Raw genomic sequence first — 72,089 nt, 5'->3', positions numbered from 1 at the left:
GCAAGAGGCATTGACGACGAAATACGATTAGCTAGCTGAGAAGTATGAGCAAAAGAGGCTTGCATTATTGGTGGCAGAAGCGAAACTGCAGTTCGACCAAGGCTCGGTAGAAGTTTGAGTATCCGAAATGTGGAAGGAACTGGCCAATATGCAGTACAGACTCAGCATGGGAGGGGAAAAAGTGTGCCTTATCTTATCTAGGCACAAGGCCAATACGCGACAAATGGTCGCCGAATCCTTGGATAACGGTTGGAAGACATGGTCGGCTCAAGCTACCGAATTATAGTTATTAAGTGCCGACCACGAGAACAGGGAGAAGTAGGGTTAGGGCTTCTTCAAAATGGATGAAGCAACTATTGCCACAATCCAAGAAGTGCTGGCCTATGACATATATGAGCTTTCAACGCGCCACAAGGAAGAGATCACCAAGCTGATGGAGGAATATGAGGACCAACAGATGGCAACTGTAGTGGAGCTCGATACCTATGAGAAAGAACATCGTTAGCAGACAGGAGAATTGGAGGCAAACAGTGAGGACGAACTGATTTAGGAAGAATCGGGCCAAAAAATACTTGTAAGAAACATCCATCAGGAGGACGAAACTGAGCAGGAGGTTGAGGTGGAATTGATGTTGCGGATGGAGGAGGAGCTTAACACAGACAACCCACAAAATTGACCGACACAAAAGAAAAGGAGGAGCCCAATCTGTTCGACATAATGAATGAGGACGTGAGTGAAATAGATGAAGAGGACCCGATTGGCGACGAACAGATAGTCAACAATGAGGAAGGGGTCCCACGGTGTGCCATGTGTTAGCCGGTCAACTACCCGAAGGATAAAGGTCGACAAGTCGAAGTCGGAGTCGGACAGTATGCAAAGACATATTTTAAAATGTAATTTTGCCGAGTATAAAAAATATAGTAATTAGGACAGTTTTGCATAATTGTAGGTTCTTGACGAATAGGCAAGTGTATAATCTTGGAAAAGACTCTCAAATCGCCTATAAAAAGGGACGGAGAACACTGTATTATTATCGTTTTGTTTTGGTTAATATAGTTTTGATAGTTAGAGTAATTGTTGTGTCAACTGTTCTGTCTATTTCATTCTTCTATATTTACTATGTCGAATATTCGAACCTATTCTCTGCTACACAAATTATGTTATACTAATAGTTGATCCGAATCGGAGGTTCTAGTTCTAATTAATTATATTCTGAGTGATCATAGTTTCATATAAAATTCTGAGCTAGTGTCGACACATACCATCTCTCCAACCACAATCATCTTGATAGAATGTTCTTGGTAGTAAGACATTCGACCTATTGTGTGTGTCGGTTGTCGTCAGAACAACAATTCTAACCACACCTAATTGTAATCTTTGTTTCGATTCTTGTAAATCACAATATTAGTAAGGGTTCTACGTAAACTCGTTCTATTTATTAATCACTTGGCTTATGTTTAATGATTGTGCTTTCTAATTAACTTGTCTATTATCGAGGATTTAACCTCTTGAATCTCTATTTGTGTTTTGAAGCCATGGCCACCAATGCCCCCTGTACGGTGCCCATATATAGGCTCAAGGCCTCCTGGAAGACATGTGAACACATATAGAGCGTCCACTAGGCATGATATTGTCACCGATGATATCTGGCAAAGAATCCACCCCACAAGATATCATAATTGGCAACACCCCCCCACAATGCTAGAAGGGTAAAAGCATGCGAGTGTAAACACTATTATAGCTAATTAGCTACTAAAATGGCCATAGCTAATTAGCTATTTGTTTAGCTAGTCTTTTTTGTGGGAAAATCAAATATTTGAAAAACTAATTTATGAAAAAACTCAAATATTTGAACTTCTGTTTCAGATGTAGTGGAACTTGGGGAATAACACCATCATCTAAGGTCAACTTCAATGTCATCAATTTCCTGTTTAGCCTAAGTTTGATTTTGAATGCAAATGGAGTACTCAGAGCACGAACGCAGACGTAGCTCCTGCAACAGCAGAAAATCGACATTGCAAATTGAGAGCTACAACACAAAACCCGCTCGATCATCGTCCAGGTATGTTTCAGTTACATAAACCCCAAACATTCGTTTTTTCTTTTTGACTATTGTCTGAACTTTGGTGCCGATTCATATTTCCCCAAAATCGAATAGGGCAAAGTCCTTGGAGTCCCATACAAGGATGTCTCGCAAATCGGGGAGTAGCAGCAGGTGTGTCTCGCAAATCGGGGGCATACACCACACTGACACCCAAGGAAAGCCAATGCCGATGATACAGGTGAGACATTGGTTAGCTATATGCTAAAAAATGTCCATGAAGCTTGTGAGACATTGGCATTTTTTAAGACTGATTTAGAGAAAGCCACAATGGCTTCTGCAATGGAGAGCAAAGTTATTTCCGCTGTTACAACGATTAGAAATAAGATTCAGGTAACTATTGTTTTGCTGGTATGTGATTGTGTTATAAATAACTTTAAGGGTAAAATGTGCTAATCAAGCATTATCTAGAATAGGTTGCGCAACAGGAGCTTGAATTAGAGGGGCCACTGGATCCCCAACGTAAAATATAATTGCAGATAGAGATCCAGGTTCTTTCAATGAACTTGGACCTTCTAGGTGTAAATACTGTTGTAGATTACAATTTGGAAAAGCTTCAAGTAAGTTAACGATTCCTGAGCAAAGTTGGTGTATCTTTCTCAGACAGGAATAATTAATTGGTAAATTTCTCTGTTACGTTGAAGGAACAATACATTCATCAAGAACAGGTAGTTAGCTGCCTTAAGAAGCATCTACATTTTGTGGAGGGAATGGTAAGGACCAGACAAGATTTGGACCTGAACATTCTTGCTCCCTTACCAAATGAAGGAGAACCCGAAAATGATTTATTGACAGTTCAAGCACGTTGCATCGCTTGTAGGTTAGGTGTGGAGGACAAAACTGCGTCTTTGTTGGTTCACCTACAACCATGCAACCACACATACCATTTGCTTTGTTTTCAACATGCCTGTCGAATTGCTGCATTCTGTTTGGGAGATTGCAGTACAACTCTACCAAATGAGTGAAGAAAACTAATAGGTATACCATACTGTAACTAATAAGCTTAGTCTTTTCTAATTAGCTAAGCCGTAAAAAGTATGGAAACTATTTTGCTGCTATTGTTGTAGCTAATTAGCTACTACCATAGTTGATTAAAGCAGCTAATAGCTATCCTATTAGCTAATTAGCTACTGCCATAGTTTACTACAGTAGTTAATTAGCTAAGTGGCAGCTAGTTAGCTACTAGCTAATTAGCTACTCATAGCTAATTAGCTATCCTAGTAGCTAATTAGCTATGGTACTAGCTAATTAGCTAGTACCATAGTTGTGTAAAAAAGCTAATTAGCTATCCTACTAGCTAATTAGCTACTGGCAACTAATTAGCTATCCTAGTAGCTAATTAGCTACTGCCATAGTTGTGTAAAGTAGCTAATAAGCTATCCTAGTAGCTAATTAGCTACTGACAGCTAATTAGCTATCCTAGTAGCTAATAAACTATCCTAGCTACTACATAGTTGAGAAAGTAGCTAATTAGCTATCATTGTAGCTAATTAGCTATCCTAGTAGCTAATTAGTGACAAGAACTACACGCTCTCGGTGAACAACGCTCGGCCACAACCGAGCTTAGAATCATAAAACACAGAAAAACGGGGAATGAATGCACGACACAATGGAGAGAAGAGTACCCAGGATGTTTACATGGAAAACCCAAATATGGGAAAAACCATGGCAGCTCACAAACTGCAAACTATTAGTATATCACAATGATTACAACAGTGAGCTCATGGAGGTAACGACCTCGTGCTCACGATCTTCGCCACAGGCAGCGGTTACAATAGAGGCAACGACCTCTTCGTTTCTTTCTTTTTCTCTCTCTCTCTCTCTGTACACTGTTGCGCTCTAATCTTTTTCGCCAACAAGAATGACAACAACATATACACTAACTTTGCCCTAAGTCATATTTATACTAATATGACTTTTCGGCTATTTAGAAATATAGCCCCGATGGACTCTCAGAAACATATTTACGAATATGTCCCTTCATCCGGTGAGCACTCCTCACCAGGCCTACATCATCTGGCGCTTGCCGGGCACTCATCATCCGGTTCTCACCGGGTCTTCCGTTTCCGGATACTCCTCATCCGGTTCTCACGGGGTCTTCCCATCCGGAGGGACCTGTTTCCTAACAAACTCCCCCTTCACTCTGGCATGGGATGTCTTACTAGTCCGATCTGCTTCCGGCATGCTTCCAGTATGTTGGGTATCAGTACTTTGGTCAGCATATCTGACCCGTTCTCGGCCGTGTGGATCTTCGTCAGCAGCTCACCTAAATATAGGATGGATTCTAGTACTACACCAACAATACACCAAAAGGTCTCCTAAATTTGCAATATGCTTGTCCTAACCCACCTAAATATAGATTGGATTCTAGTGCTCAACCAATTGTATAACTAATTTCAGAATGAAGTGTGTACTATGTTAGTACTAGCTCATCTAAATATAGGATGGATCTAGTACTACACCAACAATACAGCAAAAGGTCTCCTAAATTTGTATTATGGTTGTCCTAACCCACCTAAATATAGAATGGATTTTAGTACTAAACCAATTGTACAACTAATTGCAGAATGAAGTGTGTACTATGTTAGTACTAGCTCACCTAAATATAGGATGGATTCTAGTACTACACCAACAATACACCAAAAGGTCTCATAAATTTATAATATGCTTGTCCTAACCCACCTAAATATAGAATGGATTCCAGTACTAAACCAATTGTACAACTAATCGGAGAATGAATTGTGTATTAAGTTAGTAATAGCTCAACTAAATATAGGATGGATTCTAGTACTACACCAACAATACACCAAAAGGTCTCCTAAATTTGTACTGTGCTTGTCCTAACCCACCTAAATATAGAATGGATTCTAGTACTAAACCAATTGAACAACTAATTTCAGAATGAAGTGTGTATTATGTTAGTACTAGCTCACCTAAATATAGGATGGATTCTAGTACTACACCAACAATACACCAAAAGGTTTCCTAAATTTGTACTATGCTTGTCCTAACCCACCAAAATATAGAATGGATTCTAGTACTAAACCAATTGTACAACTAATTGTAGAATGAAGTGTGTACTATGTTAGTACTAGCTCACCTAAATATAGGATGGATTCTAGTACTACACCAACAATACACCAAAAGGTCTCCTAAATTTGTAATATGCTTGTCCTAACCCTCCTAAATATAGAATGGATTCTAGTACTAAACCAAGGTTACAACTAATTGCAGAATGAAGTGTGTACTATATTAGTACTAGCTCACATGGTGAGCTAGTACTAATATAGTACACACTTCATTCTGCAATTAGTTGTACAATTGGTTTAGTACTAGAATCCATTCTATATATAGGTGGGTTAGGACAAGCATAGTATAAATTTAGGAGACCTTTTGGTGTATTGTTGGTGTAGTACTAGAATCCATCCTATATTTAGGTGAGCTAGTACTAACATAGTACACACTTCATTTTGAAATTAGTTTTACAATTGGTTTAGTACTAGAATCCATTCTATATTTCGGTGGGATAGGAAAGGCATAGTACAAATTTAGGAGACCTTTTGGTGTATTGTTGGTGTAGTACTAGAATCCATCCTATATTTAGGTAAGCTAGTACTAACTTAGTACACACTTCATTCTGCAATTAGTTGTACAATTGGTTTAGTACTAGAATCCATTCTATATTTAGGTGGGTTAGGACAAGCATAGTACAAATTTAGGAGACCTTTTGGTGTATTCTTGGTGTAGTACTAGAATCCATCCTATATTTAGGTGAGCTAGTACTAAGTTAGTACACACTTCATTCTGCAATTAGTTGTACAATTTAGGATGGATTCTAGTACTACACCAACAATACACCAAAAGGTCTCCAAAATTTGTACTATGCTTGTCCTAACCCACCTAAATATAGAATGGATTCTAGTACTAAACCAATTGTACAACTAATCGCAGAATGAAGTGTGTACTAAGTTAGTAATAGCTCAACTAAATATAGGATGGATTCTAGTACTACACCAACAATACACCAAAAGGTCTCCTAAATTTGTACTTTGCTTGTCCTAACCCACCTAAATATAGAATGGATTCTAGTACTAAACCAATTGAACAACTAATTTCAGAATGAAGTGTGTACTATGTTAGTAATAGCTCATCTAAATATAGAATGGATTCTAGTACTACACCAACAATACACCAAAAGGTCTCCTAAATTTGTACTATGCTTGTCCTAACCCACCTAAATATAGAATGGATTCTAGTAGTAAACCAATTGTACAACTAATTGCAGAATGAAGTGTGTACTATGTTAGTACTAGCTCACCTAAATATAGGATGGATTCTAGTACTACACCAACAATACACCAAAAGGTTTCCTAAATTTGTACTATGCTTGTCCTAACCCACCTAAATATTGAATGGATTCTAGTACTAAACCAATTGTACAACTAATTGTAGAATGAAATGTGTACTATGTTAGTACGAGCTCACCTAAATATAGGATGGATTCTTGTACTACACCAACAATACACCAAAAGGTCTCCTAAATTTGTACTATGCTTGTCCTAACCCACCTAAATATAGAATGGATTCTAGTACTAAACCAATTGTACAACTAATCGCAGAATGAAGTGTGTCCTAAGTTAGTAATAGCTCATCTAAATATAGGATGGATTCTAGTACTACACCAACAATACACCAAAAGGTCTCCTAAATTTGCAATATGCTTGTCCTAACCCACCTAAATATAGAATGGATTCTAGCACTAAACTAATTGTTCAACTAATTGTAGAATGAAGTGTGTATTATGTTAGTACTAGCTCACCTAAATATAGGATGGATTCTTGTACTACACCAACAATACACCAAAAGTTCTCCTAAATTTGTACTATGCTTGTCCTAACCCACCTAAATATAGAATGGATTCTAGTACTAAACCAATTGTACAACTAATTGCAGAATGAAGTGTGTACTATGTTAGTACTAGCTCACCTAAATATAGGATGGATTCTAGTACTACACCAATAATACACCAAAACGTCTCCTAAATTTATAATATGCTTGTCCTAACCCAGCTAAATATAGACTGGATTCTAGTACTAAACCAATTGTACAACTAATCGCAGAATGAAGTGTGTACTAAGTTAGTAATAGCTCAACTAAATATAGGATGGATTCTAGTACTACACCAACAATACACCAAAAGGTCTCCTAAATTTGTACTATGCTTGTCCTAACCCACCTAAGTATAGATGGATTCTAGTACTAATCCAAGTGTAGAACTAATTTCAGAATGAAGTGTGTACTATGTTAGTACTACCTCACCTAAATATAGGATGGATTCTAGTACTACACCAACAATACACCAAAAGGTCTCCTCAATTTGTACTATGCTTGTCCTAACCCACCTAAATATAGAATGGATTCTAGTACTAAACCAAGTGTACAACTAATTTCAGAATGAAGTGTGTACTAAGTTAGTAATAGCTCACCTAAATATAGGATGGATTCTAGTACTACACCAACAATACACCAAAAGGTCTCCTAAATTTGTACTATGCTTGTCCTATCCCACCTAAATATAGATTGGATTCTAGTACTAAACCAATTGTACAACTAATCGCAGAATGAAGTGTGTACTAAGTTAGTAATAGCTCATCTAAATATAGGATGGATTCTAGTACTACACCAAGGTCTCCTAAATTTGTACTATGCTTGTCCTAACCAACCTAAATATAGGATGGATTCTAGTACTAAACTAATTGAACAACTAATTTCGGAATGAAGTGTGTACTATGTTAGTACTAGCTCATCTAAATATAGTATGGATTTTAGTACTACACCAACAATACACAAAAAGGTTTCCTAAATTTGTACTATGCTTGTCCTAACCCACCTAAATATAGATTGGATTCTAGTACTAAACCAATTGTACAACTAATTGCAGAATGAAGTGTGTACTAAGTTAGTACAAGCTCACCTAAATATAGGATGGATCTAGTACTACACCAACAATACACCAAAAGGTCTCCTAAATTTGTATTATGCTTGTCCTAACCAACCTAAATATAGAATGGATTCTAGTACTAAACCAATTGTACAACTAATTGCAGAATGAAGTGTGTACTATGTTAGTACTAGCTCATCTAAATATAGGATGGATTCTAGTACTACACCAACAATACACCAAAAGGTCTCCTAAATTTGTAATATGCTTGTCCTAGGCCACCTAAATATAGAATGGATTCTAGTACTAAGTCAAGTGTACAACTAATTTCAGAATGAAGTGTGTACTATGTTAGTACTAAGTACTAGCTCACTTATATATAGGATGGATTCTAGTACTACACCAACTCTACACGTAAAGGTCTCTTGAAGTGTGTACTATACTAGTACTAGCCCATTTAAATATAGAATGGATACTAGTACTAAACCAATAGTACAACTAATTGCTGAATTAGATGTGTACTATGTTAGTACTAGATCACCTAAATATAGGATGGATACTAGTGTACTATATCAACTATACACCTAAAGGTCTCCTAAATTTGTACTATGCTTATCCTAGCCCACCTAAATGTAGAATGGATTATAGTACTAAACCAACTGTATAACTAGAATTTCTTTGTGGGTGTCATCACTTCATCTTTGACTAGTGCCTTTTTCGTGCATGTCTTCTTTGTCAATTTTCTAGTTGTCACTCTTCTTCGAAAAAAGCTTCCACAACACAATATTAACTCCCTTGCATAGCTATAAACTAGTACTTCACACATCAATATACATAGCAGAATACCATTCCTAAATCACGCAACAAATTACCACACTATAAATATGTGTAGACAACAATACTAAATCAACAAGAACAAGGAGAATAACAACAAGAAAACAACTTTTCAAAATAGTAGTACTAAGTGAAGCATCCCCCATTCCAACAACAATGAGAAGAAGCAAAGCAGATTCAAGCATATCTCGACCCTTAAACGAACACTACACAAAAACAATAACACCACCACCAACAACAACAAGAACATGACATAATAGTCAGGTCCAAAAATAACAAATCATATATATGTCATCATAGAATTACTAAATCTCGACTCACAAATGAACATTGAGAGAGAAAAAACAATAATTGCAACAACATGAACAATAAGAACAACAACATGACATAGTAGTCCAGATCAAGAACAAAGCACTTCTTGGACATGCCATTTCCAAGCCGTAACAAGTGCAAGATTCATATCTCAGCTCTTGGATGAACACTGGAAAAAACAAGAACAAGATGAACAAGAACAAGAACAATAGATAGAACAAGAGCAAGAAAATCACCAAAAATACTCAACAAGAACATGTTGAGGAACATAACATATACATAGGACCATATCATCATAGCACCCCTTTCCATATGTGAACATGTACTAGACTCAACCATATACATGTTACAAGACTCTCAAACGAACACATTTGAAAAACAAGACGACAAACATACTCAACAAGAACACGTTGAGGAAGATAACATATAAATAATATCATATCATCATAATGCCCCCTTACCATATATGAACATGTACAAGACTCAAGCATATTTCTGTACAAGACTCTCAAATGAACGCTTTTGAAAAACAAGATAAATGAAGAACAGGAACACCAACAAACATGCTCAACAAGAACATGTTGAGGAAGATAATATATAAATAACATCACATAATCATAGCACCCCGTTACCATAATGAGCGTGTACAAGACTCAAGCATATTTCTATACAAGACTCTCAAATGAACACATTTGAAAAACCAGACATAACAAGAACATTTACAAACATCAACAAGAATATACCTCTTCCCAAAAAGTTGAAGCTTCTCAATGAATATGTGGTAGAGTTACAAGTTATTTGCCAATAACTTGTTGTAGATCATGCAGCAAAACCTACAATAGGAGGAGACCTAGATGTTGTGTCGTTTGAAGAGGTTGATGCAAGTTTGTTGTAGAGGGGTCATAACAAGGACATCGAGTAGAGATGGTATGAACACAACGAGCAGAGGGGATAGAGTCAGCAAAGAATGCCTTATACACTGTAGAGGGGTCACAATAATAACAAAGAGCAGAGAATGCATGTTCACTGCAGATGGCTCACAACAACAACAAAGAGCAGAGAACACTTGTTTGCTCTGGATGATGTGACACAACAACCACCAACGAGCAGAGATGGTGGCGACATAGTGAGAAAAGGGGATAGAGTGAGCACAGAGCGCCTTGAGTTGCAGAAGAGTCAAAGAGAACACAAAACATGGTTGGCTGGAGGTGTAGACGGTCTGAAGCGTCACCACAACTTGAACACTTGTGAATGCAGGAGAAGCAAAGACAGATCTGAGAGAGAGGGAGATCTGACAAAGAGAGACAGACAGAGAGACAGACAGAGACAGACAGAGAGAGAGACAGATAGAAGTCTGAGAGAGAGAGAGAGAGAAAGAGAGTAACTTCAACATCCACTTACGTGAGGTAGGAGAAGGAGAGAGAGAGAGAGAGAGAGACTCACTCACTCACTCACCTTCAATAATTAAAGACTCTATATAAGTTTACCTCGACATATGCACCTTCAACCTCAACTGGATTTTATTACACAAGGGACACTTGGACAGAGACATAACACTAGAAGGATGTGTGAATTTATTATTCTTTTAAATTTTGAACCCATTGAATGTGACTTTTATTTTTTTAATAGGTGATGATAAACTTTTTAGTCACGTTTATTGGATTTATTATAAATTATAGTGTTTATTCTCTTAATTGAAATAGTACTAAAATTTTGCCCAAAAGTTAGTACATCGTAGCTTGCTTTCACCCTCTATTATTATTGATTTTTAATTTTTAATTTCATATTTATTGTATAATCACAAGATATACATGAAGATTCAGGTTGATGATGCAAAAATTGAGTTTACCGACATGGGAAGAAGTGGAGCAAGCCTGCCCGATAACTTCTTCCCACAAGGCATTGGAGGAATATTTTATTGTTTTTAGAGAATGGGTATGTGTCATTTGAATGTTAATACATTGAAAGCTAATGTTCTCTCCTAACAACATTGACACTTGCAGAAACCATCGAAATAAAAAAAGACCAACGACAATAATGATGGTATTCCAACTGCCTTTATCACACACTTAGAACGTGCAAAGTATGAGAAGAGAATGACCAAAGGGAAAGAGATGGAACTGCCTAAGGATTCGGAGACTGTGAAGAGTTTTGTGCATAGGTCTGATACTTATAAACAATTACATTATAGTGTATTTAATGGGGAAGTATCACAAATGCTCGATCTGTTACGGAGAAGGCACTACACTTTGCTGATAGCCGACATACCATATGGATTCCGAATTGCGGGATCAACATATGATGATGTGCCTTTCAAGTACCCCCAAATCGAGAAGATGGTAAAGGATTTCGCCGAATTGAAATTGGCCCCCTTGTGGAGGATAATCATATTCCATAGCATGGGGCAATCACTGTCAGTCACAACAGCTCTAAAGTCACGTTGTCATGCCACTGAACACATGCATTGGTGTGTCACAGTTTGTTTTTAATCATTATGATACTTGTTATTATATGTTGACATTCATACCTCTAAAATGTGATTTTATTTCTCTGTAGGATTAAAACAAATATTACATGTAGCCTTGGCGATCGAATGGTTAGTGTGGTCGAACATTTTTGTTTGGGTTACTATGATTCAATAACAAAGAAGACGGCTAGAGCACATGTCAATGAGCGTAACGTGGTAAATTATGTCATGTGCCCAACTGTCACAAAAAAATTAAGGCATGTTTCAGGTGATAAGAGTACGATGAATCCTTATCAAAAACCTCAAAGATTGATCAACCGCCTCCTAGAGCTCTTCTCAAATCCAGATGATTGGGTCCTAGACTTGTTCTCTGGCACAGGTATATAAAATATATTTACTTTGATGTCTGTCGATCAAGTTTAAGAATTTAATTCTTATATATACTTGTTCGTGTTCATGCAGCCATTAGGTACTACAACAACTTGTGCATTGAAGATGTTTCGAAACTATGTTGCGTTGGAGAAGGACCTTGCACAAGTTAACTTCATCAAAATGAGGACCACTGGAACTTGGGATTGTCCAGATCAAGATCAAGAAGTCGGAGCTAAGCACATCAATGAGACAGAGATGTTCCAAATGACTTCACGAGAACCAATGGAACCTATTGATGAAGAAGCAGGGGAGCTTGTGAACCTAGAAGATGTAACACAATTTGAACATACATCAGATTCAGGAGAGCGTGGAGATGACACAAACGAGAATAGTCTAGAACAATTAGCGCCTAAAGAGCCTAGTGTGCCAGATTTGCTTATAGATTGATTTAGATGGCATAATGTATACTTTGAGGATTTTTGAGGCATAATGTATACCTTGACTTGATATTGTTTTTGTATATGAGAACAAAAGCAATCGTTTACCATTTAATTTTATTCACCCGTTCATAATTTCACTTTTTAATCATTTTTTGAACTGTAATTTGTATATACATATGATTTGTCACCGTGCTCTTCTCCAGTTTGGGGTATTAACATGATATTATACTTTCTCATTTCTCCTAGCATGATTATATACATGAACTTGTGAATGTTCTTGATAATAAAAGGTTTTCAGTTAGCTATGTTCCAAGTCTGTTGGTTTCAAATAGTATAAATGAACGTGGTACATAATTGTTACTCTTACCAATTACATTGTGATGGATTATATGACATTATACAACGAAACTATTGATGTACCCGTCCAACCATTGGGGGACTAGACTACTTTTTTCCTCAACCCTAAACCACATATTAACATTTAGGGTTTATGTAGTTTTACTCTACAAGAATATGGATACCAAATAAAGATGTTTAATATTCAACCTAGTATTCAATTGTACTCCAGGATATACAAATTGACACGAAAACAAGACGTATACAATTCACCAAATGCTTGGATTTAATTTGGTTCTATATTTCACCATCCATTCGCAAAATAGGTACGCTTGCATTGTACATTTTCGAAATCATGCTAAATTAGGGTACTTTTCTGCATCTCACCAACTATGGCAAAAGAGAATACGACATATTACTTGTTTCAAATGACCCAGTGTTTTATTCGCTCTCCTTTGTGCTTCTATTTTTCTAATTCCTCACTCCCACGCAAACACAATACTTCTAATGATCATGTTATCTCTTAAACTTATTCTCTCGATCATCACCATCCAAAATATTAATATAAATAAGAAACAATTATTCAGCCACAACATAACTAAAACACATTTTAATTGCTTGAAAGTTTGAGCGAATCTTAGAGTGGGGACAACTTATTGTAGCTTTAAACTAAAGTACCGAAACGTGAAGAAGCAGTTCGAGAAGTGTCACAGAAGTGAGTATTATATACTTCTCTAGCAAAAGTGAGTCGTGGCAGAGGCCATTTCACACACTAGTACAGACACCAGGGGCCCAAAAATGTACTGTACTTTTGAATGATCTTTCTATGCCTCCCATTTCACCGTGCCGTTAATAACAAAGCTTTAAATTGATGGCAGTGGAAGGGCGTCGGGAGTGATAGACAACTTATTGTAGCTTTAACCTAGAGTACCAAGACTTGAAGAAGCAGTTCAAGAAGAGTCACAGAAGTGAATGTTATATACTTCTCTTGCAAAAGTGAGTCGCGATAGAGGCCATTTCACACACTGGTATGGACACCAAGGGGCCCGCAGAATGTACTCTACTTCGGACGTGATCGAAGTGCTACTCTTGATACCGCCATTTCATGGTGCCGTCAATAACAGAGCTTTAAATCGAATCGATGGCAGTGGAAGGGCACTCACTGGGAGTGATAAACAACGCGATGATTGATGGGATGGGATGGGATGGGATGGGCGGACAGGTGTGAACACTCCGCAGGATCCTCTCAAACGGGTGGGCAGTTGATAGAGAAAATGAATCCCACGGTTTCACGTGAAGGCAGGGTTTTCTAGCCAGAGAAACGCTCGTGTGCAGAGATCGATTCTAGGGTTTCTGCATACCTTCAACCCCCCCCTCCCCCACCCGCCTTTGAAGGATTACCTTTTCCTAGGGTTAGCACAGGATGTTTTGCAATACCTGAGTTTTGCGAACATCTTATCGGAAACCCTAATGCACACAGGTGAGTGCCTTATCCCTCCCCCTCTCCGTGCTTTCAGGTTCAGGTATTCGAGAAATTATTTTTGTATACTATGAGAAGAAAACAAGGTTCATGCATTATTGCTCCCCCCAACCCCGTCCCTCTTGACGCCTAAATTTTATGAAGATTTGTGGATTTGGGAAGAGGTATTTGCATGCAAATCATGCTCCTTTGATTTGTGACCATAAATCTCGCTTTATTCATTGATTTTTTGAGCTGCATACTCGATTTAAAGAGATTTTTGGATATTCAGGAGATGTCCTGTGTGCTTATTATTGGTATTATCTCACTTTAATGTTATGAGCAGCATGCCGAGAAACATGATTTCTTTAGTCAATGATGGTGATTTCATGGGGCGATGTTCAACATGATTTCTATATGATAATCATTGCACCAAATTCCATTCTGTTGGTTCTACACCTACTGTAGTTCTGACAAATATTGTTACCTTGCCAGAACTATTTACATAATGATTCAGTAAATTTGGAAGAAGCCATATTATAAAGGATTTGCAAGATGCTATTTGATCATGACTCTGCGGTATTGTTTTATCGTACTGTTCATATGTGCATATATTCGTAATATTCAATATGAAATGGCTTATCATGCTTTGGAACTATTGTGCTGCAGGATTCACTAAGAAGTAGAGCGGAAACATCAAGTCAGGGGAACAAGACAAGGGTTGGAAATCAGCCTGTTGATGTTTCGGTTCATGGTAATGCTTGATATTTGGAATCTACAAGCAAATTCTTGTGAATTAGAACTCAATGATTCTTATCTGGGCTGTGAAAGGATTGGTTTTTCTTGTTCATAATTTCAAATAACACATCAATTCATACTGACTGGATTGCATTTTCTTTTACTAGGCACGGCACCCTCAAATACAATGGGGTCTGGATTTGAAGCTAATGTACGACCTGGAAGGACGTTTGGCATAACTATTGAAGACATAGGAAAATTTGATAATAATGCGGAAAATCTTACAAAATTTGGAGGGGTTGAAGGTATTGCAAAGACTCTGAAGGTTGATCCAAAAAAAGGAATAGATGCCACTTTAGAGGACTTGATTGCTAGAGCTCAACAATTTGGTGAAAATACATATCCAGTTAGCAAACTCAAGCCTTTTTGGGTATGTCTTGTGCCATCTTAAATCCTTTATTATATTTCTCTTGATTAAGTCGATAACATGGATTTTAGGCATTATTTTAATGCATTCCTAAATTCTAGTCCTGGATATAGGAAATCTTATCTGCCCCAAACCAGGTTCCTCCAACATTTTTCCAAATTTCAGGCACTGAAACTTGATGCGTCCCATCTTTATAACAAACCGCTAACAACTAATTGACACAATTGAACATGAGCATGGCCCTGCCCTACCTTAGGCAACCATCACCATTATCAAATTTATTAGACATTTCATGTAAGATACAGCTTACAGGTCAAAAGTAGTGTTCCTAGAACAAGAAAGTAAAAGAGCATGGATTTGGGATGGATTTCTTTTAATGAGAAGAAACCCAGCACACAACTGACCTCTCCTCAGGCTTGGCATGAATGTGCAAAGGTTCCCTATGTAATTCTTCAGCAGCCCCGCATGGTTCGCACCACCCACGTGAATCCACTTTTTTTTACTCCACAGAAGGTGAGAAATGCCATTGATTGGATACAATTTGGAAATGCTCAAGTTCAGAATGAATTGATTGGTTAGCACTTCATATATGCCCATGACATCATGGTCTCGCTTCTTGCATACATCTTTAATAGGGCTATATGTAGGTTTCCATAAACACAATGATCACAATGCGCAAATTCAGCATAACAAAGACAAAGCAAATAACCTAATTGAGAAAGCACTTCCATTCCAGTTTGACTCATGTATCCAATTACCAACAACATGGTCACACACAGTAGATACATGGAGGGGATACAAAGTACCATTTTTACAACCCCTGGCAATAACTCTACATCAATTACAGATCTTCCATTTCCCATCACCAAAGGTGGTGAAATCTATCATCATCTAGCTGCCTTGTGCTAAAGTTCTTCTTGAGCTGAGGTATATGATGTACATGCTGAAGTGTGAAGACAGAATCATACTGAAACTGCAAATTCACAGTGCTAATACCCGCAATGTCACATGTATAGTTGTCTCAAGATGGATGACACCATCTTGATCCCCCGTGTATTCAGAAAACCACTTACGATGGAGGGGTGACTTGAAAAGGAGCACCTGAATTGAGAATCCAAGTGCGCATGTCACCATTCGTATCTGCAAGTAAAGCATGTGCATTATAGTATGAATAGACGATGAGAATGTCATGTCATGAGTGACTACATTCAGCTCTTCTTAGGTTGGCTCTCTTTCATCTGTCTTCTTGCCTTTCCTTTTCTCTTTCTTCCATTTGTAGCAGTCACGTTTAAAGTGACCCTTCTTGCCACAATGATGGCCTTCAACATCTTAAACATGTGATTCATGACGGCCTTGGCTATCACATTTGCCTATGTTGTGACCTGCCCCCACTATGCAAAGCACTTGTGAATTTATTGGATGCATTGTTTTGCCGATTTATCTCTTCCATGAGTAGGGAACTCTCTACATCAGCATAGAAAAACAACCATTTGACTAGCTCATGGCAGTCCAAAAGATATCCCAGCTCTTTTGTAAAGTGCAAGTATAAAGTGTAGTCTTAAACTTATCATCTGTGACGAATTTCAAGGAAACCAACTGGCTAACAATAGAATTAAACTCACTCAAGTGTGTTGACATGGGTACATGTGCCTTTTGTCATGCACAAATCCATAAACGTTTTTAGCCAATAAACTTTGCTAGTTGCACTTTTTTAGGTATACAATTCTTGGAGTCTAGTCTAGATTGCAACGGCAGAGTCCTAACCTTCGATGTTAAACAGCAAGGCATTAGAGACTGATCACTCAATAGTTGAACATGCAAGCCTTGCATGTTCAACTCCTCCTAGTCATCCTGATCCATATTTGTAGGCTTTACTCCTTTGACCTTGATTGGCTTTGCCAGCCATAATTTATAGCCAAAGGAAAAGGACCCAAAATTTAAGCAAGTGCAGGTCCAAACCTCTCAAACTCTTGTCAATGTGTAAGGGACTTGCTTGCAGAGAACCTGCGTGGGCAATACGTGATGACCTGCAGCACACTGCTCGTCTAATTCTTATAGTGAACTTGGCTAACCGCCACCTGTTCAGAAAATGTGACCTACCATGTTGACTGTCGCTTGAGCTGAAAACGTGTCCTGTTGCGCTGACTGTCACACGTGCTGAAAACATGACCTTTGCGCTGACGGTTTCCTGCTCTGAAAATGTGTCCTGTCGCGTTGACTGTCACCTGCTCTGAAAACGTGATGTACCACGCTGACTCTAACCTTTGGTACCTTCTATTTAGTTTTATTGATTTATTTTGGTTTGGTCTCAGAGATGAAACAGCATTTTAAGATGTAATCTCTCATTCAGTCTCATAATTTTGTTAATTTATCTTTCTTTTGGTGCATTTTCTATTTGTACATGCAGTACGAAACTTACTTAATCCTTGGATTTTCCAAATCTCTGCAGAGATATGTAGTTGAAGCTCTTCAAGATCCCACTCTCTTGATATTGGCAGCCTGTGCAGCAGTATCATTGGTTGTTGGGTTGACTACTGAGGTGATGAGAAAAATATGTTTCTCCTCTTCTTTTCTTCTTCCTTTTTCTTTTCTGCACACACTTTGAAATATCTGAAACTGAAAACCTGAAATGTTAGTAAGTGAATTCTATGAGCTTCTTATTTATGAATCCAAGGCGTTTCTTGAGAGATTTTGAAAAACCAACGTCCTGAAAGATATAATAGAATGTTTAGGGCATTCCTTGAAAATGAAATGGGTATTTAGATATTTTAAAGTTAAACTGATGTTTGTATAACAAAATAAATTCTGTAAATGGATATTCCTGTCAAGAACTGTTGCTATAGGCACGAGTCTTGAAAGAGCAGCATTTAGTCCAATTGATTTTGAATATACATCAGAAATTCACAACTGGAAAGAAAAAAAGAAAGCTATATTAACGTCTTTTAAGAGATCAAAAGGCCAATGAGTCCAAACAAGAGATTACTATCTCTGACAATGTTTTCTCATCTATGAGAGCAGCAAACCAAAATAAATGCAACTAAACTTATCGTACTAACCATTATATATCGAAGAACTTTGAGGATATTTTCCTACACTTGATAGAGGATGTAATATCCAAGACCAAGAATTAGATGGAAAATCCTTGCTATTTTCAAGGTTATATGTTATGGAACTAGTTATTGTATGTAATCATGTTGTCTTTGCAGATATGGCTATATTCCAATAAGGTTTACATGTAATCATAGCTCCTTATTTGAAAGAACTAATAAAAAGAATAAGATCTTTCTCTTTTTTGCATCATCTCGCTGAATCAGTTTACACAAACCCTCTATAACAGGATCCAAAAGAAGGCTGGTATGATGGAGGTGGTGTGTCATTTGCAATTATACTTGTATTACTTGTGTCTTGTAAGTAACCTATGTTTTTGTTTTCTGGAATTTATGAAATAGCTGTATTATTTGATTCTTAAAGTCAAATAGCCTTTTGTTTCTTCCATATGCAGCCACAAGTAACTACAGGCAGTCGTTGCAGTTTCGTGCCTTGACTGCAGAGAACCAGAAAATTATGGTCAATGTGAGAAATACTTTTCTAAATCTCATTTTCTGTTAATATAAAGAAATGCTTTACCATTTTCTGCATAATAATGTTTGTAAAGAATCTAACTCTCATAGAGTTGGGGTATGCAGAAACATAGTGCCTGTGTGAGAGTGGGTGTGTAAGCAAGAGAAGGAATCAGAGGAAATAACCAGAAATAATAAAATACACAGTAGGGGGATGACAAAGCTTATACAGTTAAAAGAAAACTACATCAACAAACACAGTGGGCCAAGTGGGTTTTATATATAAGTCCTCAAGGGATTGCCACATTAAATGTTGTTGGTGGAGTCTACTCATAGACATTCACTCGAGTACGATTCTGTCATAAGAGTATCTAATATTCTTTGACCACATTTACACCTGACAACCAACTACATATTACAATCTAGTTCTTCTTGTACCTATCACACGGATTACATTAAAGTGTGCTCATGCACTTTTTCACACATCGTACTATTCTCCATAAGCACACGTTCTCACAAGTTGAGCTTGATTCTTAACATGTTTGAATGAGATGGTCAGTAATTTTAGATACATTGTTGAAGGTAGCATGTTCATATTAGAATTCTTAAGATATTTGTGTAATATCTTAATGCAATGTTATAAATATTCAATAGTGGTTTGGATTATGTTAAATATACTCATTTCAATGTGACATTCTATGCAAATGGTTTACATCATTGTTTTATGAAGTTTTTCGGAAGAAGTTGATGAATGAATCATAAAACCTCTGATTACATCTATGATTTTTCCACATGTAAGAAATAAACTCTTGTCTAGGTTGGCCAAGCCTTTTAAGACATAACTCTCTAAATCCAAACAGTAAATAAAAGCTGTTTTGTTCACAATCTGCCAATAGCTACCTTTACCATGTCTTCTTAGGGCTACCTTTTTTGCTCTGTGGTGTTTGTTGCCTACAAGTCCACTCCCATTTGTGTACCGTTTCTCTTGAAAGTGGATTACCATATGCTTGGTGTCTCTGGATAGAAGAAGCACCTTCAGAATCAGGTGGTAATTTCCTGGATTTGTCACTAACAAGGGTGGCAGGGGGATGGGTTCAGATGGATGTGGACTACGTGCATCATGAATTGCTACTTGCGGATCTATTGTAACTCCTTTAGAATGTTGTGGTCAATGCCATACTTGTACAGCCCTTGGTAAGATAAAGTTGTATAGACAAATTATTCTGATAAAAATTCTTGTACTAATGTCTGATTCTACTTATTTAATTTCATTGGGAGGCTGGAGTATTCACTATTAAATTTCCAGGTTACAAGAGGAGGAAAAAGAATGAAGATAATCATATTCGAGCTTGTTGTCGGTGATATTGTTCATCTTGCGGTTGGGGACCAAGTAAATGATTTTTCTTTTTCATTCTGTTGTGGAGATTTTTCTTACATTATATATGCATTTGAATAATGTATCTTATTAAGAAATTTGAATCTAGATTCCCGGTGACGGTCTGTTGCTGGTAGGCAACTCATTAGTTGTGGATGAATCTAGCATGACGGGAGAGAGTGAACCAGTAAGTTTGTTTTCTTCTCTCAGACACATACATACATATATACACACTTGCATATTTATATATATTGATATTGATATATAAGAGCAGTTTACTTTGATAATGCTTTATAATGCTAATTGTGTCCACTCATCGTTTACACTATGTGTATGTGTTTAATACTTTTTGGTATTGGAAAGTTACAATTAACACTATGAATAGTCCAAATGTGGTTTCTCTGTGACAGTGGCGAGAGTTCACTTCCAAACAATTTGATAATTTCTAGAACAGCAGGAGAATTATCATAATCACATGTTTTCTTGTTTGTCTGATCTATTCTTTCCATGAGATTTGTTTTCCTATCATCATGCCTAGCCTTTTCTGTTTTAAACCTTCTAAAGTTACATTTTGTTGCATTTTCTATCAGCATGGGACCGGACACAGTCTCTAGGATGGTGTAATTTTGGTTTGTTCAAGATTTTAGACACCGATTGGTCACCCAGGTGCCATCTTCAGCTTCTATTATGGTCCCATACTGTGGACCTGTAATCCACAACCCATGGTTGAGCTATCCATTGTAGAAACTGAGCATTAGGCTGCTTTTCCACTTCGTGTGAAGCAATTGGCTACATTCACTTCTGATTGAAGTCTCCTAGTTGTCAAGTTCGTTGGTTATCATTGCTACTATATTCTTTGTTATGATAGCTAGAATTTCAGTGCCATCTCATGGATAGAACCCTATATTTCATGCCTGCACCAAAAATATGGTGGTGCATGCATGTTCAGTGTCTTTTGACGAAGTCAATGGTTCATTGCCTTTGGTTCTGTTTGCATGTGCATGATGCATTGTCTGATGCTAGTCTACAGCTTTGGCATGCTGGCTTGCACATTGGATATATCTCTTGGGGAGCAGTTCTCTGATTACAACATACACTGGGTGTACAACCGATAATGCAGTCCATTGTTATAGAATACTTAGCATACAATATGCGTAGAATATGTATGCCAAGTATTCTAAAAGTATTCTTCCTTTTTTATAAATACTTAGAATATGCATTTTACAGCTAAAATATGTTAAATATGTATAATACGTGTATAATAGGTATAATATGGTTCGCCTCTTTTCTCTTCATTTGAATTGTTATGCATTCCTCTTTTCCCATGGACCACGACCTCGACACCCTTGTCATCGACAGATAAAAGCCATTATCTCCCGCTATTGTAGGTGCTTCCCTCGCTTCGGAGACATTTCCATTCTGGATCGACCTATGCTAGAGATCGTTCGAAGCCAAAGCTACAATATATCTAACTTGAGAATCTCACATGTGCCGAAAACCAGATTTCCTCATCTCTTTTTATCTTATATACTTTTATATTTACGGAGTATTATTTACTTATTTTTTTGTTTTGTTGTTCTCAAAGACGAGACAACACTTAAGATGTAATCTCTTGTTTGTTCTTATAGGCCATTTTGGCCTCTTAAAAGATGTTAATATATCTTTCTTTCTTTCTTTGTTGCTCTAGCTTTCAATGGCCATGTCTCTCTACGTTCTGTGCAATATGTGATCCTCAACGTTGAACAATGGCCATGTTTGTCTGCATTTTTTGCAATGTCTGATCCTCTGCGTTTTCTGCAATGTCTGATCCTCTGCATTTTCTGCCAAGTTTGACCTTCTGTGTTTTCTGCCAAGTAGGAATTCCTGGAATCTGTATTGTTCCCTTTGCCCTGTGCATTTCATACCCTGTACCTGCTGTCCTAAAACACCATGGAGTTTGAATGGGCAGAAAATGAAGGTATGAATCTCAACACCCACGAAGAGGGTTCAAATCCATGGAAGACCCCAAGAAGATACCATAGTCAAAAAGGACGGGCTGGAAACACCCTGAATAGTGTTTTAGAAGGGCGCGCAAGGCACCCCAAATGTAGGCTCCATTCGACGTTCCATTTGATGTCAAAGAGGGGAAACATGATCTATTATGCCATTCGAGTACACAATAGATCAATCTTATCAGAAAGGATATAGAAAGAGCATTAAAAGAAGAAATGAAAAAGGAGATAGAGAAACAGAAAACAAAGTTGTATTCCTCTCTCAAGATTGAGTTATTAGAATAGACGTGGAAAGACATAACCAGCCATGTCAAGAAATCAAACTTAGAGCTCAAGGATGACATGACGCAATACCGTAAGGATGAAATATCCTCAAATAAGGTTTGAGTTAGTAGCTATAAAAGTTGATTTAGAAAAAAGACAAGTAGTGGGAAAATGCATCTCTACAATTGAAGCTGATGTCACTAAGGAAATGCAAACATGGGTAGACATGGCCAAAGATGCCAAAGCTCAAGCTCACTATGCCCAATTTTTTTTTAAAGAAAATGCTCCTTGGATAGAGGTAATGAAAAAGCAAAAAGGAACATCAATGGATAGGATGGAAATGATGAACACTACTGTAGAAGAAGACGCCAAGAGGAAAGCTCGTGCATTGTATGGAAGATGCCAAGATTCTCGGAACAAAGATTGATGAATTAGATATTTCGTTTGCTTCAGTGTGGAGGGTGGGAAGAGATGAATCTAGAGCTAAAGCCTTTATTATCCTCTTCATGGATATTGACAAGAAAAAGCTTTCCTATCTATAAGGGCACAAGGTCACTAAAGGGTGAGAAAATATACGTAAATGACGATCTCACTCCACTCAAGTGGCACATCGCAAAGAAAACATGCCATGAGTGCTTAATGCAAGAAATGAAGGAAAATGGGCTGTATATAGAGATGGTAAGGTCATTATTACAAAGAAGAGAACCGCATGACAATATATGGCCTATGAGACCCTATGCATGGCTGTATAGAATTGCAACAACTCTCTACGGACAGATGTCAGATATTTTGAGGATACCTTCCAAAACATAGATATTGCTATGTATACAGAGACCAACCAATGCATGGCTAGCAAACTCCTGGATGTACAAGGAATAGATGACAATGAATATGTCGTCCCCAACCTCGGGCACCGGGAAGCACTAGAGGTCCGGGAGGAGTGGTTGTGTTATACAAAAAGGAGCTCCATGATAGAGTGCATGTTGTGAATAAGGATGTAGATGCACGTTACATGTGGATACGAATCAAAAGAGGTGATCTTGGGGAGCTATATATTGCAATTTGCTACTTCTCGCCTACCTACTCAAGGTTTGCACCTCTCAGTGAATCACCATATCTACTGTTATATGATGATATCATAAGATTTGCTACTATGGGGGACATAATACTACTAGGAGACTTCAATGCACAAACTAAGGATGAACAAACAACTATATTTCACACCAGCGAGGCTGTTTGTGGGGAAGTTATATCAGAAGAGGTTGGTCTAAAGTGACAAGCTCAAGATGTGAGTGCTATAATGGAATATGGCAAACACTTTCTAGCCTTGGGAAGTGTGCATGGATTTGTGATATATAATGGATTGTCACAATGACCTGGATCGGATGCTTTGAAATGTTGGAACCCAAAAGGAGGTGCAAGCACAATCGATTATCTAACGGGATCTCCATCTCTTGAGTATTCTGAAATGTATTCTAAACGTAAAATACACATTTTTGTAGGAAGAGTTTAACCAAATGTAAGATGCCACTATATATAGTTCTGAAAGTTTGATGTATAATTTATAATACAAATATTGATAAAAATAATTTTAATTTAATTGTTCTTGTGTGCAGGCAATTAAAGATGCGACCCATCCATTTCTTATATCAGGATGTAAAGTTATGGATGGCACTGGGACTGAGTTGGTAGCTCAAATTTCTTTGTTTAATTGTTTTACATATAGAACTTTAATCTTTAATTTGAATTTGAGAAGTTTGATTGTGTAGTCTTAAAGGAATCAAAACAATTCCTGACAGGTTGACTGGACCAGTTACCACTATCAGACTGTGGTGTTTCCTAACGTGTTAATGTCAGATTGTGTCACTCTATGATGAACATAAGGGAAAACATGAGGCTCCTAATGGAGCAGTAATCTATTGTGATTATTGCGCATAAGATATTTTGAGAAGGGATGTGATCATCCAAGAAGCTATAGAAATATTATTCCACTTTCTCTCCTTAGGTCATTGGTGGCTCAAAGTTACATTGCCTGAAAAGAAATGAATTTTGACAGACATGCTGTCACACAACTCATGTACATTTTATAGATAAAATTAGGATGCATATCTATAAAAACAAAACTGATACCAAGTTTTAGATTTGTGCATCTAAGTAACTAGTTAATTCATATATTAACACATACCAAGTGAGATAAAGGGGACAAGAGATGAGAATCTTGTTAAAAAATCCATTATGCTTCAATTTTTACATTAAACCTCTCGATGACGTCATATCTTTTATTGATGGGCTCCAGTTGAGCTAATTAATGAATCTCCTTGCTGTTAAATATATAGATTACTGCTGTTGGAATGCAAACTGAATGGGGTAAGGTGATGGCCACACTAGCAGTTGATAATGAGGAGGAGACCCCCCTGCAAGTGCGGCTAAATCAGCTTTCTGAGAATATAGGAAAAATTGGCATGACTGTTGCTGTATCCGTATTTCTGGTTCTCCTGATACGGTAAATATCTGAAATGTGTGTTGATTATTATCATTTTATAAACATAAATATAATGTTCCAGTGCATGTCAAGATTTTTTCTGCATGTTTGTTTTTAATTATCTAATACTCAAACATTAAATATCTGCAATTCATCGTATTATCATGGGCATAATGGAGAACCTTCAGATACATGTGTTTACCTGTATTTTGTCAATTGCAAAGTCTTGTCATGCCTGATATAATCATGCTGTTTTCTGCTGGAATTCTTTTGTAATATCTACTGTGCTGTGTCTTTGTATAGTAGAAACAGAATTAATAATTAAAATTGATATGTAGAATCTAACATTCGAATTTTATATTCTTATTTGGTTTCATTCCATAAAAAATATAACCCTTTATTAAGATGTGATAAATGCCTGCTATCAATAAATGTACTCATAAAACCTTATATAAAAAATGAAATGTAGCATAAGTGACCAGTATAGTAAGCTTGAATTTTGACTTTCTGATAGCTTACTGGTTGAATCTGATCTAAAGCACTTTACTGCTCAAGAAGGAAGGAAAATTGTGAACTTCTTTGCAATTTCAGTAAGATCCTGGACTTAGTAATGTTAAATACAGCGTAAGAATTAGTCTTTTAAATGCTTCATTAGTCTTTTATTTTACAAGTTAAGCATTTGAAAACAGGCACAGGGAATCACTGGGAATCTTTTACAGTAATTACTAGTACCTTTCAATATAGCACAATTGCCTGCAAATAATAATTGATAAAATATCTTTAGTGGCTGAAAAGGCAATCGAAAATAAGATTAGGTTAGATCTTTTTTATTGTCCAGGAGGAGGTCAATTTTGCCTATGGTACTGACCAAATAAATTCTGTAGTAAAAACTTTTTAGGTGAAATTAATGCATGCACATATGTGCTCATCCTTCTTGGAGTTTTTTGTATGAACTTTCAAATATCATGCCTGCCTAATAAGTCATCATACTTCTTGCAAATTACATTATATGCTGAGCATGCAAGAAGCGATGTTCATCCTTCACTACGTTTTCATTGCATACCTTGCCAATCATCATACTCCAGTGATAATGCCATGGTGATACCTCAATACCTAATTTGTGTTAGCAGGTTCGAAAAAGTGTACGGGCTCTCTAAGGGCCAATGCTCATGGGAGTAGTATGATGCAGTTGGATATGTTGTGATGGGGGCCAATATTGAGGGTTAGCATTGCAATGTAATATTCCAAGTTTGCCATTTTATCATCTTGTCACTGCATCTGTAGTGCCTCTTGTAATCTATCCCTGATGATCACGTATTTCATGGCATCACCAATAGATCTTCAACTCCCTAGCTTTTAACCATTCCATTGCACTAAGTTAAATAGTGCTACACCACATTTCCATTCCATAAAGCAACACTTGTACCATTATAACATTGAATAACATCAATCTCACTTCTCATCCTTAAGTATCACTTATCCATTGATTCTCAAGCATATATTAACTATTCCAACCCACTTGAAGTATAGACTCACAGCTTGCAATCCACCTATTTTTCAATGGGACATTAATCCCAAGATATTAGGAGTGTTGCACCACTTGTATTGTTCTCCCTTGTATGTAAGGGTGGGTTAATTTCTTGGTTATATTGCCAATTTTTACTTTTGTCCATGTCAACAGTTAGCCTGCTGATTTGGCAGAATGTTTTCAATAGACCTAGTAAGTGTTGCATTGCACCCACAGTTTATGAGAATAAGACAACATCTTCAGCATATAGGGTATAAATATAATCACCTGTGTCATCTAATCCCTTATTCTTTTGCAGCCTTATTTAGTATTTTAGTATTCCAGTTTATAAATACATAGACTGCAGAGTGTGGGAGAGAGTGGACACCCTTGCTTGACCCCCATGTGCTCAATAAGTACTCCAAAAAACCATTATCCATTTTCAATTGGCATCTAGCTTGCTCATACGATCGTGCTAGATCTGCTCTATATATTGATTTCATTCCGATATCTAGTATGCTTTTCCAAAGTCATTCCTTCATATGGTGTCAACGGCCACCTTGAAGTCCACAAAACAACAACGCTATGTTTTCCCTTGGAAGTTCTTTCTTACATAATTACTGAAGTGTAACCAAATGATCAAAAGTGGAATGATTTAGTCTAAAGCCAGCTTGGCTAAGTGCTCGTTTGTGATGATTTGTAGCCTATGAGCATATCCTTTGTTCCGTGATAGTGCTATATTATCTGGCCATGCTAAGCTAACCATGATAGTTTGTTACCAATTTATGGATTGGTTTAATTCAATTTATGATTCAATATTCTGGAAAACCTTGTTTTATAGAATGATCCATCATAGCTGCGATCCATTGGTGAGTTCGTCTTTGCAGTTTCAAGAGCCCACTTGTCATTAAAGTTGCATCCGCTGCTTTGCCATTAGACATTGTTTTTCTGCTAGCATCTTCAATAAACACACATGTATTGTATGGTGTTTCCATGTCATGGGCGTTATCCCATCATGCATATAAAGCTTATGTAAACATTGTTCCATGTCCCATATGTTATCTCGATGCTAACTTTGGTCGGAGTATAACTCAAGGTCAGCTAGATGTTTGTAGGCTTATAGGAAATATCCACTATTTGCATAGGTGTTTAGGTAACGCGGTGAAATAGCTCCATTCGGAGGAATTCAGTGATGAGGTATAAGGGATGCAATGGGGAAACAGATGGGGTTTGGTTAATATTGCACCCCCATTTACTCTAGTTCCTGTTTTGGAAGAAGAGCATTATTGGAGGAGAACAATGCAATCACAAAAGCTCATGAACATAGAACCATTACAACTTTTTCCACTCATGCTATATGTTGATCAAGGGTCACCGTAGTAGGGTCTTAGCCACAACATTCAGAAGGGGTTACAATAGTTAAGACCTAGCAATGTGTTGTGCATGTAGATCACATCCATCTGGACTAGTCCTGTCCCCCATGTTTTTGATCAATAGAAACCATTATCACCCAACATTGACGATGCTACCCACGTGTTGGAGATTTCTCCATCTTGGATAAGGCCCATATTGGATATATTTCAAAGTCAATATTTCAATCCATCTAAGCTCAGAATGCCAAGTACTCAGCGAATGAGAATATTTGGTACCTTAGGCAGTTTTTACTATTTTAGTAATGTTTATTTTGGTTTTACTTTACGATGTAATTTCTCATTTAATCTAATGGGACGTTTCGGCCTCATAGGAGATGTTAATATATCTTTACTTTGTGTTACACTTAATGTTTACTGTAATATCACGTTTTCTTTTGTCTCATATTTTCTAAGTGCGTCTTATTATAAACATACTTCATTCCTGCACAGGTGACAATAATAGTTGTTGCAGTGCCCGAGGGTTTACCTTTGGCAGTAACATTAACGTAAGCTTCTTCTCTCTGTAAAATATTTACTATTTGGATAATAGAGAGTTTTCCAGGTTAATTACATGGTTTGATATTATATCTAGTTGTGGAAGAATGAAAAAAACAAAAGAAAGATATAGTAATGTCTTTTAAGGTGTCAAAATGGCCTATAAGACCGAACAAGAGATAACATCTTAAAATACAGTCTCGTGTGTGAGAACGACAAACCAAAATAAATGTGAGTAATAAAGTAGATTAAAATATAATTGACCATAGAATGTCCTTATCTATACAGATAAGATTCTCAAGTCCAATAGATTGTAATTTTTGTATTTGAAAGATCTCCAGGATAGATTTATCTAGAATGGAAAGATCTCCAAAGTGACGGAAGCACCTACAATGGCTGGAGATAATGGCCTGTCAAAGACAACAGCGGAGAGATCATGCTCCACAAGTTGGGAGCTTCATGCATGAAAAAATGCTATTGCCTGATCAATTGTAAATCCATTGCAATGTTATGGGTGGGAGCTCACTTGTCTAGACCGTGATTGACTTGTAAAATGGGTAGGGTGTGATTGGGCTAAAGAAAGTTATGATTGTTCTTCATTGATGAGCTTGTGTGGCTGTACTATTCTTGATAAACAACTTCACTGTGTTTCTTCTAAGTCCTAGAAAGGGCAATCCTAATTGTACTATATCCTCCTTGCGAGCAAATCTTAAGATATCACCATATAGTGGTAGATACGATGAATCTTTGGGAGGTGCAAACCTTGAGTAGGCAGATGGAAAGTAGCGAATTGTAATATATGGCATGCTTAGATCCTCGTTTTATTCATATCCACATATAATCTGCATTTACATCTTTTTGCACATGTACTCTATCATGGAGCTCCTCTTTGTACACTACAGCTACTCTTTCAGAGACTCTAGTGCTTCCTGATTTCAGTGGTTGGAGATGATATGCCAATTCCTGTCTATATTTTTGAGCATCAAGGAATTTACAAACAATCTGTATAGATATGGATATCTGTATTCTTTGAAGGTATCTTCTAAATACCCGCTGACTGTCCTTGGAGAGCAATTTCTGTAGTCATGTCTAAGGTTTCATTGACCATACACCATCATGAAGCTCTCTTCTCTGTTTTTTTAACCTTGCCATCTGTATATCCAGCCTATTTCCTTTCTTTCTTGAGTTAATCTCTTGTGACTTTGTCATCTGGTATGTGAATTGTAGCAAGATTGTCATCTAAATATTTTTTAGCTTCATTAAGTTTGAAAGTAATTAATAAATGTATTTTGGATTTATCTTTATTAAATTTTTTTTATTTAAAAATTTTCCTGTTATATTAAATTTCAGGCTTGCATACTCGATGCATAAGATGATGGACGATAGGGCTCTTGTAAGTAATACCTATCACTCATTAATAAGATTATCAGGAGTAGATCATATCTTCAATTGGCTTACCCAGTTCTTTCTGGCAGGTTCGAAATCTATCTGCATGTGAAACTATGGGCTCAGCAACCACCATTTGTAGTGATAAGACTGGCACTCTAACAATGAATCTAGTGAGTCATTAAGAGGAGCCTCAAATCTAATTTCTGTTATAAGCTTGTTAAATCCGAAGGATCATTTCACAAGTATATCTGTGTACTAATATCACATAGTGGAAATGTATGATTGACTGATATCATTTATTGGAATCTATCTTTTAATCAAAGAAAATAATATCTGAAAAATTCTAAACTCTATCACATATGCAAATATATCTTTTTATAGTTTTCCCTCTTAATGCAATGTCTATTGCCATTTGCAACAGCAAACAGTGGAGAACGTAGTTGAATCACAAGTGGCTAGGCAGCATAGGCCATGATCCCACTTGTGGCATGTTCAAATATCATGGCTTATGACTCTTGTCCATGTGCTGATTAATTGCAATGAGCTGCTAGTCTATTGTTTTTGAATGCCTGACATTTATTCACATTTGTACAAAAGAGTGCCTTACAGTGGGCCATCTTTCTACAGAGTGGTTTTGCGGGGCTGATCCATGTGCTTTCATTATCCAATTTAGTGATATCAGTGTGGATTAGTCTATCCTATTCCACTATGATCATGTTCAAGTGTGGGCAATCTCAGCTATATTGGAATGGGGACAATGCATTTGTACTTATGCCATGCAATTGGAACCATTCTTGTATTTGATTGAGCATATCAACAATGATTATCCCCATTTTTGGCAAGATTTTTCATGACATAAGTTCCTGTCTGGAATACCTTTGTGTAGGACCTCCCAAATCTATTGGATACTGGTCGCTGATCAGAATAATGCCTGGTCACTATAGGGGCTGCTCCCATCTCTTCCTGGATTATATCATCGGGCGCTAATGCTTTTCTCCTTTTTTGTGGATAATCATTGAAATCCATGCTTCTTCGAATCTGTTCAGTTATCTGCCCAAATTTCTTCTATAGAGAAGAGTTTCAAGTGTTTCAAACCACCATGATTTCCTTGTGCACATTGTTTCAAGGGCACGTCCACAAGAAAGCCAAACACAGGCAGACTCCTATTAGAAGAACGGATACAAGCTCTGTGAATGTTACTCGTAGATGTGTAATTTTGTGTATATGCTACCATTTTTCCTCTTCCAAGAAGAATTCTGGTTCTGATCTCATTACCCATGCATGAATGGTGTTGAGCACTATCACTTTAGTTTTATCAATGTTGACTAACAAATCTTTATACATATAAAATAATGTTAAACATTTAGATGTCTTTTCAGTCCCTTTGGAGGGTCAGAGATTAACAAAATAGTAATATCGGTATGGCTACCTCTGCTGAGCATGCTTCCAAACCACCCACTCTCTCTCTATGTAATTAGATATATCATCTATATAGAGATTTAAGAGAGTGGATGATAGTGGGTGTCCATGCTAGCCATGACCTCCAGCAACCCAATAGTAGTGTGCACTTTTCCTGAGACTGATTGGCATAGTGCATAGGTTCCCATTACATATCTATTGGAACTTCAAGGGATTGTAGACGATGCATGAGAAATCATGCAGTATATTGTGACAGTTCAGGAAATCCACAAAGCAGCAGTTGATTCTCCTTTTATGATCCCTTCCCTCATCAATATGTGATCTAAATTTGTGAACACCTTTTGGAAACCTGCCTGTTTGACTGAACTGAAGCCATTTTCGCTGTGCCCATACACTCAGTTGATACTCTAGGATTGAAATGTATAGTTTAAGCGAGTAATGGTTAATCATGATAGGCTTTTGAATGCTACTAGGAAGCAGGAAGGCCTTCACAAATAGGTGTGCATGAAATAGGAGCAAGGTATCTTTTAATAGGCCAGATGGAGCAAACCTTTTACTGAGATCCCGCTTTGATTCTCATAGTCAAAAGCTTCAGAAATACTTGATTGTTTATATTATTCTTTTATGCTACATTTCACTAGTGAGAAAATACATTTGCTAAGAAAGTAAAACTGTTCTGCTGTGATAGATGACAGTTGTGAGCTCTTGGGTTTGTGGGAAGCTGAGAGCTTCTAATGAAATGGATAAAGAAATTTCTAAAAAAGTAGAAGAGGTATATTTCGTATAATATAGGATTAACTTTTAAAATTTGATGATATTCAAATATTTCCTGGAAATTCAAAATTTGTCGATTTTAATGTATTGTTTGTGGATTTGGCAGAGGATTTTTGCAAGTGTTTGTCTCAATACAAATGGACATGTGGGGCTGTCTTCTGTAAGTGTTTTCATCTTTCTTTCCATATACAAGTTCAACCACACCAGATCATTAACAAAGAACAATCACAACTTTCTTTAGCTCCATCATTCGTACTCTGGACACAACTCAATCAAGGGCTATACAAGTGGGTTTTTGACCAGGATATTTTAAAATGGTTACAACGGATCGGCCAATAGATATTTCTCATGCATGTATGCCCCGGGCTTGTGGACCAGGATCTTGCCACACATGTCGTCTATAAATAAAGGCCATTATCTGTTGCCATCACAGGTGCTTCCCTCACTTTAGAGATCTCTCCATTCTGGATCGTATGAGGGATCTTGCAAAGATAAATTACAATATATCTAACTTGAGGATCTTAAATTTATAGATAAGGGGATTCTCCAGTTTTTTTTATTTTTATTTACTTACATAGTTACATTTATTTTTGTTTGATGTTCTCATAATGGAGATAACCATAGAAGATGTAATCTCTTGTTTGGAATTGTAAAGAATCTAACTCTAGTAGAGTTGAGTATTCAGAAGCATAGTGTGTGTGTGAGAGAGAGTGAGTGTATAAGCAAGAGAAGGATTAGAGAGAATAACCAGAAAATAAGAACACACACAGTAGGGGGATGACAGCTTATGCACTTAAGACAGCTATATTAATTAACTAAAGATCATCAACTAAACTAAATGGCCAAAGGGGACTGCCCTATTAAATGTGTTGGTGGAATTTAACCAAGATATCCACTTGAGTACGATTTTGTTATAAGAATATCTAATATTCTTTGACCACACTAACACTCGACAACTACACGGATTACAATAAAGTGTGCTCACACACTTTTTCACACATTGTCCTTTTCTTCATAAGCACATGTTCACACAAGTTGAGCTTGATTCTCAACAGGAATCACAGGCCATTTTGGCCTCTTAAAGGACGTTAAATATCTTTCTTTATTTCAGAGATTACCATATAATCTTTATTTTGGTTTCATAGAGGTTTTGGTCACGCACGAGAGATTTCTACTTTTATCAAATCGATGTGGTCTCTGTTTTCCATCTCTTCCTGTCTTGTGGCTTGAGAGGAGTGGCTAATCGGAGGCTAAGTTGACCTCACACCCTACTCAGATTGCCACATGATGAAGATCTTCCAGAAAACATATTTTAGTCCATTTAAGCTCACATGCAAGTACTTACCTAACCAGAATGTTTGGTACTTTCGTAGTGTTAGTGATCTTGTTATATTTTTTGTGGGGCTTCAAGATGGGACAACATTTTAAGATGTAATTTCTCATTTGTTGTCATATGCCATTTTGGCCTCTTAAAAGACATTAATATATCTATCTGTCTTTATTCTTTCTTAAAACTAATTATTCGTTTTAGTTATCTGTTATTTATTTCTGTGTCAGGAAGGTGCTGTAGAAATATCAGGGAGTCCAACTGAAGTAGCTTGTTTAAATTGGGCAGTAAAGGTATGCTGCATCTAGTACTTTGGGATGGTACTCTAGATTTTATAGATCTTGATGTACACCTATACTGTATTGCTATCTAGACCATATGTACTAAACCTTTTGCATTCACAACCATATTGTACACATCTTTCAAATCCTCAACAATATTTTATGATAATTGTTTCATTTATATACTGTACAATCTATGAAAAGTATAGCTTATATCTATATGAAAGCTTTGGTGGCTTATCATGAAGGTTTATCTGCAATACAATGGCTTATTTCTTTTCTTCTACTGAGATAATGGGTTAATTATCCTAATAATACGATATTATGAGTGCAGTTGTATGAAGAATCATAATTTTCTGGTTTTGTAGTTAGGAGCAGTATTTGATGATATACAAAAGGACAACAAAATCATTTGTGTTGACACTTTCAACTCAACAAAGAAACGCATGGGTGTTGTCGTTCAGGTGTGATGATGCTCCTTAACAATTCAATTTATCAAATTAATTATTTTCCACTGGTAACTATATTTTAGAGAAAGTAAAAACTTCCTCTGTATCTAGGATAAAGACGGAAGTTCTTGGGTGCATTGGAAGGGAGCATCAGAGGTCTTGCTCAAACAGTGTACAAAATACATTGATGCAGATGGGACCATTTTCGATCTTACTAGCAGTAAGGTACATATATTTTAGTGAGAAGAGACTGTGTTTAAAATCAGTTCAATGGAGCAGGTGTTAATCACCTTATTTGAGACACTCATTATTTTAACATAACAGAGGGAAGAGCTTGAAGGTATCATTATGACGTTTGCAAATGCAGCACTTAGAACACTGTGTTTTGCTTGCAAAGAACTTAATGAGCGCGAGCTTTCCGAAGCCCGTACAAAGAAAAAGCAGCTGGATCTCCCGGATCGTGACTTGATATGTTTATCTATAGTGGGAATTAAAGACCCATTGAGGCCTGGTGTGACGGAGGCCGTACGCAGATGTCAGATTGCAGGAATTAAGGTCGTGATACTTTTTGAATCCATGATTCTAAAGTCCAATGAAGTATATAAATGATCTAGATTCTTTTATAGTTATGCATGATTGTTTTCATATCTGCTTATAGACTTGAAATTTAAACCATATAAACTTGGTTATCCACAGGTTCGTATGGTCACAGGAGATAATATTATGACTGCAAAAGCCATAGCATATGAATGTGGTATATTTACGGAGAAAGGATTTGCCATTGAAGGAAAACAGTTCCGTGAAATGGAAAAGGAAGAGCAATACAGAATTATACCCTATTTACAGGTATATTCTCTGACTGGAATGCTCTGAAATTTTAATTTAATCAATTATTCGTATTGCAGGAAATATATTGGAACTTTTCCCATCAGATAAGAAGTTTTCTATCTTTCATTTTTTTTTTGTCTGAATATATAAGAAGAGATTGCCTCTGTTTAGAGGTGCAATGTCTGGTTTATGGTGGGAATACTCTATGTTGATGGAACTTCATGTGGAACTCTCGTAGATAGCTGATATGAATGGACCATCACGTGGCTGAATAGACATTGTATCTCCTGCTTCTCTGAGATGTTGTCAGCAGTATTACTAGGGTGTAATAAGGATGTCCTCTCTCATCTACTCTGAACATACCCAAACTGGGTGAACCAAGGGCATGGCACATGAAAACTAAACGGCCATCTAGATGTGACCTCTAAATTTCCTGAAAAGAATCTTGGTAACATAGCTAGAAAAGTGACCTCTAAAGTTTGTTGTTTTCATCTATGAAATGTAACTGTCAGCCTAAAATGTTGGGGATCAGCAAGTGAAAATCACATGTGTCTGTTTTCATCAGATTAAAAAGCATGTAGTTTGACAGATTTTATGGAATCAAGAAAATATGCGTGTTGTTCACTGATGGGCAATAGTAAGTTATTTGTACACAGGTAATGGCAAGGTCTTCCCCCACAGATAAGCATACATTGGTGAAACGACTTCTTGAGATGGGGGATATAGTTGCCGTTACTGGTGATGGGACTAATGATGCTCCAGCACTTCATGAGGTTTGTTTTTAAACATGATGGATCATTGTACCCATAGATTGACACATGCGTGATATTCGTGATATTCTCCATGCGCAATATTCTCAATATTCGAGAATATGAAATGGCCCTAAGAATATTAAAAAACCATTCGTTTTGCAAAATAGATATAAAATATTTATTTATTTATTTAAATAAATTTATTTTACCAAAAAAAGAACAATTATTCATTAATAGATTATAGTGTCAAGAGAGTTTATGAAACTTATTTTAATTAATCAATTAATTAATTAATTTTTAAAAAACGAATATTTTTATATTTACTATACAAATATGATTAGTATAAACTTTGAATATATGATTAGTTTGAAGTACTATTTTTAATGTCAAAATAAAAATATCCATAAATTTTGAGGGAATAAAAAGTGAGAAATTAATGAGCCTTTATTTTATTTTATTTATTTATTAAAATTAAGACGAATACTTATAATTTATAGGTTATACATTTATTATAAAAATTTAGTAGTGACAAATCCCCAAGTCCCTCTTTTATTATCCCTATTTATTGTCAAGTTCCTTTTTTTTATCCTAGGAAATTAAAAAAGACAAAGTTTTTTTTTAGTTAAACGAATACTTGACCACCCATTTGTATTCATATTCGTATGCATTCGAATGGGAAACCCGACGAATGCGAATATGTCAATCTATGATTGTACCATACATCTTATTACCATGATTCAGAGAATTGGGAGGATTTGATTCATTGATTAGCATTTCTTCATGCGTGCAGGCATCCATTGGCCTAGCTATGGGAATTGCTGGTACAGAAGTGGCAAAAGAAAGTGCAGACATTGTTATATTGGATGACAATTTTGCATCTATTGTTAAGGTATAATTTAACTATCCACAATTCATGGTTTTATTTTTACTTGAATATTAATGCTCGTGGTTTTATTTTACTTGAATGTTGATGCCAACAAATGGAAGAATATTTCAATTTTTCATCACATTCAATTATTCACATCTTTTGAGAGGAAGATTTAATTTGTCATAGCACAAAGGTTTAACATCTATTATTGGCTGAAAACGCTCTTTAAACCAATGTAGAAAGGAGAATGAAAATTATACAAAATGTAAACAAGAATGTAAGAGCTGTATGCAATGACATGTGATTAAAAAATGTATCCTATCTATGGTTAGTATATTACAGGTGTAAAATCCTGATAGAGGGCTTAATCATGTAAGAGAAGCATTTCAAGATTGGCTCTTGACAGATAATCCTCACGTTTGATAAACGCGTGCATTAAATTTTTGAATATTTTATAAGATCTCTACGTAGATGCCTACATGACATCACATCATCCTCTATAACTTCAAGCAGTCTGAGTTTCACCTTTCATGTTTAAGCCACCTTTCATTATGGTAGGAATATCATATTATAAATGGACTATTTACGGGGATTTTTTCAAATAACATTCTCAGGGTGTATGTAAGATATACTCCTTTTGTTTGAAAGGTTAGTTACTATTGGAGATATTGGGAAATTTTTCGAACTATGTTATCCAGGTTCAAATGTGACTACTATTCAGGGAATCAAGAATGCACTTCCACACCATATTTCTGTAGATATTTGTATCGATGTTTCATAAGATAACATGAATGTGCTATGAACGTTGCATTGGTCGTCAAATTGGGAAAGGGCTGTTTATTTAGATACCCAAAACTTCATTGATTTCTAATTTACAGTACATGGAGTGGCATTGCAATGTGGGTAATCAAGAATTCACTTCCACACCATTATTTTATACATATTTGTATAGATATATCAAGAAGAGATAACAAGAATGTGCTCTGAACGTTGTATAGGTTGTCAGATGGGGAAGATCTGTCTATTCAAATATCCAAAAATTCATTCAATTCCAATGTACAGTAAATGGAGTGGCTTTGGCCCTAAATTTTATCGCAGCTCTAGCAGATGGCAGAGCTCCATTGACAGCTGTACAGGTGCGACTTTCTGTTATCATTTACATTTGGAGTTGAAGACTCAAATGTGAGTATTTATCTGACATACTGTGTTTTCTCAATATAGCTTCTGTGGGTAAACCTTATTATGGATACAATGGGAGCACTTGCCTTGGCAACTGAACCCCCTAATGAAAATTTGATGCATAGAGAACCAGTGAGGAAGCGGTATGATTACCTTTCGATTTGTGGAACTTTAAATTAAATTATAACATTAAGGAAATCGTTCATATTTGAACTCTATCTTTGACGTGCTTACATCATTATGATGTAACTCTTCCCAGCACATTTTAGACCTAAGGATAACAGACAATGTGCAGAATTGACTAAAATTTAGGAGTACCTCTCTTAATAGCTGAGTTAGTGTTCTTTAAGGAGATATCCCGGAGACCTTTTTGAGGATATTTTTCCAATGCAATAACTCATCATAAAGAACACTATATAATCATCTTTCAAGACTCCAGAATAGCTAAAAGATCGAACAAGAGATAACCACATTAAATATACCAATGGTACCATGGAATCTCATTAGCTATAAGCTTAAAACTTTCCAAGCTTAGATGGACTGAAACGTCTGTCTCGGAAAGATCTCCAACAGATGCCTGAAGTGAGGGAAACATGTTGGGTTATAATAGCATTCATTTGTCGATAACAAGGACGACAGGGTCATAGTCCAGATGGACTTCACCTACATGCACAACAAATTACTATTTGATGATCTATTGTTTCTCACTTTTAAATGTTGTGGCCAAGTCCCTGTTTGTGTAGCCCATGATTTACTTGTAGCATGAGTAATGAATTTGAGGCCAAAATGGTTATGAAACCAAAGAAGAGATTATATCTTAAAATGTGTTTTCTTCTTAGAACAATTAACCTAACTGAAGAAATTAAACTAAATATAAGGGACTGAAGAGTCTCCTTAGCCCTTGATTGAATTGTAGCATGAGTGATAAAGCTAAAAAGAAAGTGGTTCTTTGTTGATAAGTTTCTGGTGTCCTTTGATAACTTGTCGATCTCTCTTGAATTCTAGCAAGAATAGTCCCAAGCACCATCAGTTTTCTTATTGTAATGGGTCAAACCCTTGTTTGAAGAGGCAGTGTATCTCCTTATTTCATAGAAGTGCCACAATGTCAAACACAACGTTTGTCCTATTTGACCTTTTGACACAATTGGCAAATCCAAGTGCATATGTTTCTATCACAATCTCCAGCAGATATGAAGAAATCCTGAGTTGATCTATCACACAATCGAGCTCAAAAGTCCTAATGGTAGATCCAAGTGCATAGGTATGCGTTGGGACTATACATATGACACAATTCCCTTTCCTAATGGGAAATTTGGTTCTGATCTTGTTACACATGCTTGGTAGTATTAAACATCATCACTTTAGTCTTATCAATGTTTTCTGACATATCTTTCACTATAGAAAATAATTTTAAAGCATCTAGATGTTTTTGTAGTCCCTTCAGCGAGAGTTGGCAACCAATACAATTTCATTCAGCAAATAGGATCTCAGTATGGATATCTTTTCCAAGCATGCCCTTGAACTACAATCTCTCCCACCCACATCAATCTACCTTTTTTTACATTTTTTACCCACATTGATAAGTTACAATATTTGGAAAGAGCCAGTTCCCCATTGCTAGCGCATCTTTTCACATACATCAAAGGATGGATTTATCATCGGTCTCTCTTATATGGTGTGGGGTGTTCCATGTTCCTGAGACTGGAACACGTCTATGAACTGACAGTGTTCTACCTCCACATCAATATCATTGATCTGAAGGATCTGGATCAGCGATTACCCTCGAGCCCCGAGCTTCACAACCCTAGTCTAACTAGCACTGGCACTCATTCTCTCACACATTATCTCTCTCTTAATAGAAGATTAGCACTTAAGACACACACATAAGAAGATCTCAAAATAATATAAACATCACTTCTATTATGAAGATGTATATGGTACACATACAAGAGATAGAGTGATTAGGGTTTAGCTAAGTAGCTCTCAAGCTTAATCACTCTTTGGCTCAAGTGAAAGATAGAAGAAAAAATTTAGAGCTCTAGTACAAACTATGTGAAAAGAGAGATCCAAGGAAGAATAGCCATGAAAATCACCAAAGGTTGTTTTTTCTTGCTTGGATGGCCATTTAGCTATAAGCGTTTTAGTGAGATATACTCTATCCCACCTTTTTCTAGTGTCATCTTGAGCATTATGTACATTCTTGGTGCCGGGGTCTTCATGGTTCTTGTTCCAGATGGCAGATCCTTAACATATGGATATACATCTATTGCATGCATTGTGCAGAATGATATGACAGCAATGGACCTCTTCACATCAATTGGAGATTGAGATCTCTGGAAGAAAAAATCTGCCACTCGTGTCATCAGTGAGTGAAATACAAAGAACGTGTGCCATTGTACGGTTTTTGATGAAATATGAGGGAGATATAAACCTACTATACAAGGTGAATATAAGTAGCCACAGTGCTTGAGATTGTTGTTGCTAGAACTCAAGAGACGTGAGCAGAAATTATACATATATACATACATACATATACATTTATTTATGAGGCTAAACAAGACACCAAAATACCTATGAGGCTAAACAAGAATAAAGAAAGAAAGAGGCCAAAATGGCCTATAAGACCAAACAAGAGATTACATCTTAAAATACTGTTTCATCTTTGAGAACAAACCAATATAAACATAGCTAAGTAAAAATAATTAAAGAGAAGTAGAATAAGACATTTGGATAAAGCATATGCACATGACCTAGCACTGAAACACAAAGGCACATGTTGCTGCTGATAACACCGGCCACTTACTTTATATGGTAGCTCTTCTTTTGAACAATGCCATTCTAGCTAAGTGGAAATTATATTGATCCATGATCATTGCAGCTGATCCTTCTAGTCCGTCATAAGACAGCATATTTATGATCACACTCAGGAGCATTTACATATTGGGAGATGAGCGAGTATAGTGGGCAATTTCCTCAGCTCACACCCTTATACTTGATTGACATCGACTGTTTCTGTCTCCCTATCTACCCAGCCAATCGAAGTCGTAACGTAGCTTTCACCATTACAGGTTGCAACCCAGAGTATTGTATCTCTACTCACATCATCACGTCATGCTTTGTATGTGTTCTTATTTAATCCTTAAACAAGTACACTAAATTCTGACTGTAAGATCTTGGCTTGCAGAGATCCACTCATAACAAACATCATGTGGCGAAATATGTTCGGTCAGGTTTAAATTCTTTCTTTATGCAATGAAATATGGGGAAAACTGGAAAGTATGATTAAAAGAATGAGATTCAAATTTCATATCTTTATTGCCAAATCATTGCATTTAATTAATTTCTTGGGATGCAGTTCCTATATCAACTTATTTTGCTGCTGGTATTGCACTTCCATGGAAAGACTATATTGGGCCTGCCTCTCGATGTAATTTTCTTGCTTTTTGTTTGCATATATATTTTTAAATAGCCATATATATATGTATGTATATCCACGGTTTGACTGCACTTTTCTAGATTATCTGAAGCATCGAAGATTTATCTATGAATTTAATTTCAGGAGATACCGTCAGGACCAGAACATCTAACTCATGCTGACAAGGAAGTTGAAACAGTCATTTTCAATGCGTTTGTCTTTTGTCAGGTAAGGTTTTTCTTGCCAATGCGTAAAGGAATTGCAAGTAATAGATCAATTATGTTGTGTTTACCAATCAAGAATGTTGTCATGTGATTGGGTTTCTCTTTTCCCTCCTTTGGCAGGTGTTCAATGAATTCAATGCAAGGAAGCCAGAAGAGATCAATGTTTTGAAAGGCATATGGCAAAGCAAGATTTTCATATATGTTTTTCTTATAACGTGTTGTGTGCAGGTGACGTCTTTTCAACCCTAAAATATGAATGAGCTCCATTTGTAAATGCATGGTTCATCTTGAATAAGGGTTACACCACAGAAATTTGGAAGTGTTAGAAATCATGGGGGATCTATACTCTTCCTGTTAACTGGAAATCAGACCATTGAGAACATTCAAATGATATGAACTTGCGATATAATGAACTCTTACATGAGTATTATGGAAGTGAATGATATAGAAATTGCAAATTGTGGACGTGAAGATTCAAATAGCCGCAAATTTAAATTATTGTTAAATTACGTTGCTACCCTATGTAACTGCTCTAATATGACATCAATGTACAATGCTCTCATATGACATCAATGTCTATCAGTAGTGAACTGCTTGGGAAACCATGATTAATCTTGGGGAAATTTTAAAAACGATCCCTCTCCAAGATTTTCAAGGTACTAAATCTAGTTATGCACAGGTAATCCTTGTTGAGCTCTGTGGATCATTTACGTCTACTGTGAATCTGTCTTGGCATAGATGGCTCTTGTGTATTGCTCTTGGTCTTTTCAGGTACTGATTCGTACTTTTCTCAAATATGAAAGATTTCTGCATCTGATTTCTAGCATTACTGAATCGCAACATACATTACAATCCAATCATCAATCATCATACTTTTTCCGTTTCTATTAAAACACAATGTTTCATTATACAGCATGCCACTCGCAGCAGTATTCAAACTGGTTCCAGTGCCCAAAAAACCATTCTTGAATACATGGCAAAAGCACAATGACCTCATATTCCGAGAAGGAGGTTAGATTCAAATGCCATTCTTTTGTGGCTTCTTGAGTTTTCAGCATAAATACCTTGTTATCCATACTTGTTTTGACATAAATAGCTTCTTTACTAGAATGCTTTTAAACAGAAGTCACTAGTTTTTCTATAAAGAAGTTAGGTTCAAGTTTTCTGTGGTGTTATTTTCAAGAATGCATTTAGCATAAGTTGATGTCTTTTCTTGAATGTGTTTAAAGCACAAGTGTGCTTCTTTTCTAGCATCCTTAGCATATGTTCTGTCTATTTATAGTGCTGATCTCTAATGTTGAGAATATACTCTTCAGGGTCAGTTATGTCTATGATGTTTCGACAAGGGAGCTCAAAGAATGCAAGTAATCTGCAGAAACTCAAATCTGTAAAATCAACCAAATTTTACAGAGAATTCGCTGGCGATCGTAGTGATGATATCTTAAAGAGAGTGATTTGGGGTCCTGCTTCTGGTCCATCTGCAACAAATGACATTGAAAACCCGCACAAACACAATGCCAACGAAGCATGGACATAGAAATCTAAAGATGACATTGTATTTGTATTTGTGCTCTCAGTTTTGTTCCCTTTTGTTATTTTCTTTGGCATAGAATGAGGCACTCTTTCCTTGGGCCACGGAATGGCAAGGAATATTTAAAACTGTAAAAGAATTTTTGTTCGTTGCCTCGAGCAAATAAGTTTACATGATGTGTGTGAGCTAATTTTTCTTTTTCTTGATGAGATGGTATGTACCTCTTGTGCCATTGAATAGCAAAAATTTTCGTTCCTTTACGTTGTTTGAAAGACTTGTCATAAGAGAGGGAGGGTTTTGATTGGTTATTAGATTTGGAGTTACATTTCTTTAATTTGGCAAGTTTTATAACGTTTGATGACTAGACAGGGGGGATGTTTGCAGAATTCACATAGTTGACCCAAAATCAAAGATGGAGATTGTTTTTTATTAATGAGGTATTGGGGATTGCATCGTAATTGGGATATGCGCAATGTTTGTTATTTGATGGGAGTCATGGAGTGAAGCATTTTTAGGAAAGTTGTAAGGAAGACTAGCGTAACAATTTTCTTTATTGGAGCAAGTCAAAATTCTTTCTTTGATGGAGTGTTCGTCTTGTTTATTGGCAAGTCAACATGTTCTACCCATGTAGTGTCTTGTCTAGTGGCAATTCAACATGTTCTACCCATGTAGTTAGTGGGTGACCATACTCGATCGTGAAACACATTGTTAGTAGTTTAATTATATGTTTTCACCAAGAAAAAGAGAGAGTGCAGAGTGAAAGATTATCGTCTTTTAAGTGGCCAAAATGGCCTATAAGACCAAACAGAAGATTCCATCTTAAATGTTGTCTCGTCTTTGAGAACAACAAATCAAAATAAAAAGAGATTAAAGAATTTGGCTTTTGACACATCTGAGATTCTCAAGTTAGATATATTATACAATTAGATATACATTTGTCTTCGAAAGATCTCTAACATAACTTGATCTAATTTGGAGAGGTCTCCAAAATGAGGGAAGCATTGACAAAATGATGGGATATAATGGCCTTTATTTGTCATTGACAAGGATGTCGAGGTCATGGTTCATGGGGTTGGGGCTTGTGTATTGTAACCCTTATGTTATGTCATGGTCAAGAGCCCATTTGTGTAGCCCTTGATTGATTTGTTGCATTACTAGGAGTGACATGGCTAAAGAAAGTTGTGATTGTTCTTTGTGGTTGTACTATTGTCCATCAACAACTTTTCCCTATGTATCTTGAGTTCTACCAAGAAATTTTCTAGGCACTATTGGTCCTCATATTCCATTACCTTCCATAGTGGGCTAAAGCCTTGTTTAAAGAGGCAATGGTATCTCCTTATTTCATAAAAGTCACTACAGTGACAAACATAGTGTTCTTCAAGTTCCATAGTGTTCTTCACACCACGCAACGCATAGGATAGATGTATGTTCATATAAGGTGGCTTGATGATGAATCCATCCTTGGACGTGTGTAAACCGTGTGTTTGGTAGTGGGCCATCTTCATACCAAGTGGTTCACAATTCATTGATGTGGACATTCTTTATTGAATGTAGGACATCATTGTAATCATTATTTAGGTGTGGTATCAATTGTGTTGGATGAATATTATCCTCAAGATGTACATAATGATCCTTATGGTCAGCTTTGGTTATAGTAATCACATAATTTGAGTAGGTTATATGGTTTTTGGGGATGTATGCCCCTAACTAAGCCGCTCAATATATTTTAGTAGGGGTTCACTACTTTAGACCCTACTGTGGTTGCCCAAGATTACTTTTGGGTGAATTTAATATGTATGTTGGTGTGCCTCAATCTACATCGTAACATGTTAGGAAACAGGTCCCTCCGGATGGGAAGAAGAAAGCCTGAGCTGGATCAGAGTTCGGAGAACTGGCTTTGAAGGAGAGAGCGAGTTGGATGGAAAGGAGCAACCGGATCAATTGGATTCGATGAAGAAAAGAGACTGGATCTGGATCCAGATCGGCATCCCAAAAGGGACATATTAGTAAATATGTTTCTGCGCGCCTAAGTTTAAATATAGCCCTAAAGTTGTATTAGTTTAAATATAACTAGGGTAAATCCTTTTGATGTATGTTTTGAGAAACCTCAAATGTGTATAGTTGTTGTTGGTAGTTGCCTTTGTAACTAAGAGAGAGTAAGAGAAAGTGAGAGTGAGAGTGTCTCCTTTGTAACCGTCGGTCTGACAAGGAAGAACTCAAGGTTGTTGCCTTGCAGTTTTTGTTGTATTCCTTTCTCCCATAGTGATACAGTTCGGAATTTGTGGACTCCCGTGGTTTTTTCCCCTCAGGGTTTTTCCACGTTAAAACACTTGTGTCTTTGTATTGTGATTTCCGTCTTCAGTTCTCTATCATTTCGAGCTTTGCACCCTCATTTGCACACGTGATAACCGGTTGTGGCCAGTCGATCCGCATCAAAGTGGTATCACAACGATGGGCGAACATCTAGGTGGAATGTTCAAACTTACCAACTCCAACTATTCAATGTGGAAGTCGAAGATGCGGGACATGTTAGTGTCCAGAGACCTCTATCTGCTACTGTAGTTCGGAGATGGAAAACCAGATAAAATTGATGCATCGACCTGGGAGGTAATGCATATGAAGACGACAACCGACGAGGTATTAGCATTGTTGTTGCTGGGATCCCTTATAAATAGTTGCGAAACACTAGTTGTCACACCAGGCAACGCAGGACTGGAAGGGAAACACCTATCCCTAAAGATGGTGAAGTCGAGCTTGTTAAATGAAGAAGCTCGCCAGAAGGACAAAGAGTTCATTACCAACCAAAAGGTCTTAATCACAAAAGATGACATGAACTAGGGGAGGGGCCAGAATAGAAGTCCACAGAACCAAGAGAAGTCGAGGACAAGGTCAAAGTCTAGAGGAAGTCCCACATGCTTCTATTGTGGGAAGTCGGGGTATCGAATTGCCGACACTTCCGGAAAGAGAAAGGGGGAGTTGATGGTGTAGAGACGAAGAAGATTTTGGACAGAAAAGGCACCTCAACAATTACGTTGTGAAGCCACCTCCAGAAACCTCATTCTGAAGGTGAAGAATATGCAACTTGCGAAGTGCACCGATTGCTTGGCCGACAAGCAAAACAAAGCCTCATTCCAATCAAGAGCCCCGTTGAGAAAGAAGGCACAGTTGGAAGTCGTACATACTGATGTAATACATACGAACAAGACATGGGAATTGGTCGAACTACCACCTAGAAGGAAGCCGCTGCCCTACGAATGGGTTTTCAGATACAAATACGTATCCGATTCGGAGAAGCTCAAATATAAAGATTGGCTTGTCGCCAAAGGTTTGAAACAAGAACACGGAGTTGTGGAGGATTCCGGCTACTAGGAGAAAACTTGCTAAATGTGTGTGAATGGGGGTGTGCACAGATGCACACAAAATTGTCTTTATGTATAAACACATGTAAATATTTATGTGTTGATGAATACTAGGGGTGGTAAATAGGTATCTTAAGACCACACGTATAGGGAGGAAGAATGGTGATTGATGCGAAGTTGTCCGGAAACCAATCCGGATAATCCCTCTTCCCTTACCGGCTCCTTGGTCTGAGACCTCGGTAGTCCCGCCCCGTTTCAACACATACTCGTGGAAATCCGCAACATCTTTGGTGAACCCGATGTGAAAGGGGCGGCAAAGGAGCTCAAAATGAGAAGAAGCGAACTTGTTGATGCAATGGAGGTGGTTGTTAACTGCCTGGTGAACAGTTAGGAAAACGTGGGTGGGCTCCACATGGCCATCGAAACGATAGTCGGCACGATAGGCTGGTCCAACGGAAAAGACACGACGAGCTACTTGGAGGCCTACAAAGCCAAAATGATAATGAGGACATTCTGAAGGGCACATAGTTGTTCGAATTCCCACGAGTTGTAATGTTGAGCATCCATGTAGAAGTGCTCGAGGTCCAAGCCAACTATCGGAATTGGTTGGATTTCGAGGGATGGCTCTTCGAAAGGTATGGTTTCGACGACTCACTCCGGTTGTTGAAATGGGAGTTCATGGAATGGGTCGAGAGCCTCGGAAAGGGGAGGAATACCTCGGTGCTCCTCTAGGAGTTTGAAAAATGATTCGCTCGACTCTCGGCGTCTGACCAATTCATGCTCGATATGAGCAAGGTCCTGTTATTTATTACGTCCGTCGACGCACTTGATCGGGAGAAGGTAGGTCTCCTCTTGGAGATGGATGAAGGGCTCACGGTCGATTGGGCCATGGTCAAAAGAGTTTGCCGCCGTTTTGATAAACGGAGAGAATGGAATGACGTTGGGTCGTCGACAACTGGCCTGACTACCAGCAGGAAGTCAAAGGAACCAATCCCGACTCAGTCAGTAGAGACGAGAAGGTGGCTTGAGTCGGGCATGGTTTCAACCAACGTGGTTGTAGGACCGTCAAGGGGCGTGGCTCTGGATGAGCTAACGGAGATGGTGTGCGATCTTCAGATCGCTTCGGCCTAGAGGGAAGATGACGGTCAAGTGCGTGATCAGCGCCCACCAATCGACCAGACATTCATGTGGTGACGGGGGGGCCGAACCTTCGAACCCGGAATGAGCCGAGGAAAGAGGATGTCGGTTTGGGTGGCTGACAAGAAAAAGAAAAGGGGAAGATTTTGAGCTTCCGAATGAGCTCGGAAATCGAGAAGTCGACAGACTTGGGCAAGGTCTTGGAGGAGTAGATCCTTGACATTCGGGTGGAACTCACGCTACGAGAAGTGTTGGGGATAGCAAGGAAGGAGTTCCACAACAACATCGTCGACCTGGTGAAGAGGAAGCGGCTCTCGACGAAGCCTAAGAGTGAGAAGCCGGTCGAAGTAAAGGCGATGCATATTGATGAAGTGGCGGTGGAAGACGGGTATACTAACAACCACTACCTTAAGCCACATTAGGCGAGAGCAACAACGGAAACGACAGTGTGGATTGACCAACACTATGGGTTGGAGATAAACTTGATGTCCACGAATTTCTATAACAAGGGTGTAAAGAATCGAGCGAGATTTAGTGCAGCGGAAGATGAATGTGTGTGTGTAAGACATGCAGAGAGAGAGAGAGAGAGAGATTATATTATCTTCTTCGGAGGTCAAATATGACCTATGAGACCAAAAATATTAAATTTCATGTGATACGTGTGAAAGTAAGTAGTGACTCTCGATATTCAAGAACTTTACCAATGAATGTTGCAATCGAGAGTGCACATTGTGGTTGTGAGAGGAATTCATGCAAAGATTGGGCTCGGTCAAAGAGATGTGGAATGCATGGTCGAATATGATCAAAGGTAGAGCATTGTATCAAAGTATGATACTCAGACTCGTGAACTTGTTTAGGGCAAAGTGTGCATAACTGACCACTCTCATCACTTGTGCCCCAACACCCTGTTTCACATCACAATGCATGTGAGCTAAGCCGCATGGAGAGAACAAGAAACTGTATATTACTTCCAACAACCACTAAGTTACACAGGGTTGATTTAAATACCAACTAGGCTAGGGCAAGTGCCCTTTCAACTATTTACAAAACTAGCCTGGTGTGTCCATGAGCTAGTGTGAAACCTATCTCTATGGGAAGTTGAGTTTGACTCTCAACACACCCCTTCGAACACAAGTTCCATTTGTCAAAAAGTTGTTCTAGTTCGGTCTTCGGAGTACTTTGATTCGAATGAATCGGGTTCCAGCTTTCGTAAACCTACTCATCCAAACTCTTGTTCGACTTTTCGGCTTCATGGTTCTTGTTTGGCTCGATTGCTGCCATCGTACCTCGAATCATCTGGTCGGCTTTGATCAACTGATCGGTTACTTCCGTGTTGGCTAGTTATCGGTTGCTTCTGTGTCACATGTTGTACTCCACCTTAAGCTCGGCAATGTGGATATCGTGAGACCAAGGTCGGATGTGAATTGCCTGAGCTTGTTGACACTTAAGGCCTTTGTAAAGATATCAACGACTTGAAGGTGCATATTGATGTGTTGTAGATCGATTTCTCTGGCCTAAACACGCTCACGAATGAAGTGGTAGTGCACTTCGATGTGTTTGGTCTGCACGTGAAATACGGGGTTGCGAGCCAAGTAGATACTACTCATGTTGTCACAGTATAAGAAAATCGGATATTTGATGGGCACGCCCAGATCCTTTAGTACATGCTTCAGCCATACGGCTTCGTATGCCGCGATTGTTGCGCTCCTGTATTCAGCCCCCCTACTTGACAGTGCGACTGTCGGTTGCTTCTTGCTGCTCCACGAGATCGCTCTACTGTCGAGGGAGAAGACGAATCAGGATGTCGATCGTCTATCGTTCTTATATCCGGCCCAGTCCGCGTATGTGTACACTTCGAGTTGAATAAGCGTATTCAATTTGTACATAATGCCGTAACCCATTGTACCACTGACATACCGAAGTATCTGACATGAACTCAAGGCTCCTTATGCACAACGCTCGGCCACAACCGAGCTTAGAATCATTCACAGAAAACAGGAAACGAAAAAAAAAAAAAACACGACACAAAGGAGAGAAAAGGTGCACAAGATGTTTACGTGGAAAACCCAAACTAAAGGGAAAAACCACGGCAGCCCACAGGCTGCAAACTATCACTATGTTGGAAATGTACAAAACAATGAGTTCACGGAGGCAACGACCTCGTGCTCACAATCTTCGCCACAGGCAGCGGTTACAACAGAGGCAGCGACCTCTTTCTCTCTCTCTCTCTCTGTACACTGTTACGTGTTGTAATCTCACGTAGACAAGAAATAATAATAACAACAGTTCCTAAAAGTTTGCCCTAAGTCATATTTATACTAATATGACTTTTCGGCTATTTACAAATATAGCCTCAATGGACTCTCAAAAACATATTTACGAATATGTCTCTTCATCCGGTTCTCACCGGGTCTGTACCATCCGGCTCTCCGTAGCCGGGTACTCCTCATCCGGTTCTCAACCGGGTCTGTACCATCCGGCTCTCCGTAGCCGGGTACTCCTCATCCGGTTCATACCGGGTCTGCACCATCCGGTTCTCCGTAGCCGGGTACTCCTCATCCGGTTCATACCGGGTCTGCACCATCCGGCTCTCCGTAGCCGGGTACTCCTCATATGGTTCATACCGGGTCTGCACCATCCGGCTCTCCGTAGCCGGGTACTCCTCCTACGGTTCATACCGGGTCTGCACCATCCGGCTCTCCGTAGCCGGGTACTCCTCATACGGTTCATACCGGGTCTGCACCATCCGGCTCTCCGTAGCCGGGTACTCCTCATACGGTTCATACCGGGTCTGCACCATCCGGCTCTCCGTAGTCGGGTACTCCTCATACGGTTTCGGCCTCGGCCTATCGGCCTCGGTCGAGCTTGTTCATCAGCACTATTATTCTCCCTTCCCATCCGGAGGGACCTATCTCCCAACAGTATCCTCTTAGCGTAATCGAGATGGAGATTTTGTGGGTTTTGCATGAATTGGCTAAGTAGGCCGACAAAGTAGCTGAGGTCAAGTCGTGTGATGGTTAGGTAGATGAGGTTGCCGATCAGTTGGCGATACTAACTTGGCTCGCACTTGGCTGTGCCGGAATCGACATCGAGCTTGAGAATACGGTCAAGAGGAGTAGACACAGGTTTGCACTCGGTCATTCCGAACTTGTAGAGTAAGTTGAGAATGTAGTGCCATTGAGAGATTAGGATCCTGACTGGTGTCTGAATTACTTCGATGCCAAGGAGGTAATGGAGCTCCTGCATATCTTTCATGTCAAATTTGCCGGATAGGAGTGATTTCACCGTATTGACTTCGGCTAGATTTAGTCCTCCGATTACCAAATCATCCATGTGTAGGATGATGAAAATCGGGTTGTTCGACTCATTTCGGATGTACAGGGAGTTGTCCGATTTCGACATTCAAAATCTGATTTGGTGAAGATACTGCATGGGCTTCAAATGCCAAGCATGCGGTGCTTGCTTAAGACCGTAGAGTGGCTTTTTGAGTCTGCACACGGCTTTTCGATTAGTACGCGATTCAAAGGTGGGTGGTTGTACCATGTACAACTCCTCTTCCAATTCGCCTTGAAGAAAGGCGTTCTTGACGCCCATCTAGTGGAGGTGCCACCCTTTCGCTGTTGCGAGTGCGATCACGGTCCACACTGTTGTCATCTTTGTCACCGGGGCAAAGTTCTCTTCGTAATCAACTCCATGTCATGATATGGCAAGACTCGAACCCATGACCTTATGCTACATGGGTCGAGCTCTTACCATTAGACTATGAATTGTAATTTGTAGGATATTATTCTCATTTATACTTTATCTTAGAAAATTGATGTATATTCCAGATCTCTCTAGAACATTCTAGAAGCTTCAGGATTATTCCTAAAAACACTATAAAAGGAGGCACAAGGCATTGTTTTGAACCAAATTGGTTCAACGCCAGTCTTAAGCCTCTTAGCCGATTTGTACTTATCTTTTCACATAATATAAGAGCTGTTGTCATCATCCTTCTCTCTCTCTCATTCTCGTTATCTCTCTCTCTCTCCTCTTCTCACTTCCTCTCTCGAGAATCTTACGCAGTCCCGTCCCCTTAGTACTAATAGTACTGCTCTTCTTTAGTACTAATTCCATCTCTGCTTTAGTACTATTCCTGACAGTTTGAACCAATTTGGTCCTCCTACCCTTTTCCCTATACTATGGCTACTGTTAGCGCCCAAGAATATCAATCCGTTTTCTCCGAGCTACAGTGCTTAAAAGAAAAATTTGTTGCCTTGGAACAAGAAAACCAACGGCTGATAGGGGATCTGCAACAAATCGCTCTAGAAAAGCAACAAACGTAGCAACAATATGGGGAGTTAGCGTTACAGGTGCAATAACTCGAAGCAGCATTGCAACAACAAGGATCAAGTCCCCAAGGATTTCATAAAGAGTCGAAGATTGGACTTCCTGTGAAATTTGATGGAACGCAATCGCAATTCAGGGGATTCCTTAATCAGGTACGATTAGTCCTCCAAATGCATCCTTCCCGATACCCCACTGATGCATCCCGAGTCGGCTGAATAGGCACATTGCTTAGCGGCTCAGCCTTAGCATGGTTCGCTCCGCTTCTAGAAAAACAATCGCCCTTGCGTAATAACTTTGAAGATTTTATTAGTGAGTTCAAAGCCTGCTTTGGAGACACCGATAGCATCAAGACGGCGATCAACAAGATCCGGCGATTGTGTCAAGGCGATCATCCAGCCTCTGCCTACGCGGCGGATTTCCGCCTACTCGCTTCAGACATACCCTGGGATGATCAAGCACTAATGGAGCAGTTTCGCTATGGCCTGTGAAACGATGTCAAAGATCTACTTCTAACTTTCCCCGAAGAACCAAATTCTCTTACGGAGGTAATCAGTCGAGCGGTTTGATGTGACAACCGCCTTTTGGAACGGCGTTCAGAACGTCAATTACAGATACCACGCGCTAGGCCGGAGCCCACTTACACCGCAGTCGTGGCTAAACCGTTTGCACGAAACATACCTCAAGCAAATACTTCGACACCGATGGAGATCGATACCATGCGTCGACGCGGCCCGTTATCAGAAGAAGAAAAGCAACGACAACGTGCAAATCGATTATGTCTTTATTGCGGTGGACCAGGCCATATCGCAATCAATTGTCCCCATAGGCCAAGAAGACAGGTAAATCAAATTGTAGCATGTACTAAACCCGAGTCAATTCTTCCCTTAGGAGTGTTTGATAGTATTAATATTACTAATAGAGTGTTTGATAGTATTCATAGTACTAATAGCCCAAGTATCTCAAATAAATTTGAAATCCTTAGTCAATTAGATGAAGAGTTAAACAATTGAGTCCAGCCAAAATAGGAGCCGTTTGGTTGGACAGCAGCCCTAGATCTGTACAGCCCATTAGTGGGTCCATTCCTTCCAAGCAAGTTAGCAATGTGCGCCAATGAACGGAACCGATGTCTCCTCATCAAACACCGATGCCGACCTCGAAAATGACATCCTCCAACTCCGCACGTCCAAAGCCGCCCTTGAACACGCCCTCACCCCCGGCGTGACAGACCCCTCCACCGTTCAGACCCCTCTCCTTCCCCGAACTGGCTCTCCGAATATGATCCAGGCACTCTCGGTGTACGTGACGTCGACCTCCCTGCTCTCCGAACTTTTCACTGCACCACCAACACCACGCACCCTCCTCATCCAAGCAACGTGCGTCCTTCGGTCGTTAGCCACCACGCGTCGCGTAGTCTTTGACGACACCACACCCCCAGATCAGCAGACCTTCATCCGAGTACTCCCTGAAGACAACCACGCCCTTGCCCTCTTCATGTTGTACCAGGAAGCCACCGAAGAACCTGCTCCCCCAGTCGACAACCTCTTCCCCCAACACCTCCCCATTTTATTCCTCGAAGGTATGGCCTACCTTTACACCACCCTCACCCCCGACTTAGACATCTCCGACCTGATCTATTTCACCTACCCTTCTGATGTCACGATGCAAGTCATCAAAGACCAACTAGCCCACCTCTTCGCAACATTGGTGCACTTACACCACATCGCCGACACCCTCACCCGCACCCTGTTGGAAAACCTGCTCCCCCAGCCGGCGACCTCTTCCCCCAACACCTCCCCATTTTATTCCTCGAAGGTATGGCCTACCTTTACACCACCCTCACCCCCGACTTAGACATCTCTGACCTGATCTATTTCACCTACCCTTCTGATGTCACAATGCAAGTCATCTAAGACCAACTAGCCCACCTCTTCGCAACATTGGTGCACTTACACCACATCGCCGACACCCTCACCCGCACCCTGTTGGAAAACACAACGACCTTCGTACCCCCTTTCGGTTTCCTCTGGCTAATACGCGCTTAGCAAACCGCCTGGGATGTCGGGGTTCGTACTCACATATTCAGCATCGAATATGCCACGTTCAACTGGCCCACCAACCTCGAGGCTGACGACATACCGGAATTAGCCCTATACCTCGACGTCTCCCGCGAGTATCAACTCATGACGTTCGATGAGGCTCGTGCTCGTGCCCTCCTACCCCTGCACCCCCCTTCTCCCCCCCCGCCCCCCCCGGAGATCGGCCTAGAGTGGGACCACGACTCACCTGATGAACCCGACACCCAGTCGCCTCCTCGCCCTCACCCTCCCTCCTCCCCGCCTCCAACCACCCCCTCACCCACCGCATGCTCCACAAACAACTACCCCTCCGGGCTATCCGGTTGTCGTCCCACTCATCTTCGGTCCGGCCATCGTTGTTGTTGTCGATCTCTGTCATTCCCGTTGTCGCTATGATTGTTTCTTTTTTTTCATTATCATGGCCATTTCCAACACATTGTGGTCGCCATTTCTTGCACATTACCTATTCGATTTGCTACTCATCATAAATTTGATTTCTCACACATCATCATCACCATTATCGCACATTTCGTCGTTGCTGTCTCTGCCACATATTAGTCTTCGACTTCGTCTCCAAAGGGGGGTCGCCTTAGTGGTCGCCAAAAAGTGTTATTATTTTTAGGGTTAGGGTTAATGATAATGATAATGATTGATGATGAAGATAGACATGGTGTAATAGTGAAAATGATGGAGAGTATAATGGTAAGAGAGATCATGAAGAACAAGACAAACATTGAGGGGTGGGGGGTGGTGCCTAGAATGGCTCCACCCCCCTCCCAAGGGGGTTCAACATTAAGGGGAGAGAGAGGAAGAGAGATGAGAGAGAGAGAGAGAGAGAGAGAGATGAGAGAGAGAGAGAGAGAGAGAGAGAGAGAGAGAGAAATAATCATCGTATGCATTCATTCCCCATAAGGGGTTAAATAGGTACAAAAGGGTAGATACACAAGGGTGCAAGCCCCTTGGGCATTCACACCTAGTCACTCACTCACACCTCTTTGTATCCACCACACTCACACTTACATTCACACTCATAATCATATAAGATTACACATACATATCAACACGTTACATCTTTCACCCTCACTTATCACAGTTATCAATCATCCGTACATCTCGTACGGTAACAGACAACACTCGAACAACGCACCCCCCACACCCGCCCCCTCAATCCCACCCAAAAACCCCTAAATTTCCCAAACTCTCACAAAACCCCCAGTGGACTCCCGTCCAACTCTACCATCTGCACATAAACCTTGGCACACCCCACACCCTTTTAACCCCTCCCCCTACCTTATGTCACTTCGCTCATCAACTACTCAGCCCATCTTCTCCCCCGACTGTTGTTACCATACTTATTAGACAATACTCCCCACCCGCAATTTTGCCTTTTTCGGTATAAGTATTAGTATTTACAATCTTGGAGTTACCCTTTAATTTTAGGGGCACCTTGGGCGATTATTTCTAGTTGTGGTCTATCTATTTTTGTCCGTCTCGTTCTTTTACGTATTATTTTGCATGGTAGTTTTAGGTCCTCTCTTTTTTGCCTTCCTTTTGACAGGAGCTGCACGCTCCCTATACGCAATGCTCGGCCACAACCAAGCTTAGAATCATACACAGAAAACGGGAAATAGATGTTTGACACAGAAAAGAGAAGAGTACACAGGATGTTTATGTGGAAAACCCAAACTAGGGAAAAAACCACGGCAGCCCACAGGCTGCAAACTATCACTATGTTAGAATGTACAACAGTGAATTCACAAAGGCAACGACCTCGTGCTCACGATCTTCGCCACAGGCGGCAGTTCCAATCAGAGGCAACGACCTCTTCCTCTCTCTCTCACTCTCTGTACACTGTTACGCACTCTGGTCTCGTGTAAACAAGAATAACAACAACCGCTAAAAGTTTGCCCTAAGTCATATTTATACTAATATGACTTTTTGGCTATTTACAAATATAGCCATGATGGACTCTAAGAAACATATTTACGAATATGTCTGTTCATCCGGTTCTCACCGGGTCTGCACCATCCGGCTCTCCGTAGCCGAGTACTCCTCATCCGGTTCTCACCGGGTCTGCACCATCCGGCTCTCCGTAGCCGAGTACTCTTCATCCGGTTCTCACCGGGTCTGCACCATCTAGCTCTCCGTAGCCGAGTACTCCTCATCCGGTTCCGGGTCTGCACCATCCGGCTCTCCGTAGCCGAGTACTCCTCATCCGGTTCTCACCGGGTCTGTACCATCCGGTTCTCCGTAGCCGAGTACTCCTCATCCGGTTCTCACCGGGTCTGTACCATCCGGCTCTCCGTAGCCGGGTACTCCTCATCCGGTTCTCAACCGGGTCTGTACCATCCGGCTCTCCGTAGCCGGGTACTCCTCATCCGGTTCTCACCGGGTCTGTACCATCCGGCTCTCCGTAGCCGGGTACTCCTCATCCGGTTCTCAACCGGGTCTGTACCATCCGGCTCTCCGTAGCCGGGTACTCCTCATCCGGTCTTCACCGGGTCTGTACCATCCGGCTCTCCGTAGCCGGGTACTCCTCATCCGGTCTTCATCGGGTTTGTACCATCCGGCTCTCCGTAGCCGGGTACTCCTCATCCGGTCTTCACCGGGTCTGTACCATCCGACTCTCCGTAGCCGGGTACTCCTCATCCGGTCTTCATCGGGTCTGTACCATCCGGCTCTCCGTAGCCGGGTACTCCTCATCCGGTTTCGGCCTCGGCCGAGTTTGTTCATCGGCACTGTTCTTCTCCCTTCCCATTCGGAGGGACCTATCTCCCAACACCTTTCCCCACTCCTCTTTCCCCCTCACGACTCTCTCTTCTCCTTCATCGCTCTTCCTGCACTCTCGGCCCCCGCCAACACCACAACCCTCACCGCCTCCTGTGGCCGCCACCGGGCCGCTTCATGTGTGGCCTCGTTGCCTCCCCTCACAGCTCGCTTTGAACCCCTATCCAATTCGAAGGGAGGCCTCTTCGAACCCCTCCCCGGTTCGTGTTGTCCGTCGGAATAGTAACCGACGGACAAGAGCGCAGTAATATGGAATAGAATAGTATTGTAACGCATGTAACGGTTCATGCGGGAAGTGTGAACGGCTAAAAGACCCTGGGTATATAAAGGGAAAAAAACCTCTGATAAAGGTAGCGTGTAATTTTGAATGTAAAAGGCGTATCTTAATAGAGTTCTATCTTCTCTGATATCTGTGTGTATCTGTGGTTAATCTATTGTGTGTCTGTAATCCTTAAGAGCGTAGGCGTGAGTAACGGTGTGTGCGCTAGCCCACTGTCTAAGGAGTTCGGTTGTAGCCGTCTCCCTTATACGTTGCTAGGTTACAGGAGGTATCCCACTAAGTATTACGCATAGATGCTACCATTCGTCGTCACACAGTCACTTTGAGGTCTAGGTCGAAGGACTAACCATAGACCATGTTCCTAATCGGTAACACTTTTGGCACGCTTGGTGATCCGTGTCTTCTCACAGACGAACAGCGACAAATGGATGTTTAGCCGAAGACGCCCCAGAGAACCAACACAACAAGACTGGCCAATCACAAGGTCCATCACATGCTAGGCAGAGGAACGCGCACGGCAAAAGCCTCGCCTCAGTGACCTCAGTACTACCTGTCGGGACCACAAAGACGATTTCTCGCTCTCCAAATACCTCGGCGATACGCGGGAAGTGCGCTCACCACAAAAGCATTGTGGTCTTTCCCTAACCGCCGTAGCACCCAACATGGCCTTTTCCTATCCCCGCTTCAACGGCGAAACCGACACTGCAACCCACATCCGCCTGTTCCTCAATGTTTGGAATGCAAACCACATGGCGCAGAGCCTTTCCGAGGCAGTAGCGCACGAGTCCAAAATGACGGAGTTCGGATTAACCTTGGATGGCAGAGCGGCGTTTTGGCATTCACAGATGGATCTGCCAGCAATCACGACCTTCGACCAGTTGCAGTCAACCTTTCTACGGTTTTTTCATCAGAGGGTGCCACAACGCAAAATCCTCGGGCAGTTCTACACAATTAGGCAGTTGCCGACGAGACAGTCGCGGATTTCAACTTACGTTTCCAAAATCTATGGAGGACGAGGCTAGGGAGACATTTTTGGCAGCATTACGCCGACCCATACGGACAACGCTCAACAACAATAGCGTGAAAGGGGAAATGGCCGATATGGTCATAGAAAGAGCGCTACAACTCGAGCTGGACAAAGAAGAGGAAGGGTTTTCCATGTCCTCATTACGACAAGCGTTACCTCAGGACGAGGAACGACATTTTCGTCAAGCGATCCAGTGCACGATTTGCTTGAATTTGGGGCATTCCGTAGTTGAATGCAACATGTGAATCCACTGTCCAATCTGTCACTCGAAAGCTCACACAGTTGAGCAGTGCGAGTATAATATGTTGAACAGAGCCACGCCCACAGTACGCAACGTGGACACACAACGTCCCCCACGCCATAATGAACAAAGGCGGTAGGAAGACCGACCACGGTATATGGATCGCAATCCACGCGATGACCGGCACTACCGGAATCGTCGGAATCACAACGATTCCGAGGAAGACGAGCTAGAGGATGAAGACTACCGTGGCCACCCCAAAAATACTAAAGGGGGCCGACGCTATGAGAATTACCATCCAACAAACAAACGTGGCGGCTTCAATGGACCTCGCGGAAAGCATTGGCAATATCGGGGCGGTATGACGAAAGTTCGGACGATGACCGGCACCAGGAACCACGCTGGGACCAACAACAACCACTGTGTACGCTCCGACGAACAAATCAGGACCGGGAGGAGCAAGTCACACCTGGGGATCGGCACACACCACCAAGGGCCGAGAAGGGCGAATCTAGCATCCATTGTTTTGTTTGTCAACAGCCCGGACATTATGCCACACAATGCCCAGTACGCAAGGGCAAGGGGCCCACCATCAATACGATTATGACGGAAGTACAGCAAGTCACGACACATCAGCAAACAAAAACTGTTGATTGGGTCGCGCAAGATGAGATACGGCGGATAGCCCAGGCATGGGTTGAAAAAGCAAACGCGACAAATACGGAGTGCATGCGGAAAGAGTCCGCAAACACGGTGGAGCTATTGGAGGATGAGGGACCATCCTTGGACCCCATATGGCAAGCACTGACAGGCTGCGAGATAACGTTAACCATGGAGAAACTGCTGCAGCTAGTCCCACGATTCCGCCAGGTCGTGGAAGAGTGGGTGACGGGCAGACTTGGGGTAAGCGTCGCCGCGAATTTTACGACCATTAGCGACAGACCGATAGTAGTGGATCACCACAACCCGGCTATTAAGTTGATATTACACGGTCAGGAAATCCCAAGATGCGTAATCGATGGCGGCTCGGGCGTTAATGTAATTAGCGCGAAGACATGAGAACAATTGGGAATTTCAGAATGGGAAGCTTGCTCATTCTGGCTCCGCATGGCAGATACCCACTCAGTACGACCATTGGGGTTGATACGCAAGGTAGGCATTATCGTGGGAGGACATCGCTTTGACATCTCGGCGATAGTCCTCGCCCTTGACACCCTAGGGGCATATCCTATGCTGTTGGGCAGACCATGGCTTCGTTCAGCGAATATCAAGTAGAGCTGGCAACACAAGTGTATCAGCTTTCGACGCAGACGCACCAAGGTCCGCATACCAATAGAGGAAATGGCGACACAACCCAAGGGCATAACACCATTGTACGCGGAGAATATAAATATGTTGGTTGGGGTGGATGATACAGAATTAGAGGCATACCTAGACGAGCACCCTCGGATTATTCCTTTGTTCGAAATCGACGTTATCGAAACCGCGGTGGAATATGCCACGCCCACTACACTCCATGACGAGGCTTATGAACCAAACCCGGAGTCAATATTAGAACTAAGCAGAGCACGGGCAGCGTTCGAGATGGAAATGGAAATTTCACGGTGAGTCACCGCCTCAGCCCTAGAAGAAGTAAACGTGGGTACGGCGTCAGAACTTTGTTTCCTCTCCATCGCAAAAGAATTAAGGCCGGACCAGAGAGAGGCGATGATAACACTACTCAAGAAGTATAAAGATGTGTTCGCCTGGGCCCACGAGGACATGAAGGGGTTAGATCCGAAGTTCTATCAACATAACATCAATTTAGCAACCGACGCGAAACCGGTCTAGCAGTGTCGATACCGCATGAACCCAAACTACGCGGCCCACGTAAAAGAAGAATTTGACAAACTCCTCAAGGTGGGATTCATACGCCCAGTTAAACAAGCTACATGGTTAAGCCCGATCGTAGTCGTACCAAAGAAAAATGGCAAAATACGGGTATGCGTGGACTACCGAAAATTAAACGTTGTAACCATTACGGACGCATTCCCTTTACCCTTCACCGATAGCGTACTGGATGCCGTCGCGGGGCATGACATGTACAGTTTTTTAGATGGCTTCAGTGGGTACAACCAAGTACACATGCACCCCGATGACCAAGAGAAGACGGCGTTTGTCACGGACTAGGGAGTTTATGTTGCAGTCGTCAGGATGTTTGGGCTAAAGACGGTGTCAACGACATTTAAACGGACAATCACGGAGATTTTTGGGGAATATATTCCGGCCTTCATGCAAGTTTTTTTAAACGATTTTGCGGTATATGGGAGAATAACCGACCATTTTACGCATCTGCAATTGTGCATGGAACGTTGCCGCACCGCACGCTTAAGCCTGAATCCTGCCAAATGTGCCTTCGGCGTTACCAGCGGAGCTCTCCTTGGCCATACAGTCAGCAAGGAAGGGATAGCGGTCGATCCAAATAAAATCTCTGCGATTACCCAAGCGAAAACGCCAACAAATGCGAAATCACTCGGCCGTTTTTTAGGACAAATACGATGGCACAGTTGGATGATACGCTATTTGGTGTACTTTGCCATGCTGTTACATGTCGTCGTTCATCGGACTCCCTTCCAATGGACAACGATGGAAGAAAAGGCATATGATGTGCTAAAGGTAATGCTAACGCAGGCACCCATTGTACAACCACCAGTTTGGGCAAAGCCATTCCACGTGTTCGTAGATCCCTCGGACATAGCAATAGGAAGTGCGCTAATGCAGCTCACGGAGCCGAATTGGTACCGGTCGGTGTACTATGCTAGTCGAAAATTATCAACGGCGGAGCGTAACTATTCCACAACGGAACATGAGGCGTTGGGGATGATCTACAACATCAATAAGTTTCGGCATTATCTGCTAGGGCGAAAATTCACGTTTCACGTGGATCATTCGGCACTGTTGTATCTGGTGGAGAAACAAGTGCTGACGGGGAAATTGGCGAGATGGATGCTGCTACTTCAAGAATTCGACTTTGTAATTCAGCACCGCCCAAGTACGCAACACGCAATGGCAGATTTTTTGAGCAGACTCGATAATGGAGAAACGGCGCAGAGGGATGACGACGACTTTCCGGATGCAGACATTCTACGAGTAGCAGCACTAGCAGAATGAATGGAAAAGACCTTCCCAGACTGGTGGCACATAGAAATGACCTACTTCCTGACCACGGGGTTACCGCCACCCCAATTACGAATAGATGAGAAAAAACGGTTGCCCGTCCATAGTCGGAATTTTTGTTTAGTGGAAAATATACTATACCACAAGGGTAGTGATGGCATCTGGATGAGAAGGCCGCGGTTCTACATGAAGCCCATTGTGGTACGGCAAGAGGACATTACGCGGGCGATGTTACGGCCTAGAAAATTTGGCAAACAGGACTGTGGTGGCCGATGACGCAAAAGGACGCGTATGAATTATTGCAGGCAGTGCGATTTATGCCAATGACTGGGCCAGCCCACAGAAGTCGCAAGAATGCCACATCAACCAGTGTTGCCACTAGATCCTTTCCAAAAGTGGGGGTTAGATTTCGTGGGACCTTTTACCCCGACGGCCGCTTGAATAGGCAATAAGTACATCCTGGTGGCTACAGATTACTGCACGAAGTGGGTAGAAGCGAAACCACTACGCGAGAATACTGCGGCAATCACGGAGAAATTCCTGTACAAACACATATGGTGTCGTTTCGGCTGCCCTATCGAGCTCATTAGTGACCAAGGAGTCACTTTTTGAATACGGTCATCAATGAATTGACCCAATATTACGCGGTGGTGCACAAGAAAAGTATGTTGTATTACCCACAGGCAAATGGCTTGGCGGAATCCACGAACAAAACCCTCCAAACTATCCTCAAAAAGATAGTCAATAAGAACAGGACGGATTGGGACCCCAAGTTGCATAGCGCGTTATGGGTATACCGTACCAGCTATAAGAGCAGCATACAATCAACACCGTTCAGGCTGGCATTTGGTCTGGAGGCCATGATGCCAGTTGAATTCCAGGTACCTAGTCTATAGATCCAAATACGAGCCCGGCTACCAAATGGCAAATCTGCACAAATACGGCTACAGAGACTACTAGAGCTAGGAGAAAAAAGGGTACGTAGTATGGCCATATTAGAGCAGGAACAATGGCGGCGCAAAGCATTTGTTGACCGACACTGGCATGCGCGTGAAAAAGATTTTACGGTTGGAAGTGCGGTATTAGTTTTCCAAACCCGCATGGGGCATATGCCAGGAAAATTATGATTCCGTTGGACAGGCCCGTACTGGATAGTAGGAGCAGAACAAGGCACGTTTCAACTAGGCACACTGGCCGGGGAAGTGTTACGACAGAAAGTGAATGGGTTTCGCCTTAAACCTTATCTGGGACCTACACCACCTTGTTGGGAGACAGGTCCCTCCGGATGGGAAGGCAGAAGAACAGTGCTGATAAGCAAACTCGGCCGAGGCCGAAACCGGATGAGGAGTACCCGGCTACGGAGAGCCGGATGGTGCAGACCCGGTGATAACCGGATGAGGAGTACCCGGCTACGGAGAGCCGGATGGTGCAGACCCGGTGATAACCGGATGAGGAGTACCCGGCTACGGAGAGCCGGATGGTGCAGACCCGGTGAGAACCGGATGACGAGTGCCAGGCAAGATCCGGATGATGCAGGCCCGGTGAGGAGCCCTCTCCGGATGAAGAGACATATTTGTAAATATGTTTCTGAGAGTCCATCGTGGCTATATTTGTAAATAGCCGAAAAGTCATATTAGTATAAATATGACCTAGGGCAAACTTTTATAGTGTGGTAGTCATTCTCGTTGGTGAAAGGAGAGAGAGAGCGTGTAACTGTGTACAGAGAGAGAGAGAGAGAAAGAGGTTGTTGCCTCTGTTGTAACCGCCGCCTGTGGCGAGGATCGTGAGCATGAGGTCGTTGCCTCCGTGAACTCACAGTTGTACATTTTAACATAGTGATAATTTGCAGCCTGTGGGTTGCCGTGGTTTTTCCCCTTAGTTTGGGTTTTCCACGTAAACATCCTACGTACTCGTCTCTTCTTTGTGTCGTTCATTATTTCCCGTTTTCTGTGTATGATTCTAAGCTCGGTTGTGGCCGAACGTCGTGTAGAAGGAGCGTCTTAGTTCCCGACAAGTGGTATCAGAGCGAAACGATACAGAAAATGGACGAATCGTTTGGCGGCATGTTCAAGCTCACCGGCTCCAACTATTCAGTGTGGAAGTCGAAGATGAGGGACATGCTCGTGGTTAAAGACCTCTGGCTATCGGTTCAGTTCGGGGACAAGAGACCGGACAAAATCGACGCCGCGATATGGGAGGTGATGCACATGAAGACAACGGCGTACATACGGTGCTTCATCGACATGAGCTTGTACAACAACTTCAATGAAGAGAGCAAGGCTCATGAGCTCTGGGAGAAGATCGGCATAATGTTTCAAAACAAAAATGTTGTCAATCAGGTTTCGGTATTCCGAAAGCTAGTAAGACTCCGGTACCAAGATGGCTCCAGCATGGCGAAGCACATGAATGCCTTCCAAGGGCTGATTCACCAGGCAACTTCATTGGAAGTACCTCTCGCCGATAAGGTATTAGCGCTACTCCTGCTCGGTTCCCTCCCGGATAGCTGGGAGACGTTGGTTGTCACTTTGGGCAACGCCGGGCCGGAAGGAAAACGGTTATCCCTAGCAAGAGTAAAGTCGAGCTTGCTAGATGAGGAGGCGCGTCGGAAGGATAAAGATACGAACTCCGACTCCAAAGCGCTCCTTACCGAATCGAAACGCGGAAGACATAGAAACCGTAGTCCCCAGAACCGGGAGAAGTCGGGGACACGGTCAAAGTCAAGGGGGAGGCCTACTTGCTTCTATTGCGGCAAGCCGGGACACTTCCAAAAGAACTGTCGGCACTTCCGAAAAGACAAGGAAATTGACGGTATCGATTCGAAGCAGACCCCGGACCGGAACGGTAAAGACCGAAGGGGGCCGGACCGGAAGGGAACGACGGCAATTGCGGCAAGTGAAGAAGAGTTGATGCTCATCACCAAGGAGAGTGAGATAAACCTTGTCGACGACGAGACGACCTGGGTGGTAGACTCTGGAGCGTCGTTCCACCTTACCCCGGACCGAAAATGCTTCTCATCCTACTCAGCCGGTGATCACGGCTGTGTCCGGATGGGGAATGAAGGTACATGCCGAATTGTCGGCATAGGAGACGTGTGGCTAACAACACCAACTGGATGCAAGTTGCTGCTGAAGGATGTCTGACACGTTCCGGAGGTTCAACTGAACCTGATATCAGCCGGTCGGCTAGATGATGAAGGCTACACGGGTAGCATCCGGAACGGTGTCATGAAGTTCAGCAAAGGGAGCCTGATTGTGGCTCGGGCCCGGAAGGTCAACACATTGTACCTAATGAATGCCCGGTTATGTCCGAAGAAGTGAACGTGGCATCCGACACTGCCGGTGAGTTGTGGCACAAGAGGTTGTGTCATATGAGCGAGAAGGGGATGAAGAGGCTTGCAGATGACAACCTCATTCCGCCAAACGATTCGTCCATTGTTCATGTTCAAGCTCACGGAGATATCCTCTCAGAGAGAGAAGGCCCCCCTGGAGATTTCCGGATGCAGAGCATGTTCTGCTGACCGATGAGGGGGAGCCGGAAAGCTTCGAAGAAGCGAAGGATGACACCCACAACCGCAAATGGTTAAGTGCCATGCAGGATGAGATGGATTCCCTGCATGAAAACCATACGTACGAATTGGTGGAGTTGCCGAAATGGAAAGCGGGCACTCCGTAACAAGTGGGTGTACAAGTTGAAACCGGGAGACGCCAGCAACCCCCCGAGATACAAAGCCAGGATCGTGGTGAAGGGGTAGCAGAAGAAGGGTGTGGACTTCGACGAGATATTTGCCCCGGTAGTAAAGATGACCTCCATCCGGACGGTGCTGAGTATAGCGGCAAGCATGGACCTCGAGGTAGAGCAGTTAGACGTGAAGACGACATTCCTTCACGGTGACCTCGAAGAGGAGATCTACATGCAGCAACCGGAAGGATTTGTGGAGAAAGGGAAGGAGCACCTGGTATGCCGGCTGAAGAAGAGCCTGTACGGACTAAAGCAGGCTCCCCGTCAATGGTACCGGAAGTTCGACTCCTTCATGGCCGATCAAGGGTACCACAAGACGCAGGCCAATCACTGCGTGTTTGTGAAGAAGTTTGAAGGAGGCGATTTCCTGATACTCCTTCTGTACGTGGATGACATGTTGATCGTTGGACGGGACCAAGTCAAAATACGGATGCTGAAGAAGGCCCTCAACCGGACCTTCTCAATGAAAGACTTGGGTCCGGCAAGACAGATGTTGGGGATGCATATTATCCGGAACCGGTCAGTGAAGCAATTATGGCTATCACAAGAAAAGTACGTGACAAAGGTGCTTCACCGGTTCAACATGTTAGATGTGAAACCGGTCGGATCGACACTTCCGGCAAACTACAGGCTATCTGGTAAGCAAAGCCCGAAGACGAAAGCAGAGAAGGCGGATATGATGAAGATTCCATATGCCTCTGCCGTCGGGAGCTTGATGTACGCAATGGTGTGTACCCGACCGGACATAGGATACGCAGTCGGAGTGGTGAGCCGGTTTATGAGCAATCCCGGCAAGGAGCACTGGAACGCGGTCAAATGGATACTCCGGTACTTGAAGGGCGCCTCAAATATGTGTCTCTGATTCGGCTCCGGAAAACCTCAACTTGACGGTTTTACCGATTCGGACATGTCGGCTGATGTGGATACCAGCCGGTCTACATCCAGGTACGGAGAGCCGGATGGTGCAGGCCCGGTGAGAACCAGATGAGGAGTACCCGGCTACGGAGAGCCGGATGGTGCAGACCCGGTGATAACCGGATGAGGAGTACCCGGCTACGGAGAGCCGGCTGGTGCAGACCCGGTGAGAACCGGATGACGAGTGCCCGGCAAGATCCGGATGATGCAAGCCCGGTGAGGAGCGCTCTCCGGATGAAGAGACATATTTGTAAATATGTTTCTGAGAGTCCATCGTGGCTATATTTGTAAATAGCCGAAAAGTCATATTAGTATAAATATGACTTAGGGCAAACTTTTATAGTGTGGTAGTCATTCTCGTTGGTGAAAGGAGAGAGAGAGCGTGTAACTGTGTATAGAGAGAGAGAGAGAGAAAGAGGTCGTTGCCTCTGTTGTAACCGCCGCCTGTGGCGAGGATCGTGAGCACGAGGTCGTTGCCTCCGTGAACTCACAGTTGTACATTTTAACATAGTGATAGTTTGCAGCCTGTGGGCTGTCGTGGTTTTTCCCCTTAGTTTGGGTTTTCCACGTAAACATCCTGCGTACTCGTCTCTTCTTCGTGTCATTCATTATTTCCCGTTTTCTGTGTATGATTCTAAGCTCGGTTGTGGCCGAGCGTCGTGTAGAAGGAGCGTCTTAGTTCCTGACACACCTAACCCATTCCCCGCCGGACAGGACAAAGCCGGAGAATCCAAGGAGTAAGTAGACGGCCCCACTTGTATTATAGTGTAAAAATAGTCTTGTATGTAACCGTTATGGGAAAAAAAAAAGAAAAAAAGAGAGAAGATAGCGACGCTATTAAAAGGACTTAAGGCATGCACAGACTTCTAGACCAAGAACACGCGGCACCACAATGGCTCACCGACCAATGAACCCTAGGCCACAAAAAGAAGGAAATAGAAGGTTTTCTACACAATACAAAAATCAACCTTCTAGCTCTCAGTGCCCTCATCACTCCCCTTCCTCACCTTCTTCTCCATCCTATCACAGAGCTCAAGCCCACCGCAACCAATAGTCTTCACCCCCTAGTCACGAGCCTATTCCGACTATGCCGATATTCATCTCTACCGCCTTGCGTCGATGGCTCGTGGAGAAACGCTTGGATGGGTACATCAGGGTCGCGGAGGCTCCTCCACACCCTGATGCACTAGACATCGCTAGAAAGCTCAACATCGACATGGTCACCAACTCATCCATCCGGAAAAAGTTGGACCTGTCATCACTGGGGAAAAGGCATTTTGAAATCCCTCCTGCGGAGTCCCTCTAGAGATATTTCGATCCATATTCATCATCCGCCAAGGCATATAGAACGAAGGAGATCCCGGATCCCTTTTTCCGCGAAATTGCCAAGTTCCTATTGGAGGTTGGATGCATACATGTATACGCATATGGGATGCCCAAGCATAAGGCAGGTATCATCATTGATACCTTTGAAGGGCGTATGGTCGATTGGGGGGTCATCATGGGGTCGGCGTTAAGGGAAGTTCTGCACGCATATCAAGGAGGCAAAAAGCTCAGGCCTATCATACAACAGTACCTGACGGTACTATTCCCACCCCGAGGCTTGCCGGCACTGTAGCCCAACAAGCCCACGCTGCCGCCTCAATCCGCGAAGCGAAGGTTAGCGGAGTTAGCCACCACATAGTGGGAGGATGAACCCCAACCCGCCCAACCTAACATGCGAACAACGCAGGAAGAGCAGGTTGCGCGCACCGAGGAAGCGGCACCGGAGCCGGAAGCCGAACCAGGACAGGAAAGCCCAAGGCCGAAAAGGCGGAGACTGGACAGGAAAGATGGGCGAGGGTTAGTTAAAGACGCACTCGCGGCTACAGAGACAACGATCGTGGGCGACTGCTCCGCAGCTACGGAGCCCAACACCACCTTCGAAGTAATCGGGGAACCACGTCCAATCATTACGGCCCAGTCACAATGAGGGAAAGCCGTATTGATGGCGGAAAGCGAGGTCCTAGCGTATCCGGACATTCCGGACATGGCCCATGAGTTCGACGCACTATTACAGTTCGGAACCTCTTTTGAACTCATGGAATTCCTGGCAACGCAACAGATAAAAGTCTCACAACGAATGGCCGAAGAGCACGCGGAGCACCAAATGATCAAGCATGCATTAACACAAACGACGGAAAGCGACGATGAGGATCAATTAGCCAGAGTCGGCAAGCAGAGGAACGCCGATATACGCCGAATGGGGATGGAACTACCCCCATTAAACGCAGCCCTTGTCGAAGTTCATAGGGAACTGGCAAAGGTCAGTATGGGCGCCAAGGATATGGCGATTAAAAATAAAAATGTCTGGAAAAAGGTTAAACTGACCCAAGTCGGGCTACAAAAGGCCAATGAACACATCACGGAGTTGGAAAATAACGTGATTACGGCACAACAGGCAACTCCACCAACAACCAACGTCGTCGAAGCCTTGAGGGAAGAGATTGAGGCTCAGACCGCCATTGCCTCAAAAGCAAAATGGGTCGTACAACTAGCTGAATTAGAGATTGACCGCCTCCGCGCTGAACTTCCCAGTCCTCGGACAGAGAAAAGGACATCCGGGCCAACGGCTGAAAGGCAGTGAAGACCCTTGAAGAGAAACTCGCAGTGGAGACAACACAGCACACCCGGACAAAAGAAGAAAATGCCCAATTATGGGAGGAAGCGAAAAAATCGGAAGCGGAAATCGTGGGACTTTGGGCCTTATTAGAGAAGAAGAAAGCATGGTTTGACGAGTAGCTGGTGGGAGAACAGGAGAGAAGGCATCAACTCGAAATCCGCCTGAACAATGAAATGGGAAAACTGGAAGAACTACATGCGAAGGAATCCCAGGTTTGGGCAGGAATGAGGAGCAGGTATGAGGAAGCAGCGGCAATTAATAAGCAAGAAATTGCAAACCTCAAGAAATCTGTAGAAGAAGCACGCAACCGTTGCCAAGCCATAACAGACAACGTGCATATCCTTCTGCAAATGAATCGGGAGAGGTTTACGGCACAATTAAAAACGGCACTAGACAAAGGATGGATGGCGTGGGCTGCACAAGCGGCGGAATTGCATACGTATCGAGTGGACTGGGAGAACCGGAGGAAAGACGGTCGAGGGTTCTATAAACTCAATGAGGAAAGCATTGCGGCAGTACGCGAGGACCTAGCGGAGGACTATTGCACGCTAGCGGACCAACATTCTGAGGAACTCGCGCAACTACTAGATGATTTTGGCGAAAGTCAAGAGGACCTGTTTCACCAGATCACGCAAGACGGCAGCACGCAAACAAACGAGGAATCCATCGCAACACCAATTCCGGATACTGCCGAACAAGAGGAACCTCAGGCCATGTCTCCAGAAATTACCACTACAGTGAACAGCACGGAACGGCGAGCGGAGTCCCCCGCAATACCAGACAACGAAACCACCGACCAAGAGGAACCCCATCCACCGGAGCATATGCTTACGGCCGACCGCACGAAGAACGTTCTGGACCAAGAGGAACCGCAACCCCACTCCCCAGAGCGTACAACGACGGCCAACAACACGAAGGAAGCGACGGACGAAACAGAGCCGCAACCTACCGCAAGCCCGCAGACGGTTGAACCAAACCCCCTAGCCCAAGAAGAGCCCGCATAACCCAAACCGCCCACACAGGACGACCGCGACACCATGAGAAGCCCTCCCGACCAAGCAGGGGAACCACACAACGACGCGCCTACGGGGCCCTACGTCGTCCCCGGACACGGACACCGTAGCAGAACCAAACATCAGGGCCATTTTGGAGGAAGATTAAAGGGATGGGTCCAACATGCCATGGCACTGTCCCACAGGCGTGCCAGGTGTTGTCCACTGGAATAGTAACCGATGGACAAGAGCGCAGTAATATGGAATAGAATAATATTGTAACGCATGTAACGGTTTACGCGGGAAGCGTGAACGGCTAAAAGACCCTGGGTATATAAAGGGCAAAAAACCTCTGATAGAGGTAGCGTGTAATTTTGAATGTAAAAGGCATATCTTAATAGAGTTCTATCTTCTCTTATATCTGTGCATATCTGTGGTTAATCTATTGTGTGTCTGTAATACTTAAGAGCGTAGGCGTGAGTAACAGTGTGTGCGCTAGCCCACTGTCTAAGGAGCTCGGTTGTAGCCGTCTCCCTTATACGCTGCTAGGTTACGGGAGGTATCCCACTAAGTATTACGCATAGACGCTATCATTCGTCGTCACACAGTCACTTTGAGGTCTAGGTCGAAGGACTGACCATAGACCGTGTTCCTAATCGGTAACAGTTTGAGGAGAGGGACTCTTCAAACCTCGCCCTGGTTCGAGGAGAGGGACTCTTCAAACCCCTCCCCGGTTCGAGGAGAGGCCCTCTTCAAACCCCTCCCCAGTTCGAGGAGAGGTACTCTTCGAACCCCCCACCCCCGGTTCGAAGAGAGGGTTTAGACACAACCTAGACACTAACCCGTAAGTCCCTCTAAAATATACATCTAAATATCGTCATCCCTCAAAACACCTCATCCTACTTTCAATTCTAATATTTATAACTAATCACAATAAATCCTTCACATCAATAGGTAAATACAACATCGTTGGTCATATTGCTGGGTAGACACAGGACGGGCAATGCAGTGTAAGATTTGGTACACCCCCATACGACTATACTAATCTTTGTCCTAGCAGGTTATAATCGATGGCGTCCATCCCATTCACCAACCTCCTCCACGCATACTACCCCGACACCGGATGTGGCTCCTTGGTGATTCTAAGCCGAGTTCAACAACACCCGTTGTACCTACCAGGTACCCACTGCCGCTACGCAACTCAAGCACCTTGAGCATGATGTTTTTGACACCCTTTCCTAACTAGGCCTCAAGTTCTTCCTCAGGATTGGCCCTTGGGGTGTACTTCCCGAGCTGGTCAGTCGGTTCCTCACAAGATACAACCCCGATACCAGCCACGTTCGCATGGACGCCTTCATGGATGCTACCCCTGTCGAGTTCCAGTTCAACGTCGCCGACGTTTACACTACGCTCCATTTGTCGGTGGATGACATTCCCTTCCGCACCACGTAGGCCTTTGGACCCCTGTCAACGTGCTCCCCGCCATCTACAAACGGGAGTTTGAAACTCTGATCGAAACACACTTCTTTCCCGCTTACATCAGTTTTGGTCAAAACCCCCCCTCTCCCTTCGCCGGCTACAACACCTCCACGTTGTCGTGAAGATTTTCGGCAATGGTGTGAAAATCGCATAAAACATACGAAAGCGATGTATTAATCAAGAAATTAAAAGTAAAAAAGTCATTATCCAATTGATGTATCAATCTTGTTCTTCTAATCTAAAGTCAAGAGGTCAATCTTAATCTCTCTCAATCTAAAGTCAAGCATTCTATCTTATCTCAATCTCTCTCTCTCAATCTATCTTATCTTAAATCCTTTCTCGCTAAAGCTAGTGCGTACTTCGAGTCCTTCCGATCTAGAACCCCGGCGGTTCCGCCTCACGATCCGCACGTAATGACGGATCTTCACGACAATGTAGATAACCGACCCCAAGAAGGACTTGTTCATGACAACCGATCAAATGCAAGAACTCCGTTTACCACCGCTCAACATCCGATGGCTTCGCCACCATCTTCGCTGCCGACCACCCCCTGACGAACCCCCCTACTCTATCCTTCTCGCCCCCAACGCTCGAAGCTCCCCTCCCACAATGCACCCGGGAGTGTGCCCTAATTAGGTTGGGGGGGATGTTAAGTGCTTGGATCGCACCACGACCGGTAATGAAGAAGAGTGCATCAACAAGGACTTAGTATGGCTAAAGGACCTACGAAGAGGGAATGTCAAGAGGAAAGGGGGCTAAGGGACATCCAAGTGTGAAAGGTCCATACCCTAAATGTAAATGCTATATAAACCACATGGTGGTGGCTTTGTAAGGGTTCTTCTTCCATTTGAAAAGATCTCCCTATTGATTAAGAGCTAGAGCTTCCTCTCCTCCTTGTAACCTTTAAGCTTAAGAGAGATTAGTGAGGTGTTTAGTTAGAGAACATTAATCTCTCTTCCTTGT

General features: G+C 41.4%; 1 protein-coding gene across 2 annotated transcripts; it reads left to right on the top strand.

The window, feature by feature from the left end:
- The first annotated feature begins 14,141 nt into the window (after positions 1-14,141).
- LOC147861075 (calcium-transporting ATPase 9, plasma membrane-type-like) lies at positions 14,142-43,100 on the top strand. Of its 2 annotated transcripts, XM_087323439.1 has the most exons (33): positions 14,142-14,283; positions 14,758-14,841; positions 14,932-15,016; positions 15,168-15,430; positions 17,877-17,966; positions 18,765-18,834; positions 18,930-19,000; positions 20,294-20,377; positions 20,472-20,549; positions 24,234-24,305; positions 24,954-25,120; positions 25,614-25,689; positions 28,469-28,524; positions 29,864-29,906; positions 29,989-30,072; positions 32,010-32,093; positions 32,202-32,255; positions 33,653-33,715; positions 34,072-34,167; positions 34,264-34,377; positions 34,477-34,707; positions 34,849-34,998; positions 35,637-35,753; positions 36,523-36,621; positions 37,599-37,736; positions 37,822-37,922; positions 40,964-41,009; positions 41,135-41,206; positions 41,339-41,422; positions 41,539-41,646; positions 42,098-42,189; positions 42,332-42,429; positions 42,735-43,100. In XM_087323439.1, exons 2-33 carry the CDS (start codon positions 14,818-14,820, stop codon positions 42,953-42,955), a joined length of 3,231 nt encoding a protein of 1,076 aa, XP_087179565.1. In that variant the 5' UTR covers positions 14,142-14,283; positions 14,758-14,817; the 3' UTR covers positions 42,956-43,100. The 2 variants fall into 2 exon arrangements, with proteins under 2 accessions (XP_087179565.1, XP_087179567.1); XM_087323441.1 differs by lacking the exons at positions 14,142-14,283; positions 14,758-14,841; positions 14,932-15,016; ... (2 more) ...; positions 18,765-18,834; positions 18,930-19,000 and having other exon boundaries at positions 20,309-20,377; positions 20,458-20,549.
- The last annotated feature ends 28,989 nt before the right edge of the window (positions 43,101-72,089 follow it).

This window comes from Azolla caroliniana, unplaced genomic scaffold (assembly GCF_043228905.1).
Source record: "Azolla caroliniana isolate FFs.n. ecotype wild unplaced genomic scaffold, voAzoCaro1.0.p SCAF_8, whole genome shotgun sequence".
NCBI classification, from domain to species: domain Eukaryota; kingdom Viridiplantae; phylum Streptophyta; class Polypodiopsida; order Salviniales; family Salviniaceae; genus Azolla; species Azolla caroliniana.
Note: the sequence above shows the minus strand (reverse complement) of the source record. Positions and strands in the feature narration are given on the sequence as shown.

Coding starts and splice junctions, on each gene's coding strand:
- LOC147861075 (XM_087323439.1), top strand. CDS start 14,818: ATGCTATTTGATCATGACTCTGCG. Junction 41,010..41,134: donor GGCGAAATATGTTCGGTCAG/GTTTAAATTCTT, acceptor CTTGGGATGCAG/TTCCTATATCAACTTATTTT. Junction 42,430..42,734: donor CCTCATATTCCGAGAAGGAG/GTTAGATTCAAA, acceptor TATACTCTTCAG/GGTCAGTTATGTCTATGATG.